Here is a 69609-nt window from a genome sequence, read left to right as displayed (position 1 = left end):
AAACTCTTACAAAATATACATTTTAAGGTGAGAAATAATTTTTCATATGAAATGTTTATTTTAATATGCTAATTAATTATTAATATATACCAGGGCTGTGGAGTCGTTAAAAAAGAACACGACTCCGACTCCGACTCCGATTCCGATATTTACCAACAACACGACTTCACTCCGACTCCGACTCCAACTTCGACTCCGACTCAAAAAAGTTTAATTTTATTAGGTATTTTTGGTGTTTTTCTACACGTTTAATATTCATACGCTATACACATTCATTATTACGCAATTAAAAATTCATAAATTTCATAATTTAAAAAATGCTCGGTGTCGCTCATTTTTCACGACTCCGAGTCCGACTCCAACTCCGGCCAAAACACCACGACTCCACGACTCCAACTCCGACTCCGACTCCGACTCCACAGCCCTGATACATACAATACATAAAACTGGATTATAACAATTATAATGCTGACAATATTGTTATTGACTAGAATTGAATAAAAATAAGCATATATATAAAATATACCGTTAGATGTTACAATTTCAAGAAAAAATAATACATATAATAATAATTTAATTTAAGTAAAAGAAAAATAAATATATTGAATTTTTATTCCAGTTTGCTTAGATAAATATTATATATTAAAATAAAATATAATAAAATTAAATATATATATATATATATATATATATATATATATATATATATATATATATATATATATATATATATATATATATATATATATATATATATATATATATATATATATATATATATATATATATATATATATTTATTACTTATACCATCTTGCTATATTTTCTATTAAGAAAGATACTAACGAATCTACACAGATAATATTTAATGTTTTGCTTATAGTGTTTACGCTTCCATGTGCTCTAACGTTTTGGATATTTTTTAACAAGATATATCTACTTTTAATAAATATTTATTCACTGGCTATTTGTTTGAATTCAGAACAACACGACAAACGGCCCAGTGTGGCAGTGGTTAGAACGATTTTTACATTAGCTATCAAATTTCGGGACTACTCTGTGCTGTGTTGCATGATAAAAAAAATATTTAATTGGTTCAAACATTGAAATATCAAAATAAATCTAAAAAAAGTCTTACTAAAAAGCAGATACGTACAAAAAATGTTTTTAAAAATGTCTAATACTCAATTTAATTTTAATTGCAAATTTAATTTATATTTTGGGTGAATCGTGTTGTACCTATTCATGTGACATTTGGCCACGCAAAGAAAACTCGTCAGCTTATATTATATTACAATATACAATAGTAAATTCGTAAAAAAAAACAAATGAAGAGGTGGCAAAAGAATTAAAATAAAAAATATTTTTAACTATACATGTCCTTGCTTACAAGTGTTTTAGTTGATTGAAATTTTATGTAGTAATGTCATTAAATTTGTTGAAATTTGAAATAAAATTATTAGCTGAACTAACTTAATTAAAGAAAATTCTTAAAATATACATAAAGAAGATATGTAGATATGCCTTAATTTTATTTATAATTCACCATATTACGAAAAGCTATAAAATAGTTTAAATATATGATATTAAAAATAAAATATATTAAAAAAAGTGGGTCCGTTATTTACACATACTCACTAGCTGCGGTACCTCACGACAGTGAGAGAACGACGGCAAGTTTTTTTATAATTTTATTAAGCTTTTTCCATAGATGTATTATTAAATTAAAAATAAAATTTAAAACAGTGACAAAATACTTTAATAAACAAGTTGACTGCGTCAATTTGAACAGTTAAGATCAAGCAGATAATTCATTATTAAAAGTCGCTAAGTAAATACACTGAAATTTCACAGATAAAAACTAGATATATCATAGCTGTCACAGATAGAGTAAAGTAGAGATATTAAATAAAGCTTTTCCTGTATCGTATGAACTCTAGATAATAAATCGGTAAGAAAAATGTGAGCATTTGCGGTAGATAAGAATTTAATTCTCAAAATAAGTTTACTGAAAATTTAAAATATTATTAAAAGTCCTGTAATTGATCAATTAAATAGCACTTTGATTAAAAACCTTTCTGGAATTTGCATTTACTACTTAACAAATATCTGCCTGCCTATCTTTCGGATATTTCCCAATCGCTAAAATTAAAAAAATAGTAAGGATCCTACAAATCAGTTTACCATCGACATTTAGTAAAATACTTGAATAATAATTTATATGCGAATAAAATATTATTTGGGGAATAAAATTGTTGCGGAACAAAGTACGGGAAACATGTGAGATATAGAAAAAGCTTTCGATACGGTATGGCATGACAGTTTTATTCATAAACTATACAAAATGATCGACTGTTTAATATGGTCATACATGAGTAGTAAAATCTATATTGTCTTTCTAAATTATGAACAAATTATTTTAAATTTCAGCTAGAGTTATTCAAAGAAGTTTGTTTCTGCCATTTCCTTTATTTAGTATAGACCTGATATTCTAATAATTTATAATATAAAAATCACTACAAAAAATAAAATTTTAATCTATGAACAATTTATCAGACCCATTTTTAAATACTTCTACGAAGTGTGGAGTAACAGTAGTAAAACTAGTATTTGTTTTAAATTGCAAGTCATTTAAAATAAAGCTATAATAATAATATTTATTCAACATTAGTCTTTAAACACCAAAAATTAAAGAACACTTATTTTCATACCAGAAAATATTATAGATATATATCGCGTAACCACACTAACCAACTAATATTGTTTATCGGTGTCTACGATTAAAAACAACCTTAAATTTTAATATAAGTACAAAATGTAAAAACACAGCGCTTCATAGCAGTGGTTTTGAACTTGATTAACTACACCCTCTTTGAGAAAAATCGAATTTTGATAATGTGATATTGTAATATTACAAAAAAAATATTTATGTAATATATATTTATATTTATTTTTTAAGTAATCAGTTTTATTGCGATGGATATGCTTGTTCATTAGAACAATGTTTGTCAAATCTGGGTGTCATTGGGGGGAGTGCTATTCACAGCTCTTTCTATTACAGAATAAACAAGTCGAAGGATCACCTACGGGTAATATAATCTGTTTAAAATAAATTTTATTTTAAATTGTTTTGAAAATACTTTTTTTTTTATTCTTATTGCAGATGCTCATTATTAATTTTTGTTCATCAAGACACATCTAAACATCAAAACACATTTTTATGATGCGCTCTTATGTTAACAGTTTTCAATTTGTTGAAAAACATATTGTATAATTTCGATTACTCAATCTGATTACTCAAGTGTAACATTTCATACAAAAGACAAACTAAATATTTCTAGATGAGCTGGGAATATATAAACCGATTGATGAATTAGTTATTATTTAAAAACCAGCTGTTTAAATTTGTTTTTCATCAGGCTTAAACTATACAAAATTTTCCGAAAAATATATTGACAATTTCGCTACATTTTCAGGATGAAATTAAGCTAATCCTCATTCGAAAACTACTTTTTAATTAATTTATTATATTGAATATTTCAATGTATATATATTGCAATACATTAAATATTTCAATATATATTACAAATAAGTATAAAAATTTATGTAAATTATTATTTTTTAAATGGACTTTTGTATTGAATAATATATGTCTAAATATATTTTTTTTTTATCAAAATGAATAAATAAATTTTCAATTAGACGTGCAGTGTACGCTCGGAATAAGGATTCCGGTTTGTTATTGTGTGATTGAACTGTGTGGCACAAAACAATTTCGCTCAGAGAATTTATAAATAAAAAACAGTGGCATGAGTTTAGTGACCTACCCATGGGACAGTGGGCATATCTGGGTTAAACCAATATCAACACAAAATTATTTAAAATAAATCACTAGAGAAGATGAACTTCTGTGTCACACTGCACTTTAATGACAAATACAGCGTTGACGAATCAGCAACTGTCCTTAAAAGAGAAAGCGAGACAACGAAGTACACGCTACATCGCTTCTCCCTCTCATATAGATATACACGCACACAATAACAAACCGGCATCCTTATCCCGAGCGTACTCTAAACCATATACAAGAGATGCCAATTCGTCAAGTTCGGCATGCTCTGGACGCCAATTGATGTGACCGGTAGGTAAAGTGTTAATAAAGAAATTTATGTATTTATTCACAAGCACTAGCATTTTTTAAAGGGCTTATAAATAAAAATATCTGCAATGTTTATTTACAATTTTGTCTTTAAATATTTTATTATATATTCATATATAAAATTATAAGTATACTCATATATAAAATTATTTATTTATTCATATATAAAATTCTTTAAATATTTTGTTGTATATTCATATATAATACATAGCTTCGGTACCTCACTGTAGTGAGGTACCAAAGCTAGTGAACGTGCGAATACCGGACTCACAACTTTTTGGGTTTTAAATATTATTTTCAATTTTTTTTTTTTTTTTTTTTAATAATGGTTGAAATAATATATTAAAACCATTGTGTAGCTTTGCGTTTACATGTGCGTTCGAGAGATATGCGTTTGATGAATATTTGCCTATTACCGCGTTCTTGCAAACTACATAGACGAATATTTATAACTATTGGTCAAAATCATTCAATCTATAAATACATACTTGACATTTTTAACTCATCATAAAATAGGTTTGAAATTTAGCTCAATATTTCCAGAAGAAAATATTTAAAACTTAAAATTGTAATTATAAAACCAAATATGGTTTATTATTTATGATTATGTTTCAAACTTAGCTAGATTATAATAAGCTTAAACTATGTATTACGTTTTAAAATAAGTTTGCAACTTTACTAAATAATAAACAAAAAAATACAAAAAGGTTAGCAACATAAAAAATAATATTTATTTGTTGCAACATAAACAATAATTTGTGTTGTTTAAAAATATATTTTTAGTTTACCTTAATATTATTAAAAATAAATAGAATGTTACACATTCGTTTAGAAATATGACTAATAATTAAAAATATATTCTTGTATCTTACTAACGCTACAACACTATCGATGACATATATTTCAATATGAGCGATTATAGGTAATAGATAGTGTTTTAGCGCATCTTAGGTGTTAAGGTGCCTGTTTCTTAATATAATGTTTTTTACTCAAAAAACTGTTTTTTTGATATATTAGTATGTAATATATAATAAAATATAATACATATAACTAACATAAAATACAGTTAAAGTCAATAGAATGTTATTTATTTACATTTAACAGCTACCCCCATAAGTTACTTTAAAATTGTTTTATGTGTATGTGTAAAATCCAGTTTTAAATTACATTTATTTAATAAAAAAAAAAAATAAACTGAAAATATCGACCAACGAATTTGTTGCTTTAGATATTGTTTTTATTAAAAATATGTTTCTATCTAGATTAGTTTACTTTAAATATATTAAAATAATTTAAATTCCATTATGCCTATAAATATATTCAAGTATATATTCATATATTCACAAAAATCAAAATAAAAACAAAAAACCACACATCTGCAAAACACATATATAAAACTATTAAATTAGCAAAAGTGGCATACTTTATTTGACAGGCAAGATTTAAACTTTGTTGCCACACACTAATATTTTATATACAAATAGTAATACGAAATTAAGATTTAGAATGACTAATGGGTTTTTAATTATATTTTATAGTCGTTCTATGATTATTTAAAACCTAATTGCTTAAATACATTACAATTTTAAGTATATAATATTTGCTTCCAATATCTGTCATGTATCTACGTTGACTTTAAAAATATGCAATACCTTTATAAATGCAAAAATAATTGTAATAAAAGAAAAATTGTCAATAAATTATAAGTAATCAAAACACTTACTTACTTGGTATTTTAAATATTAACTAATTTTATTAAAAGTCTTAATGCGCAAATAAAAAAATATTTTTGAAGAGTACTTTGCTTATTGATTTATTAAATTAAATTTTATAAGAAACTCTTTCTCAACTTAAAATCGAATTTATTAAATTTCAATATCATTTTAAATGTATTGTATCTAATATGCGTTCTGACACCAAAAATAACATCCAATTTACCTTGACTTTAAAATAATATATTATAAGGCGCAACATCAGAAAAATAAATAATTTAAGGTTCACTTTGTATGCTAATTTAATTAACTCGATCTTTAAAATGTATAAGAAAATATTTTCGCTATATAGTCAAAGCAAAACTGTTAATAAACATTACTGATAATTTTATTACTATATAAACTCTAATAAAATGCTAAACAAAAAAATCTTATAAATTAAAACATAAATTGCTTTATTAATCACCAAAATCTGTTTATTTATCTAGATTGACTTCAAACATATTCGATCCATAAAGGACGATCATTAAAAGTTTTTTAATCATTTTTTTATAAAATGATTTTTGCTTTGATTAAAACAAATTACTTTAATTTTAATACTTTTTTAATAGTTTATTATCCGTCATAGACATAGGTAATTTGATTTAGGTTGACTTATAAAAAATATTCCATATAATAAAATAATTTTAAAGTAGTTTTTGGATATTGGTTAATTCCACATAATCTTGAAAATGTATTCAGAAAGAAATTGTCAATACATGTTTCGAAAAATTTGGTATAGTTACATGATGAAAAAATATTTAAACAGCTTGTTTTTAAATTTTAACCAATTCATCAATCGGTTAAAATAATAACAGCTCATATAGAGATATTTAGCTTGCCTCTTGTGTGCATTGTTACACTTGAGTAATCAAATTGATTAATCGAAATTATTTAATATGCTCTTCAACCAATTGAAAACTGTTAGCATAAAAACGCATCATCGAAAATGTGTTTTGATGTTTAAACATGCTGTAATGTTGTACAAGGATGATTAATGAACATCTGCAATGAGAGTGATAAAAATAAATATTTTCAAAACAATTTTTAGTAACGTTTACGCAATCATATAATTAAGGTCTAGCAAATAAACTTAAATAAATAATCATATAGTTTACGTAAGAAAAATTCTGTCTAGAAAAATATGTAAAAAATATTTTATAAGTTTTGAAATATTGTACAATTTATAAATATATGTTAATGGTTTATGAATTATAAAACATTGTTGCTTATTAAACTCTTTTTATTTCTCTATGACAGTGTTTCCCACGGTGCGGTGGGGCGTACGCCCCACCGGTGGGGCACCACGCCTCAGAGGTGGGGGACCACGCTTCAGAGATGGGACACGTCGGAAATTATCAAATATTCCACATATAAATATAATTTGCTCGTTCACAACTAAATATACCCACGTGGGTACACGTTTGGCTTCTTAAAATTAAGGAAAGACGAGAATCCAGATATGACTGTGGTGCATTGTGTTATTCACAGGGAAAACTTGGTGGCTAAATACATTTCACCTGTTCTAAATGAGGTACTAAATTCCGTTATAAAGTGTATCAATATGATTAAAACTAGTGCTAAATCTGAGCGTCTCTTCAAGTTATTTTGTGAAGAACAAAATGCGGAACACGTAAGACTGTTACTTCACACTGAAGTAAGATGGCTCTCAAAAGGAAATTCCTTAAAAATATTTATGGAATTATTCGATACCCTTTGTGATTTTTTAAGCAACCGATCTGATATGAAGTTTTTGATGACGGTCGACGGTAAAGCATTTGTAAGCTATTTAACTGATATATTTGGAAAATTAAATATTTTAAATAGCCAACTTCAAGGATCGGAGAAAACACTTGTGGATGCAAAAGCAAAGATATTTTCATTTACCACTTTTATCGCATTATCTAAAAAAAATATTTTTAACAACAATTTTGAAAAATTTTACTGGCTCCAAAAATGTAAAGTGACTGATAATGCTAAACGTATTATTTTGGACCATCTGCAAACTTTATCAACTGATTTTAAAGAACGATTTACTGATTTAAAAGAAATACATTTTTCAGCTTGGTTGACACAACCAATGCTGGTAGATATTTCAAATGAAAATTTGTATGAAGAAGAACTTTCGGAAATGCAAAATGATCATTCGATTATAAATTTATTCAATACAAAAGGAATAATGGCATGGATGTGCGAAGAAACTAACACAAAATATCCTAATATTACTTTGCATGCTAGAAATTTATTATTACCCTTTCCATCATCTTATTTAGTGGAATGTGGTTTTAGCGCCATAAGCGATTTACTCATTAAAAAAAAAATCGATTGAATATTACAAATAGAAGGGACTTAAGACTGAAATTAACCAAGTTTGATCCAGACATAAAATTTCTTTGTAGCAAGCGTAAGTGAATTTAATAATTTAATAATGGATTAGGCATTACCATTTTATTTTATTTTATTTTACTTACATTTTTAATTTGTATTTTGTAATTATTTCAATTATAATATACGTTTTGAAAATTTACCTACTGTTTTATTAAAAAAGATGCCGGTGGGGCATATTACTTTTGAAAAGACTACGGTGGGGCATGGCATAAAGAAGGCTGGGAAACACTGCTCTATGATCTTATATCGCCGCTAATTTAAATTATTTATAGTCAAAAAATATAATAGTAATTTATAAATATACTATTTAACACTAAAATATAATTACGAAATTGATAGAGAGATGTATTTTATTATTTAAAATTTAATTTTTAATTTTATAAAAATAATTAAACTTTTTGCAAATGTGGTTTGTTTTTAATTTTAAATTTTTTCATTTATAATTGTTCATAACATAATTTAGTTATTCTTTAATTAGGTACCAAACATTATTTTCAAGAGATCTGCATCCCTGAAACGCTTACGAGTTGTGACTACAATTATTTGTTTGTTTTTTATATCTTTAAGCTCACTGGTAAAATCTACCGCTGTTTTATGCCGATTGCGTAAGCAGATTCAGTCGATCTTTATCAGATAAGGTAATTTTTCTAAGCCCATTACTCTTTACTCAATTTGTTGAACCAGAATCGATGTTTTTTATTAAAGTCTTTAAACTGTTGACTAGCTACAACCAACAGACTGCGAAATTTGTCTTGTCGAAAACCCCATTGACGAATACATAATGATATTGGCTTTCTGATTTCCACTTCATTTCGAGCGATATGGCATTATGACTTTTAAAAATATTTTATCGACTTGGTAACCACTTGAAACTTACCCGTAAACAAACACAAAAAAATCAGAGAATTTCAGCAATATATAACGGAAATATCTTATTTCTTTACGATTTTGAGAAGTGATGCGTTTTTATTTGCTACTGTATATGCACATTAAAATAAATAAAACCAGGTTGCAAAAATCACAAAATAGGGCAATGATAATGGTTTTAATCGGATTTTAATCTTTACAATGCATTTAAATTTGCAAAAAAAAATGGTTCGCATACGACACATTCAAAACAGTGCCATTGCTGCTTTAAAAGTTGTATACAATACACGGAATTACAGAAGGTAACGTGATTCCGGCAGTATTCGCCTTACTTTCTAAAAAAACATAAAATATGTTGTTTTCTATTTTTAAATAAAATACTTAAATAAAACAAACGTTGTTTTCTTTAATTTTATTATTAAAGATATTTCATATTTTTGTGTTGTTTAATTTTTTTTTATTATTTTCTCTAATTTTTTTTCAGTTAATTTTTTTTTAAATAAAATAATTTAAATTTTTGTGATAACTTATTTTTATTTCTGTTATTATTTACGATTTAACCTATCATGATTAATTTATTTTTTTAAATTATAATTATTTATCACTTAGCTGATGACTACTGCACTTAATCTTATACAACCTTCTGCCAATAGCTGATGACTAGTGTTGCGTTATAATCGTTTTATCTTTTATCGATTGATGAGTTTTAGTAGCTTCGATTCTCACAGGTATTTTTAATGATTATGTTCATTGACTCGTTTTTTTATGATTTTAATAATCACATGCAATATTGCCCACACGGTAAAATGACCATACGTTAAGAAGATTGCACGGTAAGATTAACATTTAAAATGAGCATTAAGCCCTAAAGCAACGTATAATAAAGATATTGGAAATATTTTTGCTTTGATTAGAACCTGATTTATTGGAGTGTTTCATATAAGTCATAGGCTCTTACACTAAAATATGTTATTTTATTTGTATTGACTTATAAAAAATATTCTATATAATAAATTTATTTAAAGAAGTTTTGTATATTGATAAATTATTTTTATTTAAAAGAAAATTCGGAACGAAATTGTAAATAAACTTTTTGAAATAATTTCGTTACGAAACCATATTAAAAATATATTTGATCAGCTTGTTTTTGCATATTAACTAATCCAAACAATCGGTTAAAATAATAACAACTCATCTAGAAAATTTAGTTTACTCTTTTGAGCAATGTAACACTTGAATAATAAAATTGTTTGATCGATATTATATAAAATGCAGTTGTATAAATTGAAAAATATTAACATAAGAGCGCATCATCGAAAATGTTTTTGTATTTTTTCTCTGTTATTGTACAAAAATGATTAATGATCATCTGCAATAAGAGTGAAAAATAAAATATTTTCAAAACAATTTCAAATTATATTTACAGTCATATAATTAAAATTTAACAAAGCAACTTTTTTTATTAATTATCAATTTTATTTCTTAAAAAAATCTGTTTTTAAAAATATTTTTATAATTTATAAATTATAAAACATTTTTGTTCATAAAACATGTTTTTTTTATAGCTGCTATTCAATGATATTCTAGGAATACAAACTCAAGTAATAACTATACACTAGATTATAATTAAAAATTAATTTAAAAAAAAAAAAATTTTAATTTTACAAATTCTTTTCTTGTATTTACAATAAGGTTTACTTGTCAGAAATCTTACAATATTAAGTACCTAACCTAAGTTATTTCCTTAACTTTAAGACATGTATTTACTATTTTAGTTTTTGATATTTTATTCTGTTTGTTAAACCTAATTAACAACAATATTTACAAAACAAATTTAAATTTGACTCTTCCAGGCTGGTTTACAGTAGTCATGAAATGCGTTAGTTTGTGAGTGCCAGAACTAGCGGCGGCTACCTCCTGTGCGGATTTGAAACCGAACATTTGGTGCCCTCACTTTTTCCGGGGACTGGCAGGTGTCACAGCAATAGACACCTGGATGCAGATAGTTAAACTTCTCAGATGGTTCGTCTTTCAAGATATGCTTAGGTAGTCTATGTTTGTACCTAAAAGGTAGATCGTATAAGTTATATTTGCCAAGATTGGTGAGAAATGTGTTTGAACACTTCGATTCTTTTATACTTTTATAGAATCTTTCTCAGTCCCTTGTTGGAAGGCGTAGCGAACGGTTGTGTTCTGTGTACCGATCCTAACAACAAAGCGATAATAGCGAACGTGCCGCTGGGCGCATCGCAGGCAAAATTCTTCACCATTGTCTCGAGATAACCGTTGCGACAGCCGACCAGCTGTGGGACTAACGCCCCGCCACCTTCCCGCCAGCGGGCGGGAAGAACATCAGGTTGTACTGATTCTTTTATTATTTCTTTGTTATCTATAGTTATTTTTAACGATGGACAGATACGTCCAGTATCTTAAGGTGGCTAACAGCCAAGACTGGCAAACACCTAAAAACCCAGCCAAAAGACCGCGTGCAGGGCCGGACGAAAATCCGATCCCTATCAAAAACAAATATACCGGATTAAAGCCGGACGAGCCAGTAACAACGGCTCAAAAAACGCGCATTCCGCCAATTATTATGAAAGCGGAAAAAACTCACCGCGAAACGGTGAGTAATATAAAAAATTATATCGGAGACAACTTTGTCCTCCGGTATACACAAAACGGCAACGTTGCTGTTCAGGTACGGACCGTTACGGACCGCGTCAAGCTAATTGCCGCGTTGAAGGAAGTAAACAAATCCTTCCATACCTTCTCGCTTAGAGAAGACAAAAATAGAAAGGCTGTCATAAAGGGTCTCCATCACATCGACACTGATGAGATTAAAACTGATCTGGCCGCGCAAGGTTTCGAAGCGACATCGGTAGTTGCTCTAAAATCAGCCAAGGGAAGCACTCGTTACCCGTGCTACTTGGTAAATTTACCCCAAAACACAGATATGGGGAAATTTAAAACTGTGGTAAAAGTCATTTGCCATACAAAAATCATTATAGAAAAATATTTAAATAAAAGCGTTGGTACGCAATGTTTCAGGTGCCAAAACTTCGGCCATGCTGCAAGAAACTGCAACTGGCGACCGAGGTGCGTGAAATGCGCAGAGGATCATCCCACAGCCAACTGCACTAAGGAGCGCGAGGAACCAGCGAAATGCTGCAACTGCGGAGAGGGACACCCGGCTAACTTCAGCTTTTGCAAAGCGAAGATTAGCTACGTAGGCGCTATCATGAGTGCCAAAACAAAGAAAACTGCAGGACACGGGCAACGACATACCCCACCGACGACGAGACCCGAAGGAGGACAGCCGCAGACGGAACGGGAGAGAAGGGCCTCCCTCCTGGCCAAAATCACTCCCATCCCTCCAATGCCGACAAGAGAAGAGGCCAAGAGGAATCATGCAAGAGTAGTGGAATCTAAGCAGATTCCAGTAGAAGACTGCCCCCCAGCGTCGGAAGCTGTACTTGGAGGAGCCCTTGGAGAAATTAGCGAGGTAAAAAAGTTGATGAGTTCGATTATCCAACTCAAAAAACGAATTTCAAATTCTAAATCCCAAATCGAAAAAATGGAAATCCTCTTGGAATTCCTAGAGACCCTGGATTAGAATCAAATGGATCTACGAGTGGTCTTCTGGAATTCTAATGGGATCCGCCGGAAGGTGGACGAAATGATGCAGATGGTTCACGACTTAGGCGTTGATATAGTTATGCTTACGGAAACGCGTTTAAAGCCGCAACATAATTTGAAAATAGCTGGGTTTGACTGCTACCGCAACGACAGGCCGATAGGAATTGGGGGTGGGGTCGCGATTCTTATAAGAAGCGACGTCAAACACCACGAGGTTACCCTCCCGGAGACCGAAAGCCTCGAAGCCGTGGCAGTCTCGGTAAATATCAATAATTCAAAACTCGTATTAATTTCGGCTTATTATCCAAAACAAGGCGGGTCCTTCCGTAAAGACGTTCGAAAAATAATCTCCACGGGAAACCGAGTCATAGTAGCCGGGGACCTCAATGCAAGACACTCAATGTGGAATTGCGACCGCGCAAATCAAAACGGAAATAGCTTAGTAGATATATTAGAAAAACGCGAAGTACACGTAGAATTCCCTGACACACATACCTTTCATCGTAGGGGCAGGTCGTCAACTCTCGATATCGCGATTTGTAAAAACTCACCGGACATTTTGCTTAAAACCTTACAAAAGCTGTCCTCAGATCATCTACCCGTTCAATTTACAATAGGAGGTAGTATCGAAAAAGTCGATAAGAGTTATTTCGTTTTCGCGGAAGCCGATTGGTCCGGCTTCAAGCAACAAATTAATGCCAGCTTGTACGTCAATGCATCCCTATTTTTCCATAATAGAAACGATATAGATTCCGCGATTAAATTATTTACAAATACCATTTGTAACGCCGTCGCAGCTCATACCCCGCGTCGCCGTGTAGAACATTTCCGATTAGAAATTCCACCGCAGATTAAAGAAATGATCGCCATTAAAAATCGTCTTCGAAAACGCTGGCAAAAAAGCAGAGACAAAGAATTAAAATCACAAATAAACGCTCTGACAGCCGAAATTGCGAGTCATATATTAAAACTAAAAAACATCTCCTGGACAAGCAAACTCGAAAAAGCTAACACACAAGACCAAAGTATTTGGCGACTAGCAAAAGCGGTCCGTCGTAAAAAGAATAATATTCCACCGTTAGCCTCGTCTAACGATAAGAAAGCCATGACCGACTCTGAGAAAGCCGAAATTCTTGCTGATAACTTTGAACTATCACATAGATTAACCGTAAATATGTCACATGCAGAAATAAATAGGCTCGTAACGAGGGCTGTAACAGCTTTTCGAGAAGAAGACACTCCCGTAGAGACTCCTAAAGGATTTAGGATTAAACCGTTTGAAATTGTTAGTGCAGCCAATAAATGTAAAATAAGAAAAGCTCCGGGAGCGGATGCAATAGAAAACATAGTTCTAAGACACTTGCCTCAGAAAGCAATTGTCTTTCTCTCAAAAATCTTAAACGGCTGCCTAAATATAGGTTATTTCCCCGTAGCTTGGAAATCTGCCACAGTGTATCCGATCCCTAAAACCGGAAAAGATCCAGTTCTAGCCTCAAGCTATAGACCAATTAGTCTGCTGTCAACCCTTAGTAAAATTTTCGAAAGATTAATATTAAAAAGGCTACTCCCGTCAATTAATAAAATACTCCCAGACTTTCAGTTTGGATTTCGAGCTGGTCATTCAACGGTACATCAGCTCACCCGAGTGACCGAATTTATAACTAAAAAGTTTAATATTAAAAAAGACACCGGCATGGCTCTCTTGGACATCGAGAAGGCTTTTGATACGGTCTGGCATGATGGCTTACTTTACAAACTTCTTGAAGCAGACGTTCCGTTTCAGCTCGTCCGCATAGTTGATAACTATTTGCGTGACAGATCCTTTCAAGTGGTAGTAAAAGATGAAAAATCCTCACCGAGGAAAGTCCCAATGGGAGTCCCGCAGGGAAGTATCCTTGGCCCTCATCTCTTCTCTATGTTTATCAATGACATACCAACCCCAAGTAATTGTCACCTTGCACTATATGCTGATGATTTAGCGTTATACACCTGCTCAGCAAGCAGGAACATAATCGCCCGAAGATTACAGTGTGGCTTGCGGGAGCTACGAAACTTCTACTGCAAGTGGAAAATTAAAATCAACGATGCCAAGACTGAAACAATCATGTTCTCTCGTAGAACAAGAAGGGCTCTTCCCCCTCAAATAAAAATGAACCAAGAAGCCGTCCCCTGGTCCAATTCAGTAAAATATCTCGGAATTCAGCTAGACTCCCGCTTAAATTGGAAAAAACAGATGGATTCAATTAGACAAAGAGGACTTTCAGCTATTTCAGCGTTAGCTCCAATTTTTAGAAGAAGAAGTGGCCTCCACAGTAAAAATAAACTTCTGTTGTATAAATCCCTTATACGACCTCTGCTAACATACGGAGCCCCGGTATGGTCCAGCATATCCCATAGTTCATTTAGAAAAATTGGGGTTATTCAAAATAAGTGTTTACGAATAGCCCTCGGTGCTCACCCAAGGACTAGCGTAGACAAACTTCATAAGCGCTGCGGAGACCTGGAAACGGTCAGGAAGTTCTGCCACAGACTGACAGAAAGATTCTATAAAAGTATAAAAGAATCGAAGTGTTCAAACACATTTCTCACCAGTCTTGGCAAATATAATTTATATGATCTACCTTTTAGGTACAAACATAGACTACCTAAGCATATCTTGAAAGACGAACCATCTGAGAAGTTTAACTATCTGCATCCAGGTGTCTATTGCTGTGACACCTGCCAGTCCCCGGAAAAAGTGGGGGCACCAAATGTTCGGTTTCAAATCCGCACAGGAGGTAGCCGCCGCTAGTTCTGGCACTCACAAACTAACGCATTTCATGACTACTGTAAACCAGCTTGGAAGAGTCAAATTTAAATTTGTTTTGTAAATATTGTTGTTTTTTAGGTTTAAGACTTGATGATCCACCGAGCCTGGTATTAAAATAAATACATAATAGCATTATAATAATAATAAAAACTAAATCCCAATTTCGCAAAGAGGTTTTTTAACAACTTTTCCTCTATAAATAAAACAACTTACTAACAAACAGAATAAAATATCAAAAACTAAAATAGTAAATACATGTCTTAAAGTTAAGGAAATAACTTAGGTTAGGTACTTAATATTGTAAGATTTTCTGACAAGTAAACCATATTGTAAATACATGAGAATAAAGAATTTGTAAAATTAAAAAAAAAAAAAAAAAAATTTTTTTTATAGAATCTTTCTGTCAGTCTGTGGCAGAACTTCCTGACCGTTTCCAGGTCTCCGCAGCGCTTATGAAGTTTGTCTACGCTCGTCCTTGGGTGAGCACCGAGGGCTATTCGTAAACACTTATTTTGAATAACCCCAATTTTTCTAAATGAACTATGGGATATGCTGGACCATACCGGGGCTCCGTATGTTAGCAGAGGTCGTATAAGGGATTTATACAACAGAAGTTTATTTTTACTGTGGAGGCCACTTCTTCTTCTTAAAATTGGAGCTAACGCTGAAATAGCTGAAAGTCCTTTTTGTCTAATTGAATCCATCTGTTTTTTCCAATTTAAGCGGGAGTCTAGGTGAATTCCGAGATATTTTACTGAATTGGACCAGGGGACGGCTTCTTGGTTCATTTTTATTTGAGGGGGAAGGGCCCTTCTTGTTCTACGAGAAACAAGATTGTTTCAGTCTTGGCATCGTTGATTTTAATTTTCCACTTGCAGTAGAAGTTTCGTAGCTCCCGCAAGCCACACTGTAATCTTCGGGCGATTATGTTCCTGCTTGCTGAGCAGGTGTATAATGCTAAATCATCAGCATATAGTGCAAGGTGACAATTCCTTGGGGTTGGTATGTCATTGATGAACATAGAGAAAAGATGATGGCCAAGGATACTTTCCTCGGTGAGGATTTTTCATCTTTTACTACCACTTGAAAGGATCTGTCACGCAAATAGTTATCAACTATGCGGACGAGCTGAAACGGAACGTCTGCTTCAAGAAGTTTGTAAAGTAAGCCATCATGCCAGACCGTATCAAATGCCTTCTCGATGTCCAAGAGAGCCATGCCGGTGTATTTTTTAATATTAAACTTTTTAGTTATAAATTCGGTCACTCGGGTGAGCTGATGTACCGTCGAATGACCAGCTCGAAATCCAAACTGAAAGTCTGGGAGTATTTTATTAATTGACGGGAGTAGCCTTTTTAATATTAATCTTTCGAAAATTTTACTAAGGGTTGACAGCAGACTAATTGGTCTGCAGCTTGAGGCTAGAACTGGATCTTTTCCGGTTTTAGGGATCGGATACACTGTGGCAGATTTCCAAGCTACGGGGAAATAACCTATATTTAGGCAGCCGTTTAAGATTTTTGAGAGAAAGACAATTGCTTTCTGAGGCAAGTGTCTTAAAACTATGTTTTCTATTGCATCCGCTCCCGGAGCTTTTCTTATTTTACATTTATAGGCTGCACTAACAATTTCAAACGGTAATCCTAAATCCTTTAGGAGTCTCTACGGAAGTGTCTTCTTCTCGAAAAGCTGTTACAGCCCTCGTTACGAACCTATTTATTTCTGCATGTGACATATTTACGGTTAATCTATGTGATAGTTCAAAGTTATCAACAAGAATTTCGGCTTTCTCAGAGTCGGTCATGGCTTTCTTATCGTTAGACCATTCTAACGGTGGAATATTATTCTTTTTACGACGGACCGCTTTTGCTAGTCGCCAAATACTTTGGTCTTGTGTGTTAGCTTTTTCGAGTTTGCTTGTCCAGGAGATGTTTTTTAGTTTTGATATATGACTCGCAATTTCGGCTGTCAGAGCGTTTATTTGTGATTTTAATTCTTTGTCTCTGCTTTTTTGCCAGCGTTTTCGAAGGCGATTTTTAATGGCGATCATTTCTTTAATCTGCGGTGGAATTCCTAATCGGAAATGTTCTACACGGCGACGCGGGGTATGAGCTGCGACGGCGTTGCAAATGGTATTTGTGAATCATTTAATCGCGGAATCTATATCGTTTCTATTATGGAAAAATAGGGATGCATTGACGTACAAGCTGGCATTAATTTGTTGCTTGAAGCCGGACCAATCGGCTTCCGCGAAAACGAAATAACTCTTATCGACTTTTTCAATACTACCTCCTATTGTATTAAAAATTAATCATTCTTAATGTATCAAAAGTTAGTATAAACATTTTTGCAAATATGTTTTTTAATTATCTCCCAATTTTTATATGTAATTAGTTATATCAGAATATACTATGAAAATATTTAATTCTATCGAATGATAAATCCAGCAAAACACTCTCTGTAACTAGATCATTTGCTTCGGCTCTCAAGGTAGTCATATTATATTGTTTTTACCGAAACTTCGCGTTATATTTAATTAAAACAGACATTGTCTATTTCGAGAAATTCGGCCCCGGTATGGGAGCTCTTATTACCACCCATGACTAGGAAAAACATAATTTAATAAATTTCAATATTATTTTAAGTGTATTATGTCTATGGTTTCTCTATTCCTGGGACTCGATTCGCAGCTGTTGATCATTTCCGGAATCCCGGGTCTCGTGATATGTTGATAAAAAAAATTGTTTTTTTCTAAAATTGTTGAATTTATTTTAATATTATTGTTAATATAGTTTAAACATGTATTGATGGTAAAATACTATTTCTAAATAAAAATACAGATATAATAAAATCTTAATAATAAAAAAAAATTTAATTCAAATGAAATATATTCTATGTATATATTTACAATCAATCTATTATATATTAAATTAACAAAATTAAAATATTACTAATAAATACATACATTAAAACAATTTTATTTAAAATAGCATTTTAAAACTATCAGAATGTGCAAATTTACATCTGATAGCCGGCTTCTCGATTTTGCACTTATATTTTCAGCAATTGAAAAAACTTTCTCTGTTTCAACTGAAGTCGGTTTTATGGTCAACAAGAAAGCGAAGAATTTTTGTAAAATAGGTGTTGGCTCCCCTGTATATATTTTTAAAACTAAAAATATTTTATTGTACATTTTTTTTCGTTGTGCTTAAACTATTTAATTCCTAACTAATGAGTAATAACAATATCTATTATCTGAATCTACAAGAAGTTTGTTCATTGGTATCATTGGTTTTTACAATTAAAGCAGCGATTCTCAACCTGTAGGGCGCGCCTTCCTTAGGGGGAGCGGCGTTACTACAAGGGGGGCGCGAGTATATTTAAAAACAAAATTAAAACTTTGTTGAAGGTCAAATAAAAGAAATTGTATAATTAAAAAATATATATTTAAAATAAGAATACAGTTTATAATGACATATTACCAATAAATAATTTATTATATTTATTATTTAAGTTTATTAGTATGAAACAAATACCAGTTAAATATGTTATTGTTATTAATTAATGACTTCCTTGAGTCTGTTTCTCATCGCAAAGTTTTTGAAATGAAGGAGTAATACCAGATATGGATACCCTAAGTTATTTTTCTATATTTAGCTGTGATCTGTATTTTGTTTTCAACGAAGTCACCGCAGAAAATTTGGTTTGGCAAAGATAAGATGTTGAAAACGGTAAAAATATTTGGAAAGCTCTTCGTTTTAATGTCGCAAACTCGTCATCCAAACCAGCCCAAAATTCAAAAATTGATTTCTTATTAAATTGTCTTTTGATTTCACTTTTGCTGTAAAATCAATAAAAGTTTCTTTTAAAGTTAAATGTACGAAGATCGGACCGTTTTCATTATGACACTATAATTTTCGATAGATCAAAAAGGGGGGGGGGCGCGAGAGAATATTTACGTTGGTAAACTGGGTCGCAATAACAGAAAGGTTGAGAAGCGCTGAATTAAAGGATATACTAATCTCTTTATTATTGTCTCTTCATATAATACACATTCACCCTTAGTGCAACTTTTAAAATATAATGCATTATTTAAATTGAAATTTGTTAAAATAATATTTTAATAATATTAAACTCGACACTTGGGCTAATTAAATATAAAGAGGTCTCTTATTTCTTACCTGTATCCGTTTAAGCAATAAATACTATCTTATAAATGTATTTAAATTGGTAGTGAATTAAAATTATGTTATTATACAAAACATATTCATAATATAAACTTTTTTTAACTTTCGAAAAAAAACTTTTACTACCTATGTAGAGATTATCTTTAATTAACTGCCGATTTCTAATTTAAGTTAATATAACTTGTTAACTCAAGTTTAGAATTGTTTACAATTGTTATTGAAAAGGTGTCGTCAAATATGTAATTACACATGTGAGTTAAAGAGATATATTTTTATTTAACAGTACCTATTTTACATAGTGCTCTTTATTATATGCTAATTGTCTATGTAGTTGATCCATTTTACGACCAGCTGCTGTTGAGTAAATTTGTCAGCATCACCGATCAGCGATGTCAGTAAATAAGCAACTGCTAATAAGATGTATGCGAAGAGGCAAAGAAAATGTAAAATAAATATAATTTAGCAAACAACATCAGACCGATTAATTAATGGTATTGACTAAACTTTATTATTTAAATTATTCGTCATACATACATATATTATAATTTTAGCAATTATAAACATACTTAAAATTATTACACTTGAAGATCGCACTTTTTATTATGTCTCAGCAATAAAAGGTTGATCCGACAGGTCCTTTTCTTAGATTCTGCTTCTGCAATTTAGTATACAAGTTTCAAGTTTACCTGTATATTAAATTATTATATCTTTGATGCATAAAGTAAAACATTTCAAAACACACGTACGCTGAACTATCATAATCATACCATAAGAGTCGACAATCAGTTACTGGAATATTATATATTATTTTTTTATTTATTTTGTGCGAAATGGGCCGAAATATTTATTTTTATAGTCGAATGTGACACAAACAAAAACTGAAATGAACATTGCCGCCTTAACAAGAACAAGCGAGACAACGAATATTCTTTTGCGCATGTATCGCTTGTCTCTCGCATACATCTGTATATGTAAACAATGCATTCACAAAAAATACTGATTCACTATTGCAGAACGATTTTTTTAATGTATCAGTTAACAGCAAACTGTCTTTGTATTCGGTACTCTCACAATTTTTCATGATGACTTTTTGCAAATTGAAAATGAACTACCAATCTTCTTCTACGTCATTAGAAAGTGATAGTCTTATTGGAACGTAATCAAAGAAAACTCCCCAAAGGAGGTTTGTTTGACATTATGCTATTATAATCTGTCTGGATTATTTTCTTCTTATTAGGTTAAATTATTTTTTAGCAATTTTAAAATATAATTTCGATATTATAAAATATGCATTTACTAATAACGTGATGGAGTATTGCATCAAAAAAAATGCGTCAATTGTCATCGAATGTTGTTAAATAATTCAATGAAACCTTCATTATTTAAACAACACCTGTTAGCATTTCATCTTGGATTGACAATCAAAGACACCGATTTCTTTAAGCTACAGGAATTTATTTCAATTAGGAATATTTTAAATATAAGTGAATTTCATATGATCATATCTTTCGAACATAATTGCTAATTACCAAGTATCATACCGAATTGGATTAGATTTAGTAAAACTCTCAATTTTAGACACTATCTATGTAGATTTAAGCGAATCTTCTTTAACACAGCAATTTGAATTGATTGATTCTGTACAAAAAGAAGTTAACCACTAAAATGCCAGCGACTCACCGGTAAGTCATTTGCTGAATATTTTTTTAAATCAAATTAATTTTTTAAAACAAGTTTACGAATTATTTAATAACACTTTTTAATAATTATTAAAGATTATTAAACTTACTTCATTGATCAGTAAAACAATTATTTCATATTTATTTAAAAAAAGAGATACATACGCTTGAATAGAAATAACAGGTGACTCACTAAAAGTCGCTGGCGTTTAAAAGATGAATTGCGTAGCGACTCCTATGCATTAAAATATGAATCTGAGATCCCACCAAGATCCTAATGGTTTTGGTTGTTCCTAGTTTTTTGGCTGTTATATCCATGTGATTGGTAGCTGGCGGGTTAGGATAGTTTGTAGGCGCTTGTGTTTGTTGGGGATGGTGTTTGGGTCTAGGTCCGCTAAGTGTTGTAAATGAGGTCTCTTTCGATCTCGGACTACTTCTTTGCTCCAAGAACATCTTCGCAGAATGGACTCCTTCGATCTCGGACTTACGCCTCCCTTCCTGTACTAGCAATCACCTTCATGATACACGCTCAAGGACAAGCACTGACGCCTTCCAGAAGGAGAAATTCATAAGGGTCATTTTGTACAGTTCGCTGTATAAATTTCCTCCACAAATAATCAACTAACGCAACCGAAAATATCGAAGCTACTACCTACGACCCGAATGCTTAAAATGTTTGTTAATTATTTTATTGTAGATTTTTATAAATATATGACTAAAAAATTAGTATTTTTACTTCCAATTTAATTTAATTTTTTCAATGCATTCATGTATGTAAATTTATATATATTATATGTATGTAATTTGAGTCACTATATGAGCCCATAAGTCATGTTTTTTTCCTTTGGAGATATTTAAGGGTTTGTGTTTGAAATAATTAAAAAAAATTTTTATATTACGCAACACATTGTTTTAAAGTTTATATAATCTGCTAGATTCATAATTTATTTTGACATATAAATTTTGCATGTAGCTTATAATGAAGCATAAAAATTCAAGGTTAAAATTACTGTTTTCAAAATTACCTTAACGTACTAAAATTGACATACCATAATAAAAAAGTTTTTTTTTCATTTAAAAGAAATTTTTATTTTTAATAATGCTCATGTATTTAATAATATTTTTTTTATTCTCCGGAAGTAGGATTTTTTTTTATATTTATGGTAAACTGGTGGAATGTAATATAGCAAGTATGTCATATCTTAAAAATTTTCTCCTGTTACTCTCTTCTCTGCTGGTAGAGTACAATAAAAGTAAGGAAATATTTCGTATATTTTTGGTCTTCCTCTTTTAGGTGAAAGATCTAAAATACGGAATTCTTATAACACATCTTATATATTATATTTTATAATCTTTTATTTTGCTTTGATTAAAACCTGATTTATTTTATTTTATTGTCATTTGGAGTGTTTCAAGTCATAGGCTCTTACATTAAAATCTGTAATTGTATTTGTGTTGACTCATAAAAAATATTCTTATAAGAGTTTTTGTATATTAATTTAATATATTTTATGGCAACGTCACAAATGAGCGCGGACAAATGAGCGTGTATCTAAAGAGCGCTGCATTATAAGCGCTGCGTCATAAGAGCGCTTACCAAAGTAGCGCTGTAACAAAATAGCGTGAGTCAAATGCGCAGAGAGTCATATGAGCGTTTGACAAAAGAAAGCACGTCATAAGAGCGCAAAAATGTATAATAAATATTTTAGGAATTAGGTATACAAAATATAAGTAAATTGCGAGAAATTTACAAAGAATAAAAATTCACCAGGTATAGGCGGTAAAATTAATATTTTATGTACCAGAGTGAAGTGACGATTAAAATGATTTGTCAATGAAAACATTATTATTTATTAATTATTACGTACATTCGAAAGTATGGCTCCCCATCCCCATACGTACGATATACATATATTTTGTACTAAAATGAAACGCTGATTTTAAATTTATCATTAGATTTGTTCTGTAATGTTTCATTAAATTGACAAATAATTATCGACTCGATTTGCAATGAATGCGTACAGTTATAGGCCAGGTATACTTTTAGGTATAGCCGCCAGACCTTTTTTTTTGCTATTTGCGATAAACAAATAGTAATTCGTGAATCTGTATGATTTCTTAAAATACTTTTTTTATTATTTTGACATTTAGTTTTAATGTGTTATAGTACATTATTTCAAAACACATTACAGAGACCTGAATTTTAAATTTTTTTTTTCGCGAATTTCGTGCTTTTTTTGGCAATTTTTACAATTTTACATTTTTTTTTATTCCTAATATGGACTTCATAAAAAAATCTCCGGGAAATTAGGTATTTCGTTATTTTTTGTTAAAAATTTCTAATTTAGATAAATAACAATGCAAGGATTAGAAGTGGGTAAATTTAATAGTCAATTAACGTGTTAATAAATTAAGTACATAAAAAAGTTTTTTATCATAAACACCTTGTACATGTAAAAGCATGTATTCTCACGTGTGCCCGTTACTGAAATGATCAGACTTTAAATTTCGTGGCATCTTCTTGAAAGTAACAAATATAAAATATGACAATTAAAAGTTCCGAAAATTAATTGAACCGATGAAACCCAAATACCAGCCGCGATGCTTTGAAAATTGAATATTATATTTTATTTATCGCATATAATTAAAAAATATGGTTTCGAAAAAAGTTTCACGATATTTTTATTTTCTATTTTGCTTATCGGCAAATATGCACATTTTACCGAAGTTGTAAAATTCAAATAAAAAAGCTCGACCATCTGCTGGAGAAAATCCATTACTACTAATAAGCGATTTTTGTGAATTCATAAAGTTTATTCTCACTCTAATTTCCAAGGCTCATAATATAAAAAAAATTCGCGTTAAGGGCAAAATTTACGATAAACATTTATCAGCGCTAGTTCTGGGTACTACCCTACCCAGTTTAAAATAGATAACGGTAAAAGATGCGATTTTTGGAAATTCCAAAAGTTTGTTCTCACAGTAGTTTCCAAGGATCAAAACATAAAAAAAATTCGCGTAAGGGCCCACTATAAACATTTATCAGGTAGGTATTTATAATAAAATTACCGACTTAAGCCTAAGTGTTTTATGATATCGGGTAGCTCCCTTAAATTCTTGAATAAAAAAATCAAACTGTTTAAGTGATATTTTATGATTAAATATGCACAAATGATAAGTAAATAATATATATACATACATACATATATCTTACGTAGGTATATTATATTTTGTTTATACTGAATAATGTTTTTATCTTTTAATTCTTTTCTAAAAAATTATACTTATATTTTCATATGTACGTATATGGTATGTATACTAAACACAATAATTCATTAAAATACTAAATCAACCTAACGTCGTGACACATTTCTGACAATAGTTATGGAAATTTTCGATATACAAAATTACATATATCATATGTTTATGATTAATAATAGATTAATATTTTTACAGTTTAATATATAAAACAATAATCGTTTAATTAACTGAAATATATTATATAATATTCGTACTCAGTCGTTATTCGAGATAGAGTGTAGTCGTCTAAAATAGATACCCAAAAACCAACCGCGATGCTGTGAAAATTTATTATTATATTTTATTTATCGCATATAATTAAAAAATATGTTATCGAAAAAAGTTTCACGATATTTTTATTTGTATTTGCTTATCGTCAAATAGCAAAAAGGTCTGGCGTCAAATAGCAAAAAAAAGGTCTATACCTGCCCTTAACTTTACGCATTCATTGCAATTCGAGTCGATATATATTTGTCAATTTAATGAAACACTACAGAACAAATCTAATGATAAATTTAAAATCAGCGTTTCATTTTAGTACAAAATATATGTATAATATATCGTACATATGGGGATGAGGAGCCATACTTTCGAATGTACGTAATAATTAATAAATAATAATATTTTCATTGACAAATCATTTTAATCGTCATTACGCTCTGGCACATAAAATACTAATTTTACCGCCTATATCTCGTGAATTTTAATTCTTTGTAAATTTCTCGCAATTTACTTATATTTTATATACATAATTCCTAAAATATTTATTATTTAATTTTCTATAAGTATTTTTGCGCTCTTATGACGTACGCTCTTTTTTAAAGCGCTCATATGGCTCTCTGCGCATTTGACGCGCGCTATTTTGTTAGAGCGCTACTTTGGTAAACGCTCTTATGACGCAGCGCTTATAATGCAGCGCTTATATGACGGCGCTCATTTGACGCACGCTCTTTTGACCGGCTGCCATATTTTATATAAAAATGTGTTCGTAGAAAAATGTTCAACATACTTTTAGGAAAATTTTGGTATAATTAAGCTCTATTGGGAAAAATATTGATACACCTTGTGTTTAAAATATGACCTAATTCGTCAATCGGTTTTATGTTAATAGCTCATCTAGAAATATTTATTTTGTCTCTTATGAACACTGTTACACTTTGGTAATCAAATCGAATGATCAAAATTTCATAAAATGCACTTGTATAAATTGACGTTTATTAGCATAAGAGCACTTTATTGAAAATTTTTCCTTATTCTGAATTAATGATAGTCTAGAAATACAGTCTTGAGTAATAACTATGCTCTATAATACCAGCTTATAATACAAAATTGATTTATATATCAATTTATTTATTTTAACCTTAATGTATTTATACATTAAAGATTAGTAAAACCTTTATGCAAATAAGTAATTAAGTAACTAGGATTAAAATCATTACTGATGTATTTATCATCAATATTTGTATTGATGATAAATACATATTCCAATAAAGGTTCAATGCACCAAATAATAAAATATTTTATATTATATAATTTCTTTATATATTTATTAAATTTAATCTTAATAAAAAAAGTGTTCTAGGACTAAAACATTTTTAATCCTAAAATGAGTTTAGAGCAAAATTTTTAATTTACATTAAGAAATATTTTAGTATAATTTAACTCGATTGGAAAAAATATTGATAACTATTATGCTGTAAATATTAACTTATTTACCAATTGGTTTTGTATTAACAGCTTATTTAGAAATATTTAGCTTGTCTCTTGTGAACACTGTTACACTTGCATAATCAAATCGATTGCTCATAACTGTATAAAATACACTTGTATAAATTGACGTTTATTAACATAAGAACGTTTAATTCAAAATGTTTCAATATTCTGTAATAATGATAGTCTAGGAATACAGTTTAAAGTAAAAAATATACTCTATAATACTAGTTTGTAATTATAAAATAGATTTGTTTATTACTATTTATTAATTAAAAATCTACTAAATCTAACATAATTATACACAGCTTATACATAATTATGAAATTAATATTGTATATTTATTTATTTTTTTAGATTAAATTAAGACCATCGTGGCCTAACAGGTTACCCCAATGCGCCACGATGGTCGAAAACAAATATATTAAATAAAAGGCAAAATTTTATTTATTTATTTTTTATTTATACAATTAATTTTTTATTTAATTTTAATAGAGTACTTATAAAATTTTACGAATATATAAATACCCTATACTTGGTAAAATGGAATTTTCCAGGATTCAAATCCGTGGGAGCGATAAGGAAAGACAGGAAGACAAATGTGCAGACATTCCGGATTAGCACTACAATCCTTAAAGGTTCGACTTGAACTATGAAAATATTAAATTCTACTGAATCCGACAAAGCACTTTTTCTGTAAATGGTCCACATGCTTTTTCGGCTCTAGTGCTCATCAAATATATTTTTTAACCGCAATTTTGCGTTGAATTGAATTAAAACGAATAGAAAAAAAAATAAGACTTTAAACCCTTTGAAAAATACGATAAAGCCTATGATTTTAATTAATAACTGGTATATTCATCATAAATGTTTGTTATTTTATCCTTATTGATCCAAACATATTTTAATAAAAGTCACAATACACAAAATATTTCATTCTTTTTAAAGTATAATATTTTTCTAGTTTTATAAAATTTAAACTTGAAAAATACTTTTCTAGGATTAAAACACAAGTTATTAAATTTTAATATTGCTTCAAGTTATAATATATGTTATGAGCTCTGACAACAAAAAATATCATTTTATCTACGTTGGCTTTGAAAATATTAAATTTTAATGCTCAAAAACAGCATCCACGTTATTTTTGAAGTATAATTTGTATATCGTTTTAATTATTTCGATCCTCAAAATGTATTCTAAAAATATGTATTTTTAATATTCAAATCAAATTCATAAAAAAATACTTGGCTAGTTAGCTTAAAAATATTAAAATTCTAATAAAAAATATTGCTTCAGCCTATGATTTCAGATATGAACTAATTTATTATTAAAAAAATCTGAGATTTTTTCTACGTGACTTAAAAAATATTTAATTATAAAGTCATAAAGCAACATTGAACAAAAAATTTTCAAACCCTTTTTGCTTGGACTAAAAATTTCGTTTTACTTTATTATTATTTTAAATGTTTAATATCCGTCATGGGCTTTAAAACTAAAATTGTAAGTGTATTTGTTTTGACTTATGATAAGTATTCTATATAATAAAATTATTTTAAGGTAGTATTATTAAATTATTTTTTAAATAATATCACAACAGTCTTTTTAGAGAAAAGTTGTCAATTTTTGGGTTATTTAAAAAATAATTTAACCCTAATAAAAATATTTTTACAATTTGTGATTTTAGATATGAACTGATTTATTATTCACTAAAATATAAGATTTTTTCCACGTTGCCATAAATATATTTGATCGTGAAGTTATAAAGCAACATTAAAAAAATATTTAGTCACGTGTTAGAATATAATATACGGAGCGCGAGCGCGCAACGGCGTGCGTACGAACGCGCCGAATATTGCCAGTGGAGAAAAATCCGTTACGCCAATCTTACCAGAGTGCCGCAAATTTGTAACCATTATGAAATCTAAAGAAATATACTTAAAAATATAAACAGGCCAACTAAACCAACAATATTTTTATTTTTTATTTAGACTTTTAGAAATATCTTTAATATATTTTATATATTTTAAGTGTTTAATATCCTTTATAGGCACTAAAACTAAATTTTTTAATTGTATTTGTGTAAACTTATGATAAGTATTTTGTATAATAAAATTATTTTGGTGTTTGAATATTTATTTTTTTAATTTTATTATCTAAAAAATATATATTCAAAGCAAAATTGTCAATTCAATTTTAGGAAAATTTTCGTATAATTAAACTACATTGGATAAAATATTGATACATATTGTGTTATAAATATCAACATATTCTTTTACGGTTTTAAATTACCATCTAGAAATATTTAGCTTGTCTCTTGTGAACACTGTTACACTTGCGTAATCAAATCGATTGCTCATAACTGTATAGAATGCACTTGTATAAATTGACGTCTATTTACATAAAAGCGCTTCATTCAAAATGTTTCAATATTCTGTATTAATGATAGTCTAGGAATACAGTCTAATGTCAATAATATACTCTATAGAACAAGCTTATAATTATAAAATAGAATTGAATATCCATTGATTTACCTAAAAATTAATTTATAAAGTGAATGCTAGTAAAGACTTTAATGCAAATATGGAACAAAATCTTTTATTACATCTTTTTATCGGCTTTGGCGAGAGAAAAAATAGCAAGCCACTATTTTTCTGAACACATTATAAAATAATAGAGCCTGTGATTAAAGTTATAAATAATGTATTTATTAAAAATATTTGTAATTTTATCTACGTTGTCTTCAAAAATATTCCAATAAAAGTCCAAATAATAAAATATTTTAAAAGTATAGTTTGCTTATAGATTTATTTAACTCATACTTTTACACACACAAAAATACTTTTCTAGGAATAAAACATATTTTTTAATCGTAAAAATGTATTTAGAGCAAAATTATTAATTTACTTTAAGGAAAATTTTGGTATAATTAAACTCTATTAAATAATATATTGATACATCCCGTGTAATAAATATTAACTTATTTATCAATAAGTGTTATATTAACAGCTTGTCTAGAAATATTTAGCTTGTCTTTTGTGAACACTGTTACACTTGCCTAATCATATCGATTGCTCATAAATGTATAAAATGCACTTGTATAAATTCACGTTTATTACCATAAGAGCGCTTTATTCAAAAATTTTCAATATTATGAATTAATGATAGTCTAGGAATACTTAATAATTATACTATACAATTATTGCTTATTATTGCAACATAGATTTAGATATCTATTTAAATATTTAAAACTTAATATATATAGTTAAAGTTACTAATGTAGAACAAAATCTAATATTAGGTAACTGACATAACTTTTTGCACTAATAAAAAAATATGATATAAATATTGTATATGTATACGAATTAAAATATTAGACTTGGCGGTTGAAATAAAGACGAAAAGTTCCCGATTTCATGTTAGTACTAAATTTACGAATATATAAATATCATGTAATTAGTAAAAAGGAATATTTTCCAGGAAACGATTTCTTGGTGAGGGAAATAGAATAACAGGAAGACAAACGTGCAGACAGTCCTGATTAGCACTACAACGCTTTTACATTATGGGTCCGACTTGAACTATCAAAATATTTAATTTTACTGAATAATAAATCCGACAAAACGCTATCTGTATATGATCAATTTGCTTCGCGTTTATAGTAATCAAATAATTTGTTTTTCACCAAGATTTTTCGTTAAATTAAATTAATATTGACAGAGAAAGAAAAGCTTCTTTGACTAATCACCTAATTAAGCGCCGGAATCATAGTTTTTTTAGCGTTTTTGGCATGAAAAAAATAGTAAGTCTCTAAACCATTTGAAAAAAATTGATAGAGCCTATGCCATCAATGCTTGTTATTTTATTTACGCTGACTTTAAACATATTCAATTAAAAGTCTTAATGCAGAAAATAATAAAATATTTTCATAGTATAATTTTCTTATATATTTATTAAATTCAAACTTGAAAAATGTTTATCTAGGAGTAAAACATTATTTGTTAAATTTTAATATTGGTTAAAGTGTATATTATACATTATGAGCCCTGATAGCAAAAAATTTTTTTTTATCTATGTTGACTTTTAAAATAATAATTTATAAATCCTAAAAGCAGTATAAGTATACTTTGTATATTGATTTAAATATTTCGATCTGAAAAATATATTAAAAAAAAATTTCATATTTATATTTAAAGCAAAATTATTCGTTAATTATGTAAGTAATTTTAAAAATATCTAAACCGTAATAAAAAAAAATGCTACTGCTTGTGAGTTGTAATTAAAAACTGATTTAATATTCACTAAAATCTGTAATTTTGCGTAACATTAACTTTAAAAATATTTTATTAGAAGTTCCGAAAGCATCATATAATAAAACTATTTCAAAGCATATTTTTGTTATTTATTTAATAATTTAGACTTGAAAATATATTTTTGCTTTGATTATTTTATTTTATCTACATTCAAAGTGTTTCATCCACCATAGGCTCTTACATTATAATCTGTGATTGTATTTGTGTTGACTGATGAAAAATATTTTATATTATAAAATATATTACTTTATAAAATTTCATCTTAAAAATAAGTTTTAAGCAAAACTGTAAATTTATTTCTTGGAAAATTCTGGTATAATTAAACTATTATTAAAAATATATATTGCTAAGTTTTGAGCTTTAAAAATTAAGTAATTCATTAATAGCTTAAATATTGCCAGCTCATCATGAAATATTTAGCTTCCACCTTGAAAACAATTGCGTAATCATATCGATTGATCAAAATGATATAAAATGCACTTGTATAAATTCACAAATATTGACATAAGAGCGCTTTATTGAAAATGTTTCGATATTCTGAATTTATGATAGTCTAGGAATACAGTTTTTACAAAACAGACTTAGATATCTATTTAAATATTTAAAACTTAATGTATAAAATAAATTTTAGTAAAAAACCTTTATGAAAATGCATAACAAAATTTAGTAAATCTTATTTGTTTATTTATTTTTTATTAAATCTTTCGTTATAATCTAACAGGCGTAATCTCAATGTAAAAGTAAATCTGTACCAACTAAGTTTTAACAGGTAAGTATTAACTACCAGTCTGTGAATCGGTGACATATATATTAGTAACTATAAATTATTATGTGTAATATAATTTATAAACAATATATCTCACTGCAGCTGAGGCCGGATTTTTTAGTATTTGCGCATTTTTTTAAAAATAAAGCGCTGCCGGGGCTAGAACCCATAACCTCAGACTTATTAATTTGAGACGTTAAAAAAACAGTTTTCACCTCTTTATTTTTTATTTTAGATTGTTTTAAAGAATGAATTGCCACTATATTAAAAATTCATGAGGGATCAGACTTATTATTAGGATTTATTTTAAGAATAAGTTTTATATTTATATCAATAAAACTACGACCATTATCGTGTCATAAAAACCCTTTTTATTTGATTTATTTGTAATAAAATCATTATTTTTTAATGTGTATCAGATTTTTATTTTACTCTTCATTTTTTTTATCTCTTTATTAATTTCTCTAATTGAGTTAAATTACGATTTTGTTTATTTATTAATAGCTGAGATTTTTGCAATGTCTCTTTTTAGAATAAAAAATATTTTGCGTCTGTATTAATAGGGATATTTAATAAATTACGTAAGTCTATGTAATAACTTTAAAAAAAACTAAAAATTGAGTTTTTCATGTAAAATATTTTGTCTACAGTAGGGCAAAATATTGCATGACAAAACTAGAATTAGTTTCTCAACTCCTGATACGCCGTAATCTTCTTATGCACCTGCAGGACCAGTAGATCTATGAGGTCCATCAGGTGTTGGTGGACATTTAGCAGACTAAATGTCCACCAAGCACAGATGCTTTAGCTAATACCTAAAATAATAAATACACAAACATTTTTCTACAAAGTCTTAATTTTAAGGTCAATCAAAAATACATAAGTTGTCATCATAAGTAAATGCTTTAAAATGTGTTTTTATACTTAAAAGAGAAAGCCATTACGCATACAATTTGATTTAAATGTAAAGCACGTTATACAGAGTGGTCTTTTGCTATTGAATATGACGTTAACTTGATCAAATTTATTTTATCCGTCACATGCGTAATGTTTTCCAGTGCATTATATGGTTAAATTATTTAAATGATTTTATTTCTGATCTGTAAAAATATAGTTAAACCAGTGTAACTTTTATATTTGTTTAGTCGTTTGTGTGCTTTTTTGTATGGATATTGAGTTATCTTTTCATCATGTTATGGATACTAGCAGATTTGTCCAGCCTGGCAGATGCGTCCCCACCAACAGACGCGAAGATACGACCTGAGACTCCCGAGCACGATCATTGCAGCAAGAGGCACTGCTTCCATACGCTGTCAGTGCCACCTACAAGATCCTTAAGGATCTTCCACGGACATCATCCCTGCGCCAGCTACTCCACCGCTGCTCGGAGAAATCGATTATCGCCCAGTATAGTAGCTGCAATATATGTAAAATAATCTAATAAAATTATCACTAGTTTCCACCCGCGACTCTTGGGGTTACTAACACATCACTATGAAATAAATATTAAATATAGATATATATTTATACATTAGACTCGGCGGTTGAAATAAAAGACAAAACACTTTTTCTTATAATTATTCATTTAGTTTCTAATTTAATTATAATATTTTACGAATATATCTTATACTAAGTAGAAGGGAATATTTTCCAGTCATTGGCGAGCGATAAGGGAAGACTGTCTGGACCTAGCACTACAGCGCTTTTACATTATAGGTCTGATTTGAACTATGAAAATACAGCAGAACCTCGCCTAAGGAGCACCTAGCATAAAATTCTTCTAACGAGCAAAACAAAGCACCTTTTAGCATTACGAGTGAAGAGAATAATACTGGAAAGTCCTTGATTGTGGCAAAACCGATCTGTAATAAGGTTTGTGAGCGTAAGATATTTAGCTGTCATTTTACATTGCTTAATATAAAAAAAAATGTTTCGCTTAACAAGTGTTTTGCTTTACGAGTAAGATTCTGGAACGAACCATACTTGTTAAGCAAGATTCCACTGTATTTATTTCTACTGAATGATAAATCCGGCAAAACACTCTGTCTCTGGCCCATCTGCTTCTGCTCTCATGTTAATCAAATTAAATATTCCCTTTGGACCGCGATTTCACGTTAAATTGAATTAAAACGGACCAAGAAAGAAAAGCATTGTCTTTTTCCGTCGTTTTGCCTAATCACTAAATTCGGCGCTGGAATCGACGTCTTTTTACCGTCTTTGACGAGGGAAAAATTGCAAGTCGAACGGAATTTGTGTAATTTATTTCAGATGTAAAAAGATTTTTTAATACAAACGAAAGGAGAGACTTATTAAGTAGAGCTTACAATGAAGGTTTTATAAATAGATTTTAAATGAAATATTTATTAAATTTATTATAAATAAATCAAACATATTTTACTATAAAATATATGTACGTCATTCTGAAAGTATTTACGTCAATCTTTTTATAAGAGATTTTATAAATTCCAGTTTAATTTAAATTTCATATATAATACATTTTTTTTATTTACAATCTCTCTATACATAAACAATTAGTATTTTTTATTATGATACTGACCATTGGATGCCTCTGCATATTTACTGTTACAAAATCTAATTTATTTTATATAATACTAATTTATTTGTTTATACTTATTTCATTTTTATTATCTGCCACGTCTGTCAGGTATGTCAGATGGTCTAAATCGTTTAAGTCGTCTGGTGTCGTCATATCAAGCTAAGTAGTTCGGTTGCTATTTTGTTTGGGTGGATTTTGGTCTGTCTCCGTATGTCGTGTATTTGTTTGCCATTTCATCTCTTATGAATTCTATGTTAAGGTTGTTATGTATTACGTCATTAAGAACATACCAGTGAGCGTCGACTTTCATTTGTAGAACCTAGTTTTGGAATCTCTGGATGATGGCGATGGTGAAAGCACAGGCACTACCCCAAAGTTGAATCCCGTATGTCCATACTGGTTTGATAATTGACTTGTACATTTTATAGTTATCTGTCTTTCTTTCCTTTAGGGCATTAATGGTTGTGCTGTATTTTTAGTTTGATTAAAGAATCTGCATATTTTGCAAATTCCAACAAAAATATAGATCTTTTAACTGGAATTCTTGAATTTATTAATTTAAAAAATCACTTATTTTAAAAGGTTTTTAGACAAAGACATAGCTAATTAAAATGTTTTTATATCTTCATGTCATGAAAATCAATTTGAATAAAAAGCACAAAAAAGTGTGTTAGATATGAGTACACATGTATTAAAAATAATAACGAATAATAAGTTTTTAGTTAATGAAAAATATAAAATTGGTTGTATAGATACATTTAATGACATAATTATCTATGTCCTTAAGGATGAAGAGTATAAGGAACTTTCACTTTTATATGATATTTGTGGAAAGTTTCAAACATCAAGTGCTGAATGTGAACGTGAATTTATCTTGACAAATGTTATCGAATTTAAGCACGTAATAAATTATAAATACAACATATAGACTATTAATTAAAAATAAGTCATATATATTATTAGAAAAACGAATTAATTTTGATAATATATGTACAGTTTGATGACAATATAAAATTATTAAAACAAATTTATTTGTTAAGAATATTTGTAATACATGTTTGAGATTATAATATTTTCAATACATCTTTGATTTTGAAATATTTGTAATACATGTTTGAGTTTCTAATACATGCTTGATCAACATGTGTGAAAAAAAAACACACTTTATTTTTAACATATATATATATATATATATATATATATATATATCAATTATGTAATTAAAAATAAAAAAGCATATGTGAGGAATGTTTGACAACACTAGAATTTTTTTAAATATTTAGCTGGTAAATATTTAAAGGTTAAAATCAAACGCTCGGTTATATGGTAATTTGCGGTAACCCAACGCGAATTATACACGTGTCCGTTCCAGTCGCTATACATTTTTTTGTTACCAAATTACCAGTATAAATTTATACCATATTCAGCCCAAATGAGTAATGTCCATTTCAACGGCTGACGACCAAAAAAACGTTACCGTGTCCGGCCAAAGCCAGCTTTGAGCTTGAGCAAGCGGCGACCATAAGAGGTTTTTCCAGGCTTAGCTGAGATAAATTTGCATTTAGAGCGCATTTTTATTATTCTCTACTCCAACTTCGATTCACCAATGCAACATAAAATGAACTAACACTACAAAATCCGCATTAATTTACTCAGAATAAATTATCCCCGCTGGATTCTGTGAATCGCCCGTCAACGGATTACTTGGAAAATTTGCTAATTTTGTCCTCCGGGACGATTGGTATATTCTGAGTTTACAAATACAGTTGTTAAGAAAATGGTGAAAGCAATTTCAAAACACAAAAGAAAATATTACACTAATAGATGAAATAAATTTATGTGTTTTAATATAAAGCAAATAATAATATATGTATATACTAACTATTGATGTTATATAATAACATATAATAGCAAAATAAAACATTTAAGAGCATTAGAGAGATATGAATCAAGATGTCTAATAAGATTAAAATATATTAAAGTGATGCATACATTAGTAACGTTAAGTGTGATACCAGATGTATCTGTACTTGAATTATGTAAAGCACTCGAAGAAGCGGATATCTATTGTACAAGGATTACCTTAAATGCTCACTATAGGTCTAACCTTCACTAGCTATAACTAAGGTCAAAATATTGTAATCTGTAAGGCCTAGATTAGCCATACGTTTGGACTCCAGCAGCAGACTCAGAATTATATTATAAAAAAATATGATAAATATACTTGACATATAGAGATCAATATACCGAAAATAACTATCCAATTTAAATAATGCAATAATTTTATGTGCACACCTAAAATAGAAGAGCACTATCTTACATATTTTTTCCAGTAATAATCGACCAAATATTAGTAAAATATTTGCTTATACTATCTTAAATATAATTAAAAAAGAAAAAAAAAATATTAAAACAATATTTATACTTGTGACGTAACAAGTGCCGCTTCAAAATCGATGGTAACAATCAATCGCAACAGTGGTGACCACCGACGTGATTTGGACACGCAATTCTAATACTATTCACGAGATTCAAGACAGCAGAATGATGGTTTTTAATGTTGAGTTAATAATATATAGTGTCAATATCAGTATTTTGTTATCTAACTTTAATAATTCTAAAAATATCTGGCGGTAGTCTTTTTATTTTAACAATTAAATTTTAAAAAACTTTCCAATTACGATTAAATCTCTTTTATTCTAAGATGCGATTTATATTCTTACAAAAAAAAACTCCCAGTAACGATAGACATTTAAAAATAATGGTCTATGTGTGATTTCAACCAAGGTCTTTTAGGTTTTAGTCACCGATTTTCACCACTCTCTATCGTTATACATTTATGTGAATTTATTGCTCGCAAGCTTTTTTGCTGATTCATAGGTAGTCGACGCTTTTTAATATATTACTTCCGAAGCACAAATATTTTATAATTTTCCAGCATTTTGCACGGGTCCCAACTTTTGGGCCCAATGTTTTATTTTTCTTTCGCGTACAGCTTTGAACAGAGCGAGTTAATCGGCTATTGAAGGGAGAAAAAAGTTGGTCCGCCGCGCCGCGCCGTGAAATGTTTGTTCGCAACATGATCCTGTCGCGAGGGGGAAAGGGGAGTGAGATGAGAAGATGAAGAAGAAAAAGAAGAACTTTTATTTTTATTCGTTCTACTTTTCCTTTTTGCTTTATTTTACGCCCGGGCCTCGTATAAAGAGGAGAAAAACCGGCTACGCATTATGACTCTAGAACACTTTCGGGATGTATAAAACTCGACCCTAAGACGTTACGAATCAAAGTTTTTTGTGTTTTTTTATATTATAAAATATTAACATTTTGTTAATTAAATTTGTGAGTTCACTATGTGCTTGATAAAATATCCTTAGTTGTATTTTAAGTGACATTGAGTCAAACATCTTTTTCTGAAATAATAATAATCAGTTCTGTAAGCTTTGTAAACTAAGTGAAATCAATAGAATAAGAAGAAACATTAGCATTATTTACATTGTAGAATTATAAAATCTATAGTTTCGGTAACATCGTTAAGAAGGTCAATTAAGTAAAATTAATGGTATATGTTCCGTCCTGGAAAGACCGCAAGAATTAGGTTGATTTCTGTATATAAAAGAACGTAAAAATATTATTCTTACTATTTTTTTTATAAATATAACCTATTTACGTATTTTCTAGAATTTTTTAAAACAGAATAATTTGTGTTTTATAAATCCATTTTAAAATTTTGGCAATCTGTTTTTTCTTCAGTAAGCAAGTCAATTTATGTTTTATGTATTTAGAAAACAAAGATGAATTCACGAACCAACTTGATTAAAATATTTTTTTTTTATGTAATAAACTAATTTAACAAAAATATTAAAACAAATCTTTATCTGCAAGATGAAAAGTAAATTTAATTAAAATAATACTCAAATAAAATGAAGAAAATTTAGAAAGCTTACAAATTTTTTCGACAGTAAAAAGACATGACAACGATATGATTACATAAAATCAGTACTTAGAGGTTCATACTATCATTAAAAATTTAATGCTATTCTTAAAATGAATATATCCGATTGGATTTTGGATTTGTTTTCAAGTACAAACACAAAAAAATTCCTTAAATTAGGAGAATAAGTAATATATAATTATATAATAATCAAATGAGGAACCAGAATAAAAATTCCGAAAAGTTTCTCAGAAATTTGACTTGAAGAGAGATACCTATACTTTTTCCTGCATTATGGGCTACAGTATCAAATTTTTTTGTTGTGTGCTTTCAAAATATTTTGTCAAACGTGAGTTTAAAGGGGTAACAAATATGTTGACTAATAATAAAATTAATTTAACTGAAATTGGCAAATTCTGTGATTTAAGTATGTTACTATTAAATTAAATTGGTGACAGTATACCTTTACGTTAAAATTATTTTTAACCAAAATTATTGTTTATCTTATTTTTTTTTTAATATTTTTTTGTCAATATAAATCATTTTTTTTCAAAAATGTAGAATTCCTGCGATTTTTTTATTATAAAAATGAGGTAGTGAGTTAAATAAATTTTGGAATCTATGATTAAAACCTTTACCTTACGTAGACCCTGGTTGTTTAAATTTTGGCCATCCCTGATTAGCATTATCAAGCTTCTCTTCTACCATCATGAATATACCTTTAAGCGTCTGTTGAAAGCAAAAAAATCACTCGAGCGACTTGGCGATAAATTGGCAAAAAACGACCCGTAGATACAACGCCTTCGGCCATTTCTCAAATCGCCTGGTGAGTTCGCCGGACTATGGCGCTCATTCCGCGGAACGACCTTAATAACGTTATACACCCTGGCACACGTCTTTGCGGGGGAAGCAATTTCTCGTGGGAAATCACACCTTCCTCCAAGAATACGTGCATTTTCCGGTAGCGCGCTCTTTAATATTAATGGCCGATAAATAACCTAGGCCATGGATTAGCCGTAGACTGGCCAAGTCACCTTCGGCGTCATCGACTTATTAAGGGGTCAACGCCGGCGGCGGGGGTCCGACCCATTTCGTGTCCGATTGTTAATTGTCGTGTCACCAAGTATACTACATCGGCCACTCACTCGGTGCTGAGTAAACTCAAGATCTGAGTCAGGTGGGTTAGACGTGTGTTATGTTTGCGGCGAGGTTACGTGGCTAAGGGATATGTGTTTTTAATGGCGACTAGAATGAATGATTTGTTCTGTAGTTAAACTATTTATTTTTAATTTTAATATGAGAACTAAAATATAGGATTACATATTGATTGCAAAATATTCAACTAAAGATCTAAAAATATTAAAAATGTGCTTCTTTCTCTTAGTTGTCTATATCAAAATATTTTTTGTAGTACTTTATTCCATAATCATAACAATGTTTTTCAATTAAAATAATTATATATAGATACGCCTTCCTTCACTAAATTGTGTTAAACCAACAACATGGGTTTCGTCTCACCAGTGCAACTGTTACTAACATTCGGTCTTCCACTAAAACGGTGAAAAAATACAAGTAGACGCCGTATATGCGGAAATTGAAAAGGCCTTCGACAAGGTTTGTCATGTGTTATTTTTAAAAAATAGTCGGAACTTTGTTGCTTGGATGATTCGTAGAGAGTTTGTTACCTATGGTGGAAGACTGTCAAAAAAGTATTTCAGCTCTTTATGGGTTCCTCGAGGGTCCAACCTGGGCCCTCTTCTCTTCATAATATTTATTATTAACACATACCAATGGTTCTAGATCTATAGTGAATTATAATCAAATCATCACTTAATTTATTATTTTTTCTCCCATATTTTTCTTCTTTCTATTGCCTAAACTGTAAAGCGTTTTTACGTATTTTTATTAAAAATATTAGCCACCAACGTATTTTATTAAATTGTGAAAATAAAACTTCAACAAACCAAGACTATTTTTTTTCTTTGTGTAATTCACAGTACAATAAACAACTAATATGAATAAAATATTTATGTCTTGAAATAAAAAATATAAAAATGTAACATAAACATAACAAAAATTTGCGATGCACACTTATTTTTGAAATAAGCGTTAAAAAATAATAAACCTTTTAAACATTTTATTTAGTTCAACTAACGAATTCTGCGAATTTTAGTCATGGTATACACGGCTGATAACAATTGTATTCACAAATATTTTTCAAATCCGTTAAAGCATATTTTTGTATAAAAGAAGTGTTTTATTGTCATATTTTCGTATTTTATATTCTTTTATTTTTATTAAATTGTAAACATAAATTAAGTTTATTTAATAATATAATCAATTGCTATTTTTTTTCAATTCCAATGTAATTTTAATAAATAAATAAATAATTAGTAAGTGTTATTGGTGTATGCAAACATATCTTAAAATAGATAACAAATATTGTAGTAATACATATATAAAAAAAAAACACTTACATTGAAAGCTGTTGTTCTAAGTGACAAAATCGATTCAAATTACACTAGTGGCGAAAGATTTCTTCAATCTCCTATAAAATTTAAAGCAACCCATCGCGAGAGCGCGAGGAGCGTGCAGGTAGTACAGATGGTTATATAATTTATTTTATCTTTCACCCCGCCACATTCTCATCCGGTTCCGGGTCATTGCTTCCACTTTCCTCCGAGCAACCCTTCCGGGCGACGGGAATTCCAAACTACGCGAGCGCGGTTCTCGCTTTCTTTCCTTTTATTATTCCAACATCGCATATTTTCATAAATTTCCACATTACCCCTAATATAAAAATACTCTCGTTTCCTCTCCACTCGCATCTATCTTCGCTTCTTCAATGGGTGACGAATGCAAATGAATATTAAATATATATCATGGTGGATTTTCTTGCACGAAAGAGGAAGTTTCAGCAATAACAGAAGCGTGTTATATGCGCTGCAATTTCCATATGTCAACCCTACGTAAGTCGCGATACTTTATGCTATTTTATTTTTTATATATATTCCTTTATTCTTATGAACTGTGGTATAGGAGTTTTATTAGTAAATAATTAAATGTATTTTTTACCTTGCCTTTTATTGAATATAAAATTATAATAATTTATCCCGATTACAAAAACCAATATAAATTAATATTAAGAAACAAATTAAATTTGCCAACTATGCTACACAAATCACTTTTCAAAACCAAATAAAAATGGATGACCAACCGATGGAAACTTTGGTCATCCAAATCTAAAAAGATTTGGTTTTGAAAATCTCCTTTCTATTCCTAGCAAGTCGGCGATGGCAAATAAAGTGTTCTTGTAACAGAATAAGGACCATTTTTTGAAATTCTAGCGAACCATAGTACTCCTTGCTATTTGATATAATTAAAAAAATAATTTAAAAACTTATGCAGATCAATAAAAGCGTTAAAATACAAATCGTTACTCACTTGGTTGTAACGTCTACTAAATAAAGCGCTTTCTAAAGTTTTAGATTGTCTTAAATATTTGCGATCACGTCCCTTATTCCTTGGGGTTGCGGCAAAAGTCAGCTCCTATGGCACGAGCTATTTAGCTTTTGGTTTTGTTTTTACTTATAGCCATGAGAAGCTGGAAAAAATATGTGAGATAGTTTATATCTATTTAAGGTGCTCACCATAATTGTTTTATTTTAAATATTTCATATTCAAATTCTTGTTTTTATAGTATATAATAAACATTATGACTCATTGGGAAATCCATTTAAGTCACATTATTCAGATTTGTTAATTTTTTTTAAAGCATACACCTACATATATAAATTGACAATAGGTGTTAATGTTAGCTTCGATACTAAAATAAGTCCTAACAAGTCGTTTAATTATTATTTTAAAGTAAAGTAGTAGTGAAAAAACGTTAATTTTAGAACTGATGTCGGTAAAAAAACTATTAATTATATTAGCTCTCACTTGCTAAAAGAAGTGTCATGAAAAAATGAGTAATTTTTAAGTTCTTGCAAACCATTTTATATGCTTTTTGCGATCAGCTTTGGTTAAAAGTGAAATTCATTTTTTAAAACTAAGAAGTTATATAGGTTTTGATAATATTTAATTCTCTACCCAAAAATTTAAAAATAATTGTAATTCTTTCTTTTAATATATAATACAATTCCATATTAAGGAATGCAAGGGCATAAATAAATATTTTATTAGGTTAAGAAATAAATTTATATTATATACTTTCTAATTAATTTATCTTACTAAATTAAAAAAAATATTTAAAATTTCAATGCATTATACAATAATTCTTGAAAGTATTTAGATTTATTACATAACAAGTATAAAAATTGTTGCACTTTTGGCAATAAAAAGGTTTGTGATTCCTGTGCGAGTGGCATTCACTTCCGCGTTGCTCTCAGCTGTGCTACAGATTGGCACAACGCTTGTGCCAACTGTGTGAGATTATGCATGTAGTATATGTGTGCAACTATATTTTCATTTCAAGCAATAAATCTTTCCTTAGCCATTTTATGGGAAATATTTTGCATTTTTATATATCATAGCTTTATCATAATTTTTCTTTGTTGGGCGACCATTGAGAGAAGTTTATTTAGATGCATCAGTAATTTTTAAGTGTCTCTGATGCAGGTTGAGCTCTGGATTCAATAGATGCGAAGAGAGAAGCGGCGGCTCCAGCATCTGTGCTAGTCTGAAGGTAAATCACCTTTCTCTAGGTTGCAGTCCAAATTGAGAACCTCCTGAAGATCTGATTTTTAACTTGAATGTAAATGTTAAAACGTAATTGTCTGTAAAGGAATACTGGTAGGGTTTCAGAAAAGTCCTCACACGAGATGTCTGTGAGAAATTGATTTTCAGCTGCCTGCTTTCTTTTTAATATATCCAAAGCTCCCTGAATGGGAGATTTTGTTGTCTGCCCTGCTTCGATGGTATAATTAAAAAGAGAAAAAGAGTCTTATTTTATAAAAATTGTGTTCGGCTGCTAGAGCAGATAAAAAACAGCCGTTTTTAAACAATAAAAGCAATTTTGAATGCATGCATTATTTTTTTTTGAGATGACAAATATCTTTATTTTTTACTGATTTAGCGCGGATACTTTAACTGACTTACGCTGTTACAAAAAACATTTTTAGATGATTAAAATACTTTGACATCAGCTTAACTGACCTTTTTAATGATTAAATAGCTGAGTTAATTCCTGCAATGGTAATTTTGCTTTCAATGGTTTCATTGTTGAACCCAACAATGCCACTCAAAACATCTCTAATCAAAACTGGTAAAATTTAAACTCTATATTGATTTTTGTAACACGCTTTTGTGTACCAACGCTCGTCGTCGTGCTAACAAAATATAATAGTATAGATAAAAAATTAAAAAAAAAACACTTTATTAAAAATAATAATGATACATCTAAAAGTAATGTACAACTTTACTTATACCCAATAGACAGTAATTGTGTTTTGTAAAGTTATCCTGCTTGGCCCTGGATAGATTCAAACCTTTTCTCTATTTATTAAAATGAATTATATTTATTCTGTTATAATGAATTTATTTTATTACTTGGATATATTCAATATTTTTATTTTTTGTTCTTACGTATTGCAGTAGCACTTAATCGGCCTCCAGCACGTCGCTGCTTAATTTAAAAGTTGAATGTTGAAAAGTTGACAATAGCACAGTTGACCTAAAAATGGCAGTGAAAATGTCGCGTTTCTAATGTTTACTCGCTTAAGAGGATTTATTATTAATTAATTTAATTATTTTAATAAAATAAAATAAAAAATGCTTATATAAATATTATAAACATTAACATAATATAAAAAAATACCTAAATAATATAATTCTCGTGAAAGAGAAACATATTTATTTTTTGTTTTATAGTATAGAATATGTTGGTATTAACGCTTACACTATTTTTTAATCACACAGCACTTCTGCTTTAAGTTTAATGAACTGATAATGTTATATGATTACAAGTAATAAACTATGAGTTACCAATTATTTTCAAGTTTGACATTGAGTTTTTTTTATCTTAACTCTATACAAATATTCGTCTTGAACATACGTTGTATTTATGGAATATCACGTATCAATAAATTTGCATTACATATGGCACACTCAAAAACGTGCCAGTACATTTGCACGTACACACTTTAAAATTTGAAACCAATTTCAGTAAAACCTTTGCATACATTTTCTATATAAAAGGTATTTATATTTGTCAGTTTAAAAAAAATACTAAAGGTTAATGTTAATATTAAAAATATTTTTCTAATTTGTAGTGTACAAATTAGAAAATTGCTTGTAAACTAATTTGCCAACCAACCAGCTTGTACACTAATTTGTTTTTTCCTGATTATTTAAAATATTCATATATAAAGTTTTTAGATTAGATAAATATATATTTCATTTATTATCTATTATTAAATTATAAATAGAAAATATGAAACATGTATAAACTTTAAACTATTTATGTAACTTGTTTAATTTCACATTTTGACTAAAAATAAGGTAGGAATACTTCATTTATGATGATTTATATTTTAATTAAATAGCATTATATGTATATATATATATATATATATTACTTGTAACTAAGTATTATTTAAATATAAATAGAAAAATAATATTTTTGATTCAATTATTAACTACTATACATATGGTATATTAGATTGCTATATATAAAGTATCCTATTTTTACTTAGTAGAAAATAGAGAGTGTTGTGCTCTCTTTTATTTATTATTTATATTTAAAGTCAAACTTATTTTTATGCGTCTTATGCACTATTATAATAAAATAAGATTTACGTTACTTTTTTTGTATTTCAAACTTAAACACAAGGTGGCGCAGTTCACGAAAACATAAATTTCTGATTTCGCGAAGGTACTGTTAGTCAGAGAACTGTGACCCAAAAAAATACCAAGTTGATACTCTTAAAAGCCATATTATGATAAATTAAGTGTGAATTAAAAATATTACCCAGTTTACTTAAATAAGAAGAGTGAGATCAAACCAAACTAGAGAGAAATGGTAAGATTGGATCATGAGCTATATATATTAATATGTATGACCCTGCATCAAATAGCGTTGTTGTGCGTAATATTTATCATTATTGAATCGTTACATATAAAGATGCATTAAAAGCGGTGCTAAACATTAACGCTAATGGTACTAAATTAGCTTTCTCTTCTTTTTGTTCATGATTCGTATGAGGGCGGGTATAAAATACGACTCTCGAACTGAAACAAATCACTTAAAAACATCAAGACTCATTAGCAATCTGTCATAGATTACAAGTTTAAAGACTTGATAAATTGTCAATATTTCAGGTAGATAATTATTATTTTCTTGATTTTTCGATAACTATCGATTATAATAAAACTTTTCAAATCAATCACTGGCACAGTTGTTAAGGCAGAGCCATAGTTGATAACCGTGTTCGTTTAAAATTTCTCGCTTTACTCGTGGCGTATTTCTTAATTTAGAAAGAGCTTTCTTGGCTTTTAACAAGCTAAAAATTTACGACCGGGATTCTGGCGCGTGGCCCGCTGGATATTTGAAAAACACCGTTTTACACTTAACACGCCGTTCACTTGTAATACCAAAGTTAAATTATATCATCTCGGACTTATCAAATTAGCTTTGATAGATGTTTAATACGAGGCATCTTACTCACTCTCTCTTTATATGGTATTTTTTTCACTAAAAAACTTTGTATATTTTACTTTATTTTTTATTTTAAATAAAGCTTTAGTGGTTCACAAAAACTCACAGATAGTTGCAGGGAATTTACTAATTTAAGGATCGCTCACGACAGATGCATACATTCAATTATATTTTTGTTTACCCCAACGGTCAGGAAGGGTTACAACAGAACAAACTGTTAAATTATTCATGAACCATCCCCGAGCACAGCATGAAGGTTTTGTTGATCTCTTTGGCCGGCTAGAACTTTCTTTCTTCACAGGGATAAACTCTAGTGTCGGCCTTCCATTAAACGGGGGTCGAAATAATTTGCCACTCCCATACATATACATACTATAATTCATACATAACGGTGGTAAACATTACCTACAATATTTTAAGTTTTTTTTCCAATGCATATGTAACCAAAAAACTGCTGAAATGCCTATCCAACCGAAAAAGCGATTTAAATTTGGTAAACAGAATTTAATTTATATTCATGGAAAAATACTTATAATTTCATAGTGTCAGATTATAGACCTAAGCTAGATTTATAGACTATTAAGTCTCAAAACTTACTTTTGTGTTGATTATTACTCCGTTGCGAAAAATTTAGCTAATGCATGTAAAGTTACAACGCAAGATTTTTACCAAAAAAATTTCTGCTAAAACATTTTTCAATATTAAAGATATTCTGAAAGTTAATTAAACATGTATGACACAAAAAATATGCATTCTTAGAACAATACGTTTATTTATTTTTTTATTCTATTATAATTAATTATTATAACATATGTTGTAGGTCTAAGTAATATATAAACACAGGTACAGTATACATTTATCGATATATAATTAAATGTCAGATTTACTCAACTAGCGTAAAAAAGTTGGAAATAGTACTTAGACCCTCCAGGGTTTCCACTCTTACCTTTCACCTTTCAAGCTCGCATAAGGACACTGAAGCAAATGTACGTTTGATACTTTATTACAAATATGATACAGTTTTAGAGCACTTAATGTTCCATGATGAAAAACGGTACGGTTTTCAAAGCGTATATCTCTCGCAATAGCATTGAAGAAAACTTAGTCTAATTATTTTATTTATCTTGTCATATTAAATTCTAAAAGTTTCGTAAGTTTGACTCGAAAGAATATCTTTTCTTGGAACCTAAAAAGCGACTCGTTCTTGGTAAATGATTCATTAAATTGAAATTTGCATTCGTGAGTGGTAAAGTTGATTTTGTAAAGTTTTAATATTTTTGAGAAATTCTTAAGAGTTTGCGGCTCTTGTATAGCGATTTAATGAGAAGGATTTAGCGAAAAATCTTGCTATGTCACAGGAGAGTTAAACTTATATTTACGAAGGAATAATAAGAATATTTATAAGCAAACAAAAAGGTTACAACATCTTGGTATTACAACTATACAGCTAAAATGTTATTTTTATAAATAATATAAATAGTGTGGCAACTCCTTATTATTTTTTAAATGCTAAGATATACTATTATTTTATTATTTAAATATTAAATATCGGTATACTTTTTGAGAACTCCAGATCTTTTACATTTTTCTTACAGTATATACTCTATATAATAAAAAAATTATAAATAAAAACCCTTGGTTGCCAAGGCTGCAAAAAATTGTAATCAGATAGATTATATATTTTATAAATATTTTTAGCATTACATTAAATTTGGTATATTAATAAATTAAAACCCATTAAAACTACTTGCTCTTTCCACTCCACCAAACTTAATTTAGCACAATTGTTTGATGTTGAAAGTTTACTTGTTTAAATTTGTACCTTGTAGAATTATTATGAATATACAATAACTGCTATTAGCATACAAACAACTCTCTCATTTGCAGAATATTTAATTTGAATTAACATTATATATGCACAATAAATCGTGTTAGGCTTAAATGTTTTGCAAATCTATATACATACATATAAGCAGCAATTTATATTCGACAAAACAATGTTTTTAATAATAAAACTGAATAGTAATACAAATATCAGAGTATTTAAGAAATCATCTGACAAATGTCTATGATTCGAAACGAAAGTAGGCTATGGGTTATTTTGGTCGAATCAGCGTAGCTCTGCTGGTTCGATTTTTTTAAAGCAAATGCAAGTTCATACTTTTTTCTCAAGCTCCAGATGAGAATCTAAACTGAAATTATTTACCGAAGTAATAAATAAAATAGTTTAGTACGACAGTATTAGACCATTTTCTTATAAACCCGTAAGAAATAAGGAAAAGTCCAGCACTAAATAGTCATTTTATCCAATGCTGACGATTCGGGGCGGGACCATACTCTTTGTTAATAATTATTACAAATCTTAACAGAACTTTGACGTCTGTAATGGCGTAACAACAGATTTAAAATCAATATCTTATTCCGTAAAATAATAAATTATTTATTGCCGTGTCTGCTCAGCATAAATGTTGCAGCAGAATCATTAATAATAATTATTAAAAGTGGTGAAACAAACTGTTTAAATTTGTTGCGACCGTTCGCTAAACAAAACTACGTTTTTTGGAACCGCATAAGAATTGTATATTGAGAGACAAGATCTTCTTAAAAACTTGGATTGTTAAATTATTTTATATTTATGCACAAGAGATAGCAACAATTGTAGCCAAGTTGATCATAGATTGATCTCAAACAAAGCAGAAAAGACGGCGCACTAATTTAATACCACTACTTTAGCATGACAGATGTTTTTTAAATCTAAAACAATGTGTACCGAAATTTGTTTATGCATCTACTGAAAATGCCGCAAGACATTTTTGGCTAATATTTATTATTTAAAAAAACACAAACGCAGAGACAAAACGAAAATACAAAAAAACTAGTTTTTTAATACACATGTTATAATAAATCTTTGAAAATGTAGCTGCTTATTAAATACTTATTTATACTAATGTATTTGTATTAGGAATTTCAGCTGCCCAACAGAAATTCCACAACGCAGCTGTACATAATTTTTTTTAAGTAGTATATATATTTTATTAAATACTTATTTTTGTAAAAAAATTATAAAAATAACAATTTTATCAAGAGTATTTATTTGCATTACAATAATGTAAATAAAAACTCTTTATATTTTATATTTATATTTGTATATTTTAATTACCACAATCTTTCGCCAGAAAAATTCTAGGCGCAGTTGCACATAAAATAACTTTTAAACAGATTTTTTTATTTATTTCATTTTATTACAAATCTAAACATATTGGCACTGACAAGTTTTCCCAATGCATCATGATAACTTAATTTAAATGAATAATACCGGTTTAAATTTTCACTCCTATTTTCAGTTTGTGTCAGTAAAATTGTGTAATTACTTTCTACTTTGAAAATGTAAGATAATGGCAACAAATTAAATATAAAAATAAAATCTCGGTCAAAATTTTATTATTTAGGGTCAGAATAAATATAAAATGTTTAGAATAAAAATAGCATACGGTCAAAATAAAAATATATGACTGTAACAATTTGAATATTGGAAAATCATAATTAAAATAATAAATGTTTATAATTATAGTTTTCAGGATCAGAATAAATATAAAACGGTGAAAATAAAAATAGCTTTTGGTCAAAGAAAAAAGAAAGAAAGAACATATAAATTAAAAATAAATAATATAACATTTAAAAATATAAATGGGCAATAAATTATTATATCGTATCCCGAAAATAAGAACTAGTCCTTTAGAATATTTCTAATGTTCTTAAACGACAAAAATTTACTATTCTACAACGTCTCTCGATTTACTAAATAATTAAACTTTAGACTGTATTATGTATTTTTATATTTAAACGTTTCAGATTCTGATTTATTAAACTTTCGAAGAAGACACTTGTTGGTTGTAGGCTTCATCCATGTTCTCTGAAAGATGTAGCGATATACCCACAGCACAAACGCTACATTTGATATATATACATATATTTATGTAAATCTTATATTACCAATATGTAATATATAATTGAAAAAGCATTCAAAATTAAGTAATTAAGAAATTGAATGCTTCACCATAATATAAAGTATTCAAGGGACAGTTTTATTTAAAACTTTGGTCCTTCTAATTGCCTTTTGGGTACATTTTTCGTTCGGGAAATTCGAAAAGGATCGACGTATTTTTTTCCTATCTCTCGGCCCGTGTTTGAATAAAATATTTTGCCTTCGAAATTGTTAAATACCCCGTGGGGAGTCGATTGCCAGGGGCGGGGAATCTTTTAAGGTCTGGTCCCTGAAAACCGGACAGGGACAAAGCGGAGTCTTGTCAGGGGGATCGTTTTGGGAGAACGCTTCGGCGTGATGCCTGGCCAAGCGTTAATTCGGCCCGAATCCTTCTCGCCGGGTAATTGACAGGATGTGGACTGAATTCGACCCTCGCTCAAAAGAACCCTGCCAAGAATTCAAAAGGGAGAACTAAATCATTAACTGAGCTCTCTTTGTGTTAATTAACTTGGCGCGGTCAGCTATGATTGTAGTAAGAGGAAGTCTTTTAGCGAAGCTCTGCCGCTACCAGTAAAAAGGAATTACGCCATTTATTATTACGTTTGTATTTAGAATTCATGTAATGAAAAAGAAATCTGATGATATACTATATGTTATTTAGGAGAAGCAGCACTGTAGATGAAGTTGTAATTTAAAAATATTTATTTTAAAATCTTCGAAAAGGCAATTATTAATATTAAAAAAAAAAAATTTGTATTGATTAAAAAATAGTGTTCTTCAAATAAAAACATATATAATATAACGAAAATAAGCAATAAATGTTAAAAAATAATAATTTAAAATTAATAATAAATAAGAAATTATGCGTTGTTACCTACTGCAAAATGATTACTGGTAAATAATATAATACAGCAGGGGTAGCAAAACTTCATGTTGGTACAAACCACAAATAAGAATCTAAAGAGCTACAATTTTTTTCCTGAAGGGCACCAAAAGGGATGATTTTAAAAATCGGACTATTTGTCGGGGTACCTCCTATGACTGAAATTCGTAGAATTCGTTTGTCTCAATCTCAGAAAGGCCTTTGTTATTAGAATTGTAAGTATTTTATTAATTATTTTAAAAACATATGTGTATTCTACATATCTTATTTATTGTTTTGCTTGTACATGTTGGAAAAATATAAAAAAATAAATAATTTAGGAAGCAAAAAGTCATTAGCCACAGAGAGATCGTTCGAAAAAAATTAATATTATAATAAGTAAAGAAGGAATTTGCTAACTCGTAATTAGAAAGCAAATAACAATGACCAAAATGTGATGTCTTGTCTTGTGAAAATAAGGAAAGACAATGACATTTCAGCAAAACTAAAAAATCATTAGGTAAGATCCCTAATATTTTCCATATTTTTCTGAAACATGAACCGTAAAAGCAGCAGATAGAATAAGATTAGTTGCGTTCGAAATGTAACATTAAAGGCGAATATTTAGAATAGAGTCTGGAAAATATATCACCGCCAGCAATTCACTGTCAGCATTAATCGCTAGCAGTTTACCGCCGAGTCAATTGATCACATAAACAATTTATAGCATACAAATGCTCCAATCATCAAGAAAACTCTGAACGGCTCGACACACAAATACCTCTGCTTAAGGAGGATTAAATATCAAAGAAAAACCACATGATAGTCACAATATAATATTTATATAATGGTAATATGAAACTTGTTTATTTTAATTTATGAAAACACGTGACAAAATTGCAGTACTTAATAATTGGAATTTAACAATTTCATTCTAAAGGGTTGGTGAAATTTGCATATTTTTGTCATTTGCCACTGACCTCTCGTTTTGTTCGATTATATACGCGTATTTGAGCTAATTTAGTAATTGAACCGTTTTTGCGTTGACCCTTGCGTAAGTCGATTGCACCGGGTCAATTTGTACTGCGCACTAAATCACTGTTAAGTTGGGGAGAGACTGCCACTAGAACGGAGATTAATTAATGAACTAATAAATTATTTAGGTACTTAACTTAAGTAAAGAATTTACTACAACATTGTAATAAGTATAGTAAGTGAAGATTTTGGGGGACACAAGTGTATGTTTATTATTTCAAGAATATTTTCTTATTTTCTACTTCAAATCATGATTTTACTTTAAACGTGTATTTATTATTGTGTCTAAACTATTGGATTTATCAATTAAAGCACCCTTATACTAAAGCCAGTGATAATTTTTTACATTAAAAGGAGACACTACTTTAGAAAACTTTTTAATTTATTATTTAACAAAATATCCGCAAAAGATTAAGTCATAAAGTAAACGCGGACAACCAGAAATCACATTTATACGCAGAAGCCGCCGCTTCTCTCTTTGCGTCCACTGGTCCAGCTTGACGCCTAGAATCCAAAGCTTAAAATTAGTCTACAGGACGCACCTACAGAAAACCATAGCTACAACTAAAACTTTAAAAACAAGTTACAGGACAAGATTATTTAAATTAATCTTGATTTGAATTAAATAAATCCTAAATTGCCTAAGTTTAGTTTATTGTTCTTTTTACAATTTTTTTGTAAATAATATCAATAATAATAAGAAATTGCCTTAATATATAATTTATTTTATGTTGTAAAATTTTTTATCAAATTTATAAAAAAAATCAAGTGAAAATATGAGATTAAGTTTCAGTGCAAAAAAAAATATGAAAATCTTTTATTAATTATATTTTTATTTAAAAATGATTTTTTTAGAATACGGTTTTCACTCGACCCAACCTTAATGATTTATTCGATCCTTCGCAGCTGGATCGCTGGACGGTCATCCCTTGTGATTTATTCGACCCTCCCGTGAAGTTTTACGCACGCATAGGGGTAGTTCGAAGAAAGTAAGCGGTTCATAACCGATTCCGCATAAAACTGGCAATGTCCGTAGGTGGATTTTTGGGATCAAGGCAATAATATTTACTGTATTTCGTTTGATGATATATGCTGCGACACAAAAAGTTTACGAACGGACTTTTAAACTTGAAAGCCAATGGTATAGAAAAGGAAGAATAATATTTAACATAATATGAATGAAGAGTATAAAATGAAAGTAGTAGTAAAATAAGGGATACTTTGCTTGATATTTTGTAAAAAGTAAATGATAAGTTCATATTTTACAGAGTTTTTAATTGATAGCTGCATTTATTAATCTCGTTATATGAGGTTTAAATACAGATACATATAAATTATTTTAAAAACAAACTGCTTTACATTTCGGACCTAGCTTATCATATCAACATACTTTCACACTTTTAGTCAATAAAATAGAAAGGCAGCTAAATAGATTTTCCATTTCGATCGTAAAATTGTGGTTCAGCCTATTTTTTTAATTATAATTATGATTCTAAAAGCATGATTAATGTTTTGATGTGACATCCTTACTATTACTTTTTTTAAAGAAAATTCATCGAATTGCATTGTATCAAAGAGGCGAAACTATGAAGTAAAAATATATAAAAATAGAAACGGGCGCAATATGACGTCAGAGTTCTAAAACGAGCTCTGGGTAAGTATAATACACAAGTTTCATCTGAGGAACTGGAGTCTAATGTTAATAAAAGAATCAGGTCTTTGGTTGTTGTATTCACATGGGATGGTGCCAGACGACAGTTATTGCCGGCGAACCCACGGTATTGTTGACTCCGCATTGCCCGAGAAAAAATCTCGTTAAAATCCTTTATTGGATTTTGTTATATCAGAAGTGCTCAAAGCGCGGTTGGCGAACCGTAGGGAAAGAAAGACGCGCGAAATCAGCGACGGCGCGATTTTCGTGTAACTCAAGATTAGATTAAATTCTGTACAAAAAAGGCTATTGAAACTATATATCAAAGGGTAATAAATATGAGGGTAGGATAATAATAAATATTTTAGACATATTTCCATTTTTAATATAAATTGATAAAATATAATACATGTTACTGATTTATAACCATTTTATTTCTTAAATAATAAAAAATAAAAAATTAAATAAAATGTCAGCGGATACAATTTTTGAGCAAAAATCAATAAGAAACAATGGAATAAATGCCAGTTAAATTATATTTAACAACATATGCTTATATTTATTGGTTTTAGGTTATTCTTATCATAGTCCTTGATAAGAACAATATATGAGATTAGCGGGTGAGTGGTTACAAAAAAAAATATTTTATTTCTATATATAAATCATATTTTTTATATTAAATTTATATATAAATTTATATATAAATATATTTTTTTTAAATATAATATGATTATGTAATATGCTATTTCACTATAGGTATTTGTTGGCTAAAAAAAAGTTTTTGGTAAATTAAATTAAAAAATGATGTTAAAAGGGGTATTGTATATTATAAATAAAGCAATTAATGGTGTTACTTTATACTAGACAGACATATGTTAACACACATCTGATTAATTGTTTATATATAATAATTTTATTTTTTGTAACAAGCGCGTTTCTTCTAGTCATTATCGGTCTGAGAGCCGCAATAACAGCTGGCGCTTTAGAGCGAAGGACCAATGTGTTAGTGAAATTTAATCTTAGAGTAAGCACAGTATTTAACGCTTGTTTTGACTTAACCTTACCGCCCTAGTTTTATAAATATATTTTCTTCTGTGCTAATTTGTTTGATTCTATTTTTTAATTCTTGAATTAATTTATTTGCGAATGGTTTAAAATCATTTTATATGAAAATTAGCGCATATATGCTACGTCAAACTAAGTCTAAGAGACTGCGTTGTCAAGTGATTTTCGCAAAGGCCAATTTGCTTATTTATAATATTATTCCTTAGAGATTATTTTAAACGTAAAAAGTGACGGTAGATAATTGAATTTTCTAAATTCTTAAGCTATTTTATATCGATTAAACAAATTATAAGCGCACATTAAAGCTGTGTATTAAATAATATATGCAAATTCTAATTAAATTATTACCTAATCTGTCAATCCCAAGGCTTTCTATTTGTATTTTTTTTATTGATAATTAAAACTTCTTATAAGCTTACTTTGCAAATTACTGCGGACTTTTTTATTTATAGATTAAACTTGTTAAGATTTTATTAGTTTAGGAATTGAGAAAAAATACCTTACATTTTAACATTTTTGTGGGTTAACATAATGTTGAAAAATTTCTAGCTAGCATTTCTACATTTTCCTTATTTGTATTAGCAGTGATTTTTTAGTTTTACACAATGGAATTCCTGTGAATATTGTTTTGTCCTTTCCCTTTTAAGCCCACAAAAACAATTTAGCAGTTATCTCTACAAAATTTTATATTTTTTGATAAATTATGTCTAACTTACATTAAATACTTTGCCAATATTTCGCATAACACATGGTACAGTTTTAATTTCTCTCCTGTTGGAAATATCATTGACATCGTCACAATTTTTTTTTTACTTAAACCTTTATAAAGTTGCTTAAACAATAGAAGCTGAATCATGGTAAGAAAGACGGCTTTACATTTTGTTCTAGCTAGTCTAAACTTTAGTTTAAAAAGCTTTGATAATAATATAGATGAACAATCAGAAATTGGGAACATGAAATGCAAAAGTTACTATGTTAAGAACATCTAATAATTCCTTTTTTATATATATATGTAAAAAAATATTTTTTGTTGAGTATTTTAGGAAGGGGACAAAATAATTTATTGCACACTACAAACTATTTTTGTACTTCGTGAAACAGCACTTTTTATTTTACCAAATAACCGAGATAATGACAAACTGGTTAGGACTTCGGGACACTTTTTTAAGCTGAAACGTATGGTAATCCTAGACGGGACTCGACAATACTCTAAAAAACCTTTGTTGCTAACCAGCGTTAATAAAGTCAAAGACAATTTATGGATAACCTTAACCTTGCCCTCTAGTGAAAAAAATATAGAAAGGTGGTCTGAAATATATGCCTTGATTCATTACATATCTAAGATCTAAGCATTACTCTTAAATAACGCAATATTTAAAATTGACGACGTCATGCGATTAGTGATTTTGAAAAGTTATCGTGTCGTTTTCTATAAATAGTTAAAGAGAGCGTCATTCTAGATTGATTTGTGCCGAAGCTAATCCAATGCATGAATCTATGGTACCTAGTGTTAAAAGTCAACGAAATTTCAAGCCCAAACATTGCATCAAGATCGTAACGGGTTAACTAATACCCTTTAACAATTACTATTATTTTATTTGTTTGTTAATTTGCATTATGACATTTATTTTTAATTTTGTTAGTGTTATCGGCAAATGTTTTATAGATATTTTTACAAATATTACAATTCTTCTGACTAGACTTAAGAGAGGGTTTCTCCGGAGATGCAGTTTCAGATAAGTTGCATTGGCTTTAATAGTGTACAGTTTTACTCGTTCTTCAATGGTTTTCTAGTTATGTCAGTATTGGATTAAAATTACTTTCGCACTTGTCAGCCTTGACTTGGGTCTCATGGAACACGTTACTGTTCGCATGTTTAATATTTTTTACAAATATTGCATGGTTTATTATTACAGCTGAGATCCTTAATAGTGTGGTTATTACAGACACATACTGAAATTTTCCGAATCAGAAGTCACTACTGTGAGAAACGCTTTTACATACCGACAGCCTTCTTTTTAGCGCCGATATGTTTACGTGAAGAGGGAATTGAGCTTTATACTGCAGAAGCGAACGACTGAGTGGAATAATGGTAAAGAAAATATGACTAGCTTTATAATAAAAAGCACGATAAACTTAGTAATTATTTATAGCACTTTAATATGTAAAAAGTTTGAAAAACGTAATCAATAATTTGGAGCTCCTGAAAGACAGTTTTTTTTTATTTTATAACCTTTAGGTTTTGACTTGCTTTGTTCTCGAATAAAGTTATACATTCTAAGATCATATTTAAATTATTTTTAAATGATGCAGAGAATCATTATGTTCTTATGAACTTCCTTACGTCGTAGATAAGAGCAGATAACCTGTTCTTTTCTACGAAATAAAAAAACGTAATACTAGTTGATATACAGGCAAAATGTGTGTGATAAGGATCACAATTTGTATAGTTTTTTTTATAAATAGTAACATAACCAAGAGCGTATTTTAAAAATAACTTCCGAACCAGTGTAAAATACATTTTATCGCCTTCTTTCAAGAAATATCCGATAAAACTACTAACAAACTTAGAAAACTTTCTAGAAAACGATATATTTTGACGACTTGCCAAATGCGATAAGAAGTTGGCAGACGTCTAAAAGCATTAGAGTTTTAAATTTCAAACGCCAAATCGCCACCCAATTGATGGCAAAAATAAACACACTTTTCTTCATTACTCGAGAAAAAGAAAATAGTCCCTATATTACCTTTTTTCTTACATCTCCAAATAGTTTTTTTTTGCTACTCCCTTCGCACACACAACCTTGATTGGAAGCAGGCAAAGCAAGAAGAAAAAGCGAGGATATCTACCGAATATAATCGGCCAGGGACTTTACCTTTCAACCGCCTATCCCCAAATGTTGATTGAATTTACTTTGAAGAGATCACAATAGATCTCCTTCCCGTGGGCTTTCGCCTCATGATGCGAATCCGAAAAAGACTTTTTCGCAATCCCAATTCATACAGGGTGGCGATAACGTTTGTAACCGATTACTGTATTACAAAACGCACGCCTGTATATATCCTCAGATTTGTCTTTTGAACATTTGAGATTTGAGGATTATTATTACCTTTCAAATATGTATATGTGCAAAACTAAAAATAAAAGAGATAAATATGCATATAACACTAAACAATATTTATTATTATCGATCATCATTACAGTCTTAAACGATTGGTGATTTTCTCATTGTCGATTTTATGTTTTATTATCACGAGCGGAGCAATTACAACACGCACTATCAAAGAACACGTAATTAATTATAACTTATTTAATATGCCTAATTATTTGACTCGTCAACTACAGCTCTAATTAAGCAAATGATTCACAGTCATGTTTGTACGTATATACGCATAAAAAAGCTTTTTAATAATTAATTAAGCTGTATACTTATGCTTTTGATTTTTGTATAAAATCAACGAGTTTCGTTAGTGTTTTATTTTGTACTCAACGAATATTCAGCAAGCGCATTTAAACATTTTTAATTTTACCGAGATTAAGGATTAAATTGGATAAAAATATTTTTTAATTTTTAACTCGGTGCGGCTTTGCCGTTAAGCTTTTGCATGAGTTTTATTTACACGCTTTTAACTGAAAATAAAATATGTGAAATATTACATAAATAAATATATGGTGCACCTCCTTTAAGTTACAATATTTTTATAAGGCTAAGTATTAGTACAATTATATTGACTCACGTATTATATATGATTCAATTGAATTAACTGCCTTAGTTATTGATTACATATACGTAACGTAATAAACAAAGCATGAAATTCGCAACATGTTTGACGTTCATCTGCTCTGATTACGAGGTATATTTGATACTGGTGGGACGACGATGTGTATTTACGTTTAGAACTATTACAATTTGTATTGAAGAAAAATAAGTAAAGTTACTTTCTTCAAACCAAGTACCAGTATCTATCCTTCGAATGGTCTGGTGGTTCATTGTGAATTCTTAAGACCTTGCCAGATAATCACAGCATAATTTTATTGAACCCTATCAGAAATATTGAAGAATAATATAGTAAAGAAACGTGAAGTTTTAGTGAATAATATATAAATAAATTTTAAAAATAATAAAAAAAGTGAGAAAAAGACTCAACGCATATACGCGTTAAAAGCGCAATTAAAATACTATTAATCTTTACGCCTCAACAAGTGCAATTGTCAAGCCGGCAAGTAAATTTTATTTTTGAAGACTAAAGAATCGAAGTATTAGGCAAAAATAACTCGAGGGTTTTACCATACAAATCCTATTTTTTTACATTTATAAACTAAGAAAGGTAAATGCGAAATGATACACTAAATATACACCCATTTAAACTGAATCCGTGACATAAATAATTTATTAAAAAACTAGATGAAAGTAAATAAATTAAACTATGCCAAAAATAATTCGCAATTAGCTGTCGCGTCGTAAGAGTAGACGAGTGAGCAAGATCTTTTAGTCAGACCAACCGTATATAAGCATACAATAACTTTTATTAAATATTTTTCACTTAAACACAAGAGAATTGCATTAAGTAAAGTATGCCGACTATCGACCGACCGAAAAGAGCAAATAGCAGCCGCTTCTCTCTTCGCGTCAACCTTGGTCAAGCTACGACTTTTATAACCCAGAGCTAAACCTTATTTTTGGAGACGACTGAATTTTTAAGACGCATGTATTATACGAGAACTTAAAAAAACTATTCAAAATTGTCGCACTCTAGTAAAAAAATATAACATTGCCTTAAATAAATACAGTAAAAAATATTAAATAATAAATATCAAGTATTAATTCATTGAAAATTCATATTTAGTGAAAGATATTTAGTAATAGCGGAAAACGTTTGAAAAACTTTTTGCCCGATTTTTTTTTTTATTTTTAAAGTAAAGGAAAATTATTGTTACCTAATTACTTAATACTTAAATTTTTTATTGAACTATTCTACTCGAATCACGTTACTTTATTAATAGCGCCAATATATGCAACGGTACAATAATTTATGATACATTTTATTTATATATGTTGTAGTAATATATCATTAACAAAGGGTACAAGAAATAAGTTATCCCAAAAACAGATTTCCAATATAAGGCAGGTGTTCTGGCAATTACTTTCTCACAAATAATTTAATTGTATAAATTTCTAAATTAAATTAAAAGTGATAGACTTAATATACAATTTATGATGTATATTTATTTTAAATGTTTAATTAAAATCTTAATTTATGTTTCTAAAGCAAGTTTTCTATAGCAAGTCATTTTTGTTTGGTATTGTTTTGTAAATTTTTTTAATTTAAGAAAAAAGTGGATAACCTATTAATTTATTTACATAATTTACACACAAAACAACTATTGTATAATCAAAACATACACATAAAATACATTATAAACATAAAAATAATATAAATATAGACTAAGACATGAAGGCGTTTCTTCATTTCATTGAGAAAACCCGTTACATTTTTATTTTTTCGGATTGCCCAAAGAATATATTTATACAAATTCACACCTCCTTACAATATTTCAATGACCTAATCTAATGATTAGTTCATAATATTTCGTATTTGTCTTATTCTCAATAAAATCAATTTGAAGGGCATCAATTTTCTGCGACGTCTTCATAAAATCATATATTCCATCTTTTACATTATCTTAAATCTCGGTAGGAAAGTGATTAAACACTTTAGCTAAATACAAAAATATAAAGAACTATTTTACTTTTGTCAAAATAAATATGTTTAAGCTTAAACTTTTCACATTAGATAATAGTAAAAAAATGGCATATCAAATTATATTTTTTTATATAGTTCTACTACAAAACAAATATGATCTGCGTTGTAAGACGACAAACTGCCTTTTTACCAACAAAGATCGTCATCTTTGGCGAGTTGCGGCCAGAACGATAATGGAGCTTTTCGGACGCTATCGGGAAGAGAAAGTTGGCGGTCTCGAAATATTTATAATATTAATATAGAGAGAGGTTGCGTTGCCTTGTTGCCGCAATGGATTCCCTTTGCCTGAAGCACAATGAGAACGAAGATTGTTGAGACGAGATTTCATTGTGCTTAAAAGAGTTTTGTTTGTCGGACAATGGGCCGACGAAAAAAGCTCCTCGAGAGATGGGGTGGGTCTGCTCTGCAGAATTATTATTTTGAGACGAATATTTGATTCTAAGGTCCAACTCTGAGGGTCCTCTTGTTGAGGGACAGGTGTCTGAGTCAAAAGAAAACCGCAGGAGAATTCTCAGAATACGACAAATTTAAGAAGATCAATTTGAGTGTTGCTTTTGATTGTCAACCTTATTTAAAATATAATTCAAGTTCAACTTAAAATAGCAGGGTTACCATTTTCTCTTAATTTAAGAAGCAAATTTTAAAAATAATGCGTAATTAAATATCTCTGATATGCACAATTATTTATTTATTTTACAAATAATCTGACAAAACAATCACAACGTTTACATGTACTTAATGGTTATTTCTATTAAAATATATAAATACTTATATTAAAGTATAATTACATCTGGTTTGAAAATTTCTAAAAGGTCTTGTATTTAATTTAACACAAACAAATCAATAACGACAATATAAATGAACTTTGGATATATTTGTTTTGAAGTGAAATACCTCTCAATTTAAATTTAATCATTATTTAAATTAAGGGAGAATTGCTCACTGCTACTGAATTTATCTATTCATCACCGCACAATACCTTGTAAACAGTTAAGCTTTTCAAATCAGCGTTAATTTTTTAAAAAAAGCAGGAAATGTACGCACTTTTACCGAATACCATTTCAGCAAATCACGCGGGGAATAAGCGGCTGAAAAGTTGATTCATTTCAGTAATGTGTTTTTTCTTCTTATTGCGCATTTCCTACATTTCCCCCCGACTCTCTTTTTTACAAATAAAAGCGACCTTCATGCTCTTTAAAATGCGGTAAATGTATATTTTTCAATCAAACACCCGCTGCGAAAAATTAAATTTATTATAAAATAACTTGTGCTTTATCTCATGTTTTAAATTAATTAAGTCTATTTTTTAGTAACAATTGTACTTAAGCTTGAGCTTGTCAGCTTCATCATTCACAATTGGACTTCCTAATATAAGGATTTAATCATCAGGTGTAAAAGCGCTTAGAAAGCATTTAGCTAAATCGGCACTCTCAAATATTTATTGACAAAAAACAACTGACCTGCCGATGATTATGACTTAATAGCGTAATATGTACATTTTAACGCTAGTGCATTAATTTTTCTGAAAGCTGTTTTAGTTGGCAATTTGATTTAATCAACTATTTTATGAAAGCATTGCACTTCCCCCAATGCAAGGATCAAACTGGTAGGTCTAAAAACAGTAAAAAAAATTACATGCGTAAGAATCAAAATAATAAGCTTTAAAATCATAATCCCGATTTTACAGTTCGGGCCTGTTATATACAAATATGGGATTTAAACGTCTTAGAGACCCCAGATTTAGTACCTAAATAACAATAAAACTATCAATTGCAAACGCCTTTCAAAATTCATTATTAACTTCTAAAACGAGTGTTCATAATCTGCAATTTGACCAACGGTAATCTGTTCCAAAAAAAGTATAAAACGGCCACCTTTTTGTAATTACTCGTCCCATTGAAAGGAGCGAAATACAAAATCTCATATGAACGAGTGAGATAAGGAAATGCGATTAACCAACGATTACTTCCTAGGACACTACCTCAAACACTTTCTTTAACACATTTACATAAAAACATCTAATTATGAGTTCAAGCATTATCATTTTAAAAACTCTACAACTTGGACTGATTAAGTTCATACGAACATCGACCATGAGGAATTTAGACCAGCAAAGATCGCAGAAGTTGCTGCTTCTCTCTTCGCCGTCAAAGTTTACTCACGTAAAACTTTACGCATAACTTAATATATAATACAAAATACGTGACGATAAAAATTAACAAAAAATATTGTCTATACTATATTGTATAACAGATTCATATCCTTTGATTAAAAGTGTGTTTAATTTTATAAATAGTTAAAAAACATTAAAATAAGAATTGATTAATAGAAATAATTCTTTATATGAGATATCTCATAATAAGTAATTACATGACTCATATTCAGCTTGTGTTACATTCTTGCTGTCTAGCAAATACATATGTTATATTAATTTTCACTATGTAATATGCAAACAAACAGTTTTGTCGAGGCATCATACAAAATCAACACTCGTGCAAATGTTTTTCAGCGCGTAAACTGTTTGGTGAAATGTGTGTGTTGTCAGCGTTTTATGAAACTGCAGAGTAATAACACAGTTAATACATAACGTACATATTATATACTTTTTGATGTAACAAAGCTCCTCGACTATTTTTCATATTACATTTTCTATTATAAATACAATTTTTTTAGCCTGACTTTAACCTGAATCTTAGTTGCCATATATTGGTTTACTGTTATTCATTATGTTTATAAATATTATTTATATAGATAAAAAAAACTGTTTTTTATATCAGATTTATATTAGTTTAGGAGATTACGATTTATTGATTATATATATAAATAGGTTCTTAAATATAGAAAGCTAAAACCTTGCGCTAGGAAAGATAGAGATAGAAATAAATAATTCTGAAAATCTCGGAGAGTGTATTTAAAAAAAAATATTGAAAGTTTTTGCAATTACTAGCAACATATTTTATACCGCATAATATATAAAGTAAAAGCATAGAGATTGAAAATCTAGGTTCCTTTGAAATGTTGATTAATATACGAATTTTTCTTATTAGTTAGTGTGATTTCGCGATTGAAAAAACAGATTGAAAAATAATACAGACAATCAAAAAGGGAAGTTTATTATTCAAAATAAGATACAAGGAAAAAGAGGAGCCAGAAAAAACAACATCTTTGCTTAAGAGCTTCCAGCAATGTTTTGATTCAAGTACTTACTTCCTCTTTATTTAGGACAGTGGTAATCCTACACAAAGTAGAAATATCAAGCAAAAATAATATTATGGAAAGTTTTACTAATGTATTAATACAAATGTAGATAAATTTACATACTGTTGTATACATTATACTTTTTAAATAAATTTGTAAATAAAAATAAAAATGATTATACTATTTATAGCGATACCGACTCTAAAGTCTGATGAGATAGATTTTATAAATCTGACGCTTAAATTACACAGGCGGTAGGTGGTAAAAAGGTATTCCCTATTCGACGTTTTCGGTTGAACATACCTAACATTCTCACACGTGCGATAGTTCGTCTTTGAGAAGATTTTTCTCGCTCTCTAGGGTAGGCGTAGCGAGCGCATTTATCAGCTGACGAAAGGATTAATAACTCGGGAAAACACAGGAAAACGCTGCGGGGAAAACGTAATTTACCATGGGCTCGTGTGACATACAACAATTTATGAAGACAGAACAACACACACACACACTTTTACAAAGAAGGAAAAGAAGGAGAGAGCTTATGCATAGAAGAAATTGTCTTCTCCCCTTCTCGAGATTCGTCAGGCTTTATTAGGTGATCTCGCTAGACGGGGCTCTGACTTTCGGATGTTTTCTTTTCTTTATGTTCAGGAAGTGATTTAATACTTTGTATTTTTCAACAGGTTACTCTTTCGTTGACTTTTTGGGCGCTAGATCAAACATAATGAATACAATTTGTGTGAGCTGTCACAGAATAGGAACGTAAATGTCAAGGAGTGACGTATTGGATCAATGAGACGAAATTAGGCTTAAAATTTAAAATAACGAAAATTCGCTAAAGTATTTAAATTGATATTAGATGATATTTTTAATATTTTTTTGCGACTCAATAATCATTCTGTTTGTATACTTTAAAATTCCTCTAAACTTATTGGATATCCTTCATATTATATTATATATCTAATACAGCATCAAAGGCAAAGTTGTTAAAGGATAGCTTCGGGGATAAATTTCATATTCGGCTAATTTATTAGCACGATTTGCACCGTCGGCATAATCTATGGCTAGTGAATATTCAACGGTACGGACTGATCGAATTATTCTTCAGAAACAGATATGAATATTCATAGATTGGACACGGAGCCACAATTAACTTCAGACGCTGCACTCGCTTAAGTGCTGCAATATTATTGAATACGTGAGAACAAATATGTTCTAATGAAATGATTATTAATGAATTGAAAATGACATTCAGACCAATTTGGGGCACTGTAATATGAAAACAGTCCCAAGAGAGTCAATATAAAATTATATTTATTTTGTAAATATACGTACGTGGCCCAACGGCGTAGTAACAAATGTCAATGTGCCCTACATATAAATACAATATTTTATGTTTATTTACTTAATACCCTCCACAAATATGTTGTGTAATAGAAAAGATTATTATTTATTCACCATTGCTAATAATGAACATCGTCATGTTTCCAACTTAAGTTTCAACAATTTAAAAATCTCTTATATAAATGATAAACTTAACAAATTTAAAATAAGGTAATCATCTGATCCAAACATTAATAAATCTCAATAAAACATTATTTAGTCTACAAAGAAGTGATAATAAATAATATACCATCAAAGAATCAGTATGAGAAAATAAAAAAAAAAAAAAATATATTTTTACCTTAAATTATATACGTAAAATTATATGTAAATATTTTTTAAATATTATATAAATATTTTTACCTTTAATTCTGTATGAACGGACTATTGCTCACATGGCAACTGTTCACAGAAAGTTGCTCACGCGAATTATTGCTCATACGAATATCGTTTACATCATTCACACGGTTTAAGGAAATGTTTTTTAAGTAAAGTTATTTAATTTCAATACACGTTAATTGCGAACAAATTATCAAGACATTTATGATGGGGTGACATATTTTGCAAATTTGAAGTACATAAAATAACATATTTAATATTTTGTATCAATTTGTTAAAAAAGTTTTTGATGCTTACAAATACTTTTGGCCTTTATAGTTAATTTTGTCGTGTACATACTTATTTTCAGAATAAATGTAAAATAAAACTATTTATGAATAAGCGTATAATTTTTTTAAATTTCATATTACAATCAATTAAATTTTTTATACTTTGTGTTTTTTTAATTTGCAAATTAAATTACTTACAAAAAATATTTTTTATTTAAATAACAATTTAGTTTTCTAAAATCTCGAGAGGTATAAATAAATTAATTAATAAAAATAATGACGATACATAGGACAATAATATTTTAACACATATTTAAGATATTTTATATGTCTATAGATATGTTTTTTATAGATTAATGAAACATGTATTTTATTTTAAATAATTTTAATAAATCAATACAATTTTTTTCTTTACTATAACTTTAGGTGTGCTCTGTTGTTTATTTATTTATTTATAGATTTAGAAAAAATATATATTTACTTATAGTCCAGTCAAATAAGGCGAAATAAAGGCTAAACCTCGGAATGAAAGATACCAAGCTGAAATTTTGCACAGACCTTCGTTTTGATGTTCTAAGGACAGGGTGAAAAGTCTCATAAAATATCGTGTCTGCTAATCAAGATATCAAAGGTCAAAGGTCACAAAATTTGTTTTTTTGCAAATATCTCGCTTTTTATGCGTTGCACGTCATTAGATGCTTCACAAAACTTGTAAAGCATAAAATTATCTACAAGTTTAGTTATGATATTTGTTTTGTATCCTTAACCGTTTTTGAGATATAGCGCGAAGAATGGGAGGCGTACATCCGTTTATAGAATCCAGCGAGTATTTCTACCTGCTTAACTTGGTATAAGCTTTGAAAAAGTAAACAATCGTGAAAAAAGTGGTCTCGGCAAGTCGTTTGAACCATAATTTTATTACTTTCTTCATTGTATTATTAGGAATTAAAAATAAAATATTGCTCGACAAGAAATTTGTGCGAAAAAATTGAAAGAGTTGAGAGATGTCCTTACGGAGTATGTACCAGATGATAAGAAGATCATTTCCAAATTAAGAGAAAAATATTTAACTGATATTATAGTTATAACGAAGATTGGATCATTCCCTATTTTTTCTTTTCGCGATGCTCAAGCTTAAGTTTTATCCATAGCTTGGTATGAAAATAAAAAAGGCACTTCGGAAGAAGGACACTTGCGCGTAGTGGAAGCTGCTGCGGCGATTATTAGAGAAGATATTCGATCTTCTGTTGTTGAGACCAAGTCTTATCCGCCCCCGAGTAAAATATTAATAAAGAAATTGCGAAAACTTTATTACATTTTCTGCAAGAAGTTATTATAAAGAACAGAAAAGGAAAGACGGGGCATTTTAAAACGAAATACACAGCTATAAGTCATGCTATAATGACTTCCATACGAGAACGGTCCTTTTCTTCGCAGTTATTAATAGGCCTATCTGTATTTCTTCATAGAAAAAATACAGATAGGCCAAACATCCAAAAAGACTTTTGGATGTTTTGTCAAGTTTAGGTTTTTTCGCTTCATATAGTGATACTGTAAAATGTTAAATTTCAGCTGTTTATCACCCACCGGCTCGTAATCAACCATCATAGTCAAGTGCCTTAGTACAGTATGCAGCAGATAATGCAGAAAAATATTTATACTCTTGATGGCTATAATACTGTTCATATAATGGGAATGATAAAAATAATAACTCCAAAATCTGAAGTTATATCCGATGACCGCATAAAGAAATTTACAACAAAACCAAGTGCAAAGGAGTTAGCAGCACTATCACATATACCCCTTCTAGTGTATGAAAATCATATCGTACCCGGATTGAGCAAGAGATTCAAGTTCAAAATTTTAATGATGTAGAAGAACTAACCGAACAAATATTTAATGTAGTTGATTTGGTGTGGAAGTATGGAAAGTGGAAAAATATCTCACCGTACCAGGGTGGAATGGATTTATTAAACAACTTACAAAATTCTGTTTCTTACTTTTATTCATCATCCTGTGAGTAATATGGACACAATTTACACTACATTACAGTGTGCTATAAACACTGCCAAGAAACATGAACAAAGAACATGCTTAATAACTTTTGATCAGCCGTTGTACATAAAAGCACGTGAAATCGTAGCAGCTTCAGATGCTAGCTCAGACTTGTCTAGAGTAGTTGTGAAACTAGGAGGCTTTCATATGCTTATGTCTTTTATTGGATGCATAGGGTATATAATGAATGGAAGCGGAATCAAGGAAGCTCTCAGTACAATTTATGCATCGAATTCTGTCGACAAAATGTTGGATGGTCCCGCTTTTGCAAGAAGTATCAGAGGCCATACGTATTACTTTTTGCATTATCGATGATGATTTTTGAAGATATGGAGATTGAAAGTTATAATGCTTTAGATGGGTTTATTCAGCAGATAACAATTTGCGATGTTTTCTACGAAACTGTGGAAGAATGTACAAGTAACTCTGGCTCCGTAGTTTACATAGCGTTATCCTATAAACGGATGCGCGCTTCCCACTCCCCGCGCTATATGTCGAAAACCATTAACCATACGAAGAAATAATTTAAAACAAACTTGTAGAAAATTTTATTTTCTATAAGTTTTGTTAAACATTTAATGACATGCGACGCAAAAGAGGCAAGATATTTGCAAAAAAACGATTTTTATGACCTTTGACCTCTAATATCTTGATTAGCAGACACGATATCTTTTGAGACTTTTCACCATATATTTAGAACGCCAAAACAAAGGTCTGTGCAAAATTTCAGCTTGTCATCTTTCATTCCGAGGTTAAACCCTTATTTGACTGGACTATTATGTGTTTAAACGATATGTGCGTAAGAAATACAGGGATTATGCTTAAACACTTTCAGAGCGAGATTAAAAGAGACATATTTTCTATATTATAATTAAAAACGTTGCAATAATTTGCCTTTATTATTTTTTACCGATCAGATATCGTATAATATAATAATTTATATCTATCACCGTTCGTTGATATATTTACCTAACTGTCACATTTTTAATTAACCTGATTTTTAACATTTTGTAAAACCAAATAAAACTATTTAAAAAATAGTTTATGAATCTTCATCGATATCATTTTTCAATCAAATATTTGTTTTCACCTTGTGTCCTTTTAATATTGAATTTAAATAACTTTCCTTAAAAAACTTATTACTTTTCCACGTGTAATGTTTTATCTAGGCAATATTCGTATGTATTTAATTATTACGGTTCCTAATAATGTTTGTTATAATAATATGTGTATACATATAAGTACTTTGCCATGTATGGTCATTTTAATAATGAGCTGTTTACTGCTCGTAAGAGGGACCTAAAATTAGTACAAATAAAAAAATGTCCTGATATGTTTTTTGGAGTAAGCCATTAAGTAAAACTTATAAGTGAGATTTATATTTTGCCCCTACAAGAAAGTCTTTTATATAAATAGCTCCTCCTGAGGGAGACTTAAGGCTCGCACACTTTTGCCACCACAATTAATTACTAGTTTGTGTGTAAACGTTGCATTTGATTAGCAGCTTTTTAAATGTTCATCGAAAATGAACCATTACAATGCAAATACTTTTAATAATAATAACCGAATCATTTTTGTGCGGCATGACGGATGCCAACCTAAAAAAATATAACTCACTAATTTAAAACAGGTTATTTCTGTAAATCACTCATACACTTACTTTTTGCCATATAAGGGTTTTAACATTAAAAAATTAATAATTTCACAAGCATTATAAAAGCTTTCGAAAATCTCGTTTATGCTCTTCTTTACGATGACTAATATAATAATAAAATAAATGTGCAATACATGATTCATGCAATCTTATCATTAAAAAAAAGCAATATACTTATACAGGCATCATAAACATATAAAAAAATCACAATTTGAACAAAATAATTTTAATTAAATTAAGACTATCGTAAGCCTAATTAAATGTATTAGAAAAATAGTGCTTCAAAATAATATTTTTTTATTACTTACACTAGTTTATTATTTGACGGACGATAGCCTAGTGCGTTACGACAAAGTAAATTTGTACTAACTAGATAAGTCATCAGACATAATGAATATCTGCAAGTCGGTGACATCTATATAATTATTCATAAATGACTGTGTTTATTATAATTTGTAATCAATAGATGTCACTTTGCCGTTGATCTAGTTTTTAATGTTTAAACTACGCGAATCCGAACCTAAGATGATAGAGGCTAGAATAAAAAAAATCATAATATGTATATTGGTATTATTTATAGTTGTAACATTTGCGATTTACCGCAAAATTTAGGTATAAAGGTAAAAGAAGTACATAAATTAAACCG

General features: G+C 29.2%; 2 long non-coding RNA genes across 4 annotated transcripts; both read right to left on the bottom strand.

Annotated features, from left to right (window-relative positions):
• Positions 1-20252: 20252 nt before the first annotated feature.
• On the bottom strand, positions 20253-20595 carry LOC148230296 (uncharacterized). The gene is made up of 2 exons (XR_015811142.1): positions 20541-20595; positions 20253-20449 (listed from the first exon to the last, which is right to left on the bottom strand). It is a non-coding gene; the product is annotated as an uncharacterized LOC148230296 (long non-coding RNA).
• Positions 20596-32397: 11802 nt separating this feature from the next.
• Positions 32398-69337, bottom strand: LOC148230295 (uncharacterized). 3 transcript variants are annotated; one of them, XR_015811138.1, is made up of 6 exons: positions 69272-69337; positions 43634-43721; positions 41492-43543; positions 38697-41413; positions 36542-38149; positions 32398-32975 (listed from the first exon to the last, which is right to left on the bottom strand). It is a non-coding gene; the product is annotated as an uncharacterized LOC148230295 (long non-coding RNA). The 3 variants fall into 3 exon arrangements; XR_015811137.1 differs by having other exon boundaries at positions 36542-41413; XR_015811139.1 differs by having other exon boundaries at positions 36542-41413; positions 41492-41651.
• Positions 69338-69609: the final 272 nt, after the last annotated feature.

Source organism: Plectrocnemia conspersa, unplaced genomic scaffold (assembly GCF_051122295.1).
Source record: "Plectrocnemia conspersa isolate PC_06_02 unplaced genomic scaffold, ASM5112229v1 ptg000010l, whole genome shotgun sequence".
Classification (NCBI taxonomy): domain Eukaryota; kingdom Metazoa; phylum Arthropoda; class Insecta; order Trichoptera; family Polycentropodidae; genus Plectrocnemia; species Plectrocnemia conspersa.
This window is presented reverse-complemented; position numbering and strand designations above follow the sequence as displayed.